This window comes from Sebastes umbrosus, chromosome 3 (assembly GCF_015220745.1).
Source record: "Sebastes umbrosus isolate fSebUmb1 chromosome 3, fSebUmb1.pri, whole genome shotgun sequence".
Taxonomy (NCBI): Eukaryota; Metazoa; Chordata; class Actinopteri; order Perciformes; family Sebastidae; genus Sebastes; species Sebastes umbrosus.
The window spans coordinates 473368-545456 of record NC_051271.1 but is presented as its reverse complement, the minus strand read 5'-3'; the positions used below and the strand labels follow the sequence as shown (position 1 = coordinate 545456).

The window sequence follows — 72089 nt, the reverse complement described above, 5'->3', positions numbered from 1 at the left end:
TGAGCTCCGTTAAGGGCTGAGATGGATACTGTAGCATTATTCCTCCGTCGTATCACGGAGGATCCCTTTAACTGTAAAGCTTTAAGAGGGAGCGGCCGCTCGTCTCTCTGCTCACATTCCTGACTCACTTTCCCAGAAAGCTTGTGATTGTGTGTGTGGACGGGGCCTGGAAGCAGGACCGGTCAGGACGGTCGGGACCAGATCACTGATGCTCTCAGCTCACAGACTTTAGCCGAGTCTGACCTGATACGGACGATGACTTTGCATAAAGTGGACGATTGTTATCCGAGTTACTTCCTGGCTGGGTGTCACCGTCTGCCGGAGACGGAGAAAAGGACACGGTCCTGAAACGGTCTCTGATGAGCTCGCTGGCTTCTTCTGAGAAAGAGAACGTTTTGGGGAGTTTTTGTGTCCTCATAGTGAAAGGTGGATCAGCTGTTGGGGGGGAAGCCAGAAGACATTGGCTGAGACGTCTCGTGTTACAGTCAGGCTGCTAATGAAGAAATGTGTTTTTAATGCATCGACGCTGGCTGTGACTCATCCTCTGTGGAGAACTACCCTGATTTAGAGGACCTCCTGTCTTCTACATGTCGCCGACGTCGTGCTGAAACAAGAAGTTGAATTATTGAATCACCCCCAATGTTCCCCGTAGAAATAGAATAAGAGTAGAACAGACATAGAAATTGTTATTTGTTATAGTGACAACTAGGGATGCACCGATACTGATACCAGTATCGGGTATCGGGTCTGATACTGTGTACTCACAAAACGGCTCCGATACAACGGCACCGATACCACTTTATGCCAGCGTGACGTTAACCTCTCGTCACCGTCTTTCGGGTCTTCACACTCCACCTCCCCGGCGGTGCGGGCGAGACGGGCCGGTGGTGCGACCCGGACACCGATGGCTGGCTAGTTAGCTTTAGGTAGCTTGACCTTCTCCGGAGCGGCGGGAAGCGAGGCGGAGAGGCCGTTAGACCCGGCTCGCTGTTCGGCTCATTCTCTGTAACCAGTGAAGCATTAAAGCGCGGTGGAATTATGAAGCTCCGCCACGCTTTCATTCTACTCTAATTACAGAAAATAAGCCGAACAAGGTCGTCACTCATCTGACGATAACCTTCTGCTTTCCTCCGCTGTGACGTAGTTCATGAATGAAGCATAAAAATGTCCGCCGCTCTGACCATCCCGCCCACTCCCTTCTACTCTTATTCTATTTCTATGGTTACGGCTGCCCTTGTAGCCGGAGTCCACCAATGAAATTCACTCACAAAAAGACGCGTCTCTCACGTCTGAGCAGTAAATCTGCAGCTACAGCCAGCGCTCGGTTAGCTTAGCTTAGCATAAAGACTGGAAACGGAGGGAAACAGCTAGCCTGGCTCCGTCTGAAGGCACCTCCGAAGCTCACTAATTAATACGCTTATAAAGGCTGCCAGTCCAATCAAAATATTCAAATATTTAATTGCGATTAATCGCACGATTGTCCGTAGTTAATCGTAAGTAATCGCAAATTAGTTGCACATTTTTTATCTGTTCAAAATGTACTTTAAAGGGAAATTTGTCAAGTATTTAATAGTCAAATCTGCTGCTTTATGCAAATGTATGTATATATTTATTATTGTAAATCAATGAACAACACAGAAACCCTCACAGGTCCTGCATTTAGCATCAAACAATATGCTCCGATCATCAGTGACGACACGTTATTATGTGCAGGACTTTTTTCTTGTCCGGGCGCATTGACTTCATCGAGTCGCCGCTGGTTGCCTGGCAACCTCACAGTGATGACAAGACTCCAGGAGGTCAGTGCACCCGGCCGTGTTATTAGTGAGCTTTAGAGGGTCTTTATTCTCCGCTGAGCTAACCGGCTTCAATCTTCTCATCGAATGCAAGAAAGTGAAAATCTCCCAAATTGTTGTCAAACTATTCCTTTAATGAAGCACTTCCATTTGTTACTGACTGTTTTATTTATTTCACTACTTCTCCAAAGCTTGTGAAGCAGGAGGAAAGCTTGCTATTAAAGAAAACGCACCGAGACGAGCAGCGCCGCAAAGTCTCCGTTAGCGCCTCGATCACAGACGAGCTGCGACTGGTTTCACTTTTTAAAACACAAAAACATGTCAACTCGACTCTAAACTATTCTGGAAACGTGTCTGCTGAAGAACAGACGCTTCTGAAACGCTTCCAGTGAACATCTGGACCGTGACAGAGTCGTGGTGCCTCCACATCCACCAGACATCTGGGGGTCAGTCAGTCAACAACAACACATCTGGATGAATTGTTAATCGATTAATCGTTGAGACATTTATAAAAGCAACATGAGCTGCTTCCAGCTTCATTTGAACCTCTCTGATTAACATGTTTCACTATTTTCTGACAGTTAATCGACTAAACGTTTAATAGATCCATTGATTGTTAGTTGAACTGGCTGGAAAGGTTTGACGTTGAACAGCTTCCTGTCTTTCAAAGAGACGTTTAGGAGCTGGTCTGCTCGGGTTGAGATCTCCAGATAGTGGAAGAGTTGAGTCAAAGTGGCGTTTGGAGAGACGAGGACCGGGAGAAGCTGTCGGCCTCCCTCCCTCGCCACCTTTTCATGTGTGGAGCGCCGTGTGTTTTTTTGGAGGCGTTGTGTAGCGGCGTGCTGAATAGACCCATCAGTAAGCCTACACTGGTGGGACGCCGCTGACCTCCGGCTGCCCGTCCCCACTCTGCCCCGACGCTCACATTGTCGGAGACACTCGGGGCGTCTCCAGTTTCAAAGGCGACCGGCCTCCAGGCCGAGGAGGGACCGGGGGAAACAGCACTTAGCCGAGGCCTCGGAACAGTTTATCCCAAACCTCTTAATCCCCCCCGCCCCAACCTCCTGTCACGCTCTGACATCCACAGAGGAGGAAGAGGAGGAAGAGGAGGAGGAGGAATCGCTGCATCTTCACGCCCCCCGTCTCCTTTGTCTCTGACCTGGAGACCTCCTCGACGGAGGCCGGAGTCGGTCTCGACCTGCTGGTCCACATGTAGTGAAGCTGAGGTGTTTGGAAGCTGGCTGAAGCTCCAGTTTCAGCCTCTCTTGTCTCGTCATCATTACATCCCAGTCACGAGCTCAGCATCTGTTTTAATGAAACATACAAATCTGTGGCCATCTTTCAAAAACCCACGAGATCATTTAAAGACCTTAATCAGCAGCAGCAAAACTTTATACAAGAGATTTCTATATCTAATAATAGCATTAATATACGAGGAAAAAACAACCCTAATCATTTTCAAATATCATTCATGCATTCTACAAGTAAGCAACAATATTATCGGCAAAAAGATCTGCATTTGATTTTTGGATAAATAGACAGAAGAGTTATTAATTAGCTTCTCCTTTCTGGGGAGTGTTTGAATATAAATGAATATAAATGAACAGTTTTTAATCATAAGAATCTTTCAGATAAATCGATTCATGTAAGATTCTTATCTTCTTCGATTCACAACTTCCAAACATCTATTTTTTGTGAAATCTTAAAACAAAGTTGGTAATGTTCTATCTAATTAAAGTACAACCTACGTTCAGAGATCAGGCCGTCGATCCATTCAAAGAGTTAATCGCCATTAATCGCACAACTTTCTTTAATGAATTTAACTTGTCAGTTTCGTCAACATAAATGAAGTGAGGAGTCTTGGACGGACTCGCCGAGCAGATAAATAATAGGATCTTATTTTTTTTTGGTAACAACTTAATTGAGCCAAAATAGCTTTTTTTGTTATTGTAGTTAAATAAATATAATTTATTAATCGATTGAATATTTATTTGTGATTAATCGCATGATGGTCCATAGCTGATCACAATTAATCGCAAATTAATCACACATTATATATCTGTTCTAAATGAACCTTAAAGGGAGATATTCAAGTATTTAATCCTCTTATCAACATGGGAGTGGACGAATATGCTGCTGTATGTATATATTTATTATTGTAAATCAATGAACAACACAGATCAATGACAGATATTGATCCAGAAACCCTCACAGGTACTGCATTTAGCATAAAACAATATGCTCCAATCATGACATGTCAAACTGCAGCCCAACAGACAACAACAGCTGTCAGTGTGTCAGTGTGCTGACTTGACTATGACTTGCCCCAAACTGCATGTGATGATCATAAAGTGGGCATGTCTGTAAAGGGGAGACTCGTGGGTACTCATAGAACCCATTTACATTCACACATCTGGAGGTCAGAGGTCAAGGGACACCTTTGAAAATGGACATGACAGTTTTTCCTCTCCAACATTTAGTGTTAGTTTGCAGCGTTATTTATCCTCCTTCATGACCAGCTAGTCTGACCTGGTTGGTACCGATGGATTCATCAGGTTCTGTAGTTTACTATGATACCAGTATCTTCACTCTAGCTTTAACACTGAGCTCTATACAACCTAAAAGTGCACGTTAATGCGTTAAAGAATGTAATCTTTCCATGCAGCAGCGTGTTGTACACTGCTGCCAGCGGTCTCCTGGGTGAACAGCGGGAGGTAAAAGGTTTACAGAGCTGTTGGGCTGTTTGAGATCTCAGCCGTTCGATGTGAACCAGATGCTGGGCTCCGTCTATCTCAGATGTAATGATGACACATGAGAGGCGGCGGAGACGCACCTTCGTGGCTTTAACCAAAACCGAGTCAGTTGTTTCTGTCGGATCGGAGGCCCGACGTGGATGTGAGAGGACAGACTAAAACACGATGTCTCGTTAGAAATGAAACCATCCTTTTGGGTTTTCTTCCTGCGGAGAGAATAAAAGACTGAATTAACCCCATCCCTGCTGGTCCTTTAATCCATCTGAGAACATGTTGCATGATGGGAGGAGAGACTAGCAAAACATTCCACAACGCCATGTCATATAATGTACAGCAACCCTTCTTCTTCTTCTTCTTCTTCCCTCTTCTGTCCGTCTTTCCGTAACCACAGTAACCACAGTACTACGGTAATACTACAGTAATACTTCGGACCTGTTAACACATTAACACATCATCTCTATGTACAACTCCTTCGTCAGTAAGTAACCTTTAAGAATAATAGTAAAAAAAACAAAAATAATAAAAAAAAATACAAGAAGTGCCGTACAAATAGAAGCCTAATATTTTTTTGTTTTGGTTTTGTGTGAGTGTACTGTACACCTGTATAATGTATATTTTAATATTTATATGCAGCTGTTGTATTAAAAGTATATTTTTAAAATAAAAACGGGGCTGTGTTCCTTTAATGTGTCGGTTCAGAAAAACTTATTATGAAATTTATTATATAGATAGATAGGTAGGTAGATTGATATATCCATAGAATACAAAACATAAAGAATATTAGAATACACTATAAATATACACGACTACTACAACTAGCATGAACACAGTTAAACTATAAACATAGAATAACCCACTATATACATTATCAAGTGTCCAATAACATACTATATACAATAGCAAAGGGTGCAATAACATACTATATACAATAGCAAAGGGTGCAAGTTACAATGCTTTGTTCTTTAATAAATAATAATTTGCGGTAGTAAATGTGCAACAGTAGATGTTTGTATGAATATTACAGACTGAAACAGAACGGAGTCTGAGACAGAAAGTCTCTCTCTAGTTGTGAGCCTGTGAAGCCGTTGTCTGACAGCGTGTTTCAGGGTCAGCTGTTAGTTAACAGGGAGGTGACTGTGGGATGAATTCAAGGTGTTTCTTGCATCCTGCAGGATCTCCTCCACTGAGGGATCAGCAGATGTTGATAAATGCTGCACAGCTCCACCAGCAGCTCACACAGAGTCACTGCATCACTTATTTAGGTTTTTACATAACTTCCCCCAGAAGGAATGAAAGTAACGACAGCGAGGACTCCTTCAGGAAGCTTTGGCAGTTCAACTGGTGATAGTTTAACAGGCCTGGTAACGGTTCAGGATCCGACTCAGACCAGTTTCAGTGCCAACTGCCGATCAGCTCCTCCTTCAGCTCCTCCTTCAGCCCTCAGTGTTGTTTTACAGAGGAGCAGCTGTTACACTTCCTCCCAGGTTGTTGCACTGTCGGTGCAACAACCTGGAATCTCCTGCGTGTCGAGCCGTGTCAGCAATGCAACCCTGTTCTACAATATTACATTCCCATTAGAGCTGTCGATCCATTCAAATCTATGTATATATTTATTATTATAAATCAATGAACAACACAAATCAATGTCAGATATTGATCAGAAACCCTCACAGGTACTGCATTTATCATAAAACAATATGCTCCAATCATAACATGGCAAACTGCAGCCCAACAGACAACAACAGCTGTCAGTGTGTCAGTGTGCTGACTTGACTATGACTTGCCCCCAAACTGCATGTGATTATCATAAAGTGGGCATGTCTGTAAAGGGGAGACTCGTGGGTACCCATAGAACCCATTTACGTTCACTGATCTGGAGGTCAGAGGTCAAGGGCTTTTTTTTTAACTCTTTTCAGACTTTTTAAAATATTTTTCACTTTTTTCAGATTTTTTTTTAAAATATTTTTTTAACTTTTTTTGGACAATTTCAGACATTTTTAAAAATATTTTTCAGACATTTTCCGACATATTTTAGACTTTTTTTTCAGACTTTTTTTTTGGACATTGTTTTTACTTTCTTTCAGACTTTTTATATTTTTCAGACTTTTTTTTGCCTTTTTTTGTTAATTTTCAGACATATTTTTGACTTTTTTTCAAAATATTTTTTAGAATATTTTTCAGTCTTTTTTCTGATATTTTTTTTTAAACTTTTTTTTCAGAACTTTTTTTTATATTTTTCAGACTTTTTTCTGACATTTTCAGACATTCTTAGACTTTTTTTCAGGGGAGACGCGTGGGTACCCACAGAACCCATTTACATTCACTGATCTGGAGGTCAGAGGTAAATGGACCCCTTCGGAAATGCACGACAGTTTTTCCTCTCCGACCCTTTAGTGTATCGATACTCGTGTAGTGAAAATGTGATGTGGTGACGTCCCTTAATTGGGGTCATAAAGGTTGTTTACCTCTAAGACGGTGCTGAGGGTTGTAAATGCTCCCGGCACAGAGCGCACAAACACAAGACAAGACTGGTTTAATTACAAAAGGATCATTTATTGGATTGGAATCATTTCTATTCACATTGATGTTAAAAGGTACCTTAATTACAAACATCAGAGTCAAGTGTCTCATTCAGTGAATTACTGTTTAACATTGCACAATGCCCAGCTCTGGAAAGACACAACCACTGGTCCCGGGTCATGAGTCCACACATGAAATACTGGAAACCGCATGAGGATGAGGATCAGGAAGAGGTCCACAGTTACCTCACAGTGTAACGATATGAGAGAGAAACAGCGTTTACAGTTCAGACCGCCGGCTGCTGTGACCTCCTGTTACCGGAGCAGGAAGTACAGACGAGGAGACGAAGGTTACAGACACGCTGACAGTTTGACGAGGGCGAGTCACGACTCATCTGCGTCAGGACGGATAGAAAAGAAAGGAAGTGTGTATAGAACATATTTAGAACAAGTGGAATCACATTACAGCTTTCAAAACAGCCACACAAGAAATGAATTACAAATCATAACTCCCCACTGTGGGATCGTTTCACCAGGTGCTTCTCAGACACGTATTTGCATCGTCATGGTTTGTTGCACAGTCTGTCAGCACATAATAACATGCTCACTAAAAACTAAACAGTGGCTTCATTTACAGCTATGAAATACCGCCGATTCCACTGTTACCAGGCCATTAAACAGGCGTTATCAGTCGCTATACGCACCAGACATGTGGGTCAGTAGGGGCCTAATACACCTACGACGATGTAAGAGTCAAGTGAAACTAAAAAGCAACACGTCCTAACATGTCAAACTGAACGAAACGGCACGTTTTAAACACAAACAAAAAGACTTCTGTAGGTTTAGGCTTAAAATAAGTGTTGTGTGACGCCAGTGGCCTGGAGCCCAAGACACATTTCCCTGTGGGAACAATAAAGTATATCTTATCTAATCTTGACTACGAACACAAAGACAACTACACATTGTTGGTTTAAGACGGGATGCAAACTCCGGTCTCCAGGGTGAAAGACGTGTTTTGTGTCAAGAGGTCAAGAGGTCACTGTCGTGTTCTTTTGTACCTTCTTTCGGTGATCTACCATGTGAATAGATGATAAAACCTACTAGTGGGTTTAGTAGGCCCCTATCGACCCACATCTGCTTATAGTGACTGACAACTAGGGATTGCAGCGATACAGTACCGGGTATCGGGTCCGATACTGTGCTCATGTACTCGCAAAACGGCTCCGATACCACTTTACCGGCAGCGTGACGTTAACCTCTCGTCAGCATCTTTCGGGTCCTATTGCACGCGCTCACGCTCCACCTCCCCGACGGTGCGGGCGAAACGGGCCGGTGGTGCGCCCCACCCCGCTGGGCCGGGATCCCACCTCTGCCGGCTTGCGCCCTCTGACTCGTGCGTGCGTTAGACTCCTTGGTCCGTGTTTCAAGACGGGTCGGGTGGGTTTGCCGACATCGCCGCAGACCCCTGGCGCCTTTTACGTCGGGGTCGTTACCTGGGGGCACGACGCGGTCGAGGCGCACTGAGGACAGTCCGGCCCGGTCGACAGTCGCACCGGGGAGCAGGGAAACCCCGTCCCTCCCCGGTGGGGAGAGAGGGCGCAGCGAGCTCGGTACTCGGAATCAGCGAGTATCCCAAATGTAGGTACTTGTACTCGGTCTGATATAAAGCTGTATCGGTGCATCGCTGTTGATGACGCCTGTTTAATGAGCTGATGACAGTCTAATCGGCTGGGACATACAGGAAACACTTAATAGACCTTCTTGTTTTCCAAGGTCAGGCTTTTCTCCTCAAAGATGGCTTTAAGTCTGGTGATTTTGAAAACCACATTAGATGTTGAACAATACTGAGATCTTGTCTGCCACGTCCCAGCATGCACCAGTATAAGACACCCTTTCGTGGACTTATTGCATTCCGTCTGTTTAAAGCCTCCGGGGCCTCCGTCTGCTCTCAGCGCCTTCATCCAAACACTGAGCAGACCTCTCCACTCACTGCAGCCTAGATAGAACGTCTCTCCTGGCTCCGTCTGTCCTCTGATAAACACGGGAGCTGGAGCGCTGGAGACGTCCCGGCAGGACAACATTCAAGTATCAAAAGCACCATCTGAGGCGCTGAGCTCTGCAGGATGACATCATCGGCCCGCAGGATTGCTTTCGAGGAATCATCCCGTGGGGACGTTTACGACGGAGGTGTCGATGAAAACTCTATCTGATGGCAGAGGAGCTGCAGTCACACGGTGACATCACGCTGACATCACCTCACACTGAAGTGCAGTTTTTAAATCACGTTTGGGGCTGTGAACATTTCACGAGTTTAAGGTGAGACAATAAAGTGACAGCTTTCTTCTCTCTCTTTGTTGGCAGGTGGGAATGTCATGTTCAAACCTGTTACCCGTCACCAGATGAAGATACTCAAAGGTCACATGAGCATGTGGAAGGGAGGGATTACATGTGTGAGGAACAGATCTAGAGATGGAGATGCAGTATAATGTTTAGGATGTTATACAAACTTTGGCAGGTAAAACAAAGAGGGAGGGAACCTGAATGGTTAAAGGTGCTAAATCCTAAAATTCAGAGCGTTGATATCCACCTTATTCTTATCCCCCATGATGCCTTGCGTGAATTATGGGCGCAACTTTCCGGCGCGTCGTGTCACTGAACCAGCGTTTTCCATGGTAACGCTACGCTAATCGTAGATTGTATTAATAAATCTAGTAAAAACGTCGTGAACACCAGCTGTTACAGCTCAGACAGGATCATGTGATCAGAGCTCTGCCTTGTGGAGGGATGGAGGACCACCTGAAGACGTGGCCTCAGAAAACCTACACTAGAATATTTAGCTACGTTACTGACTCAAATCAGAGCTGATGTCCTCCTGGCTCTGATGTCCTCCTGGTTCTGAGTCCTCCTGGCTCTGATGTCCTCCTGGCTCTGATGTCCTCCTAGGCTCTGATGTCCTCCTGGTTCTGATGTCCTCCTGGTTCTGATGTCCTCCTGGCTCTGATGTCCTCTGGTTCTGATGTCCTCCTGGCTCTGATGTCCTCCTGGTTCTGATGTCCTCCTGGCTCTGATGTCCTCCTGGCTCTGATGTCCTCCTGGCTCTGATGTCCTCCTGGTTCTGATGTCCTCCTGGCTCTGATGTCCTCCTGGCTCTGATGTCCTCCTGGCTCTGCTGTCCGTCCTTTTAAGGACCTGATTTCTCTTCTCCGCTGCTCTTTATAACCTAACCACAGAGTAGGATACAGGTTTTCCTCCGTTGGCTTTCAGTCCACTAAATGAACTGAGCTCACATAACTTAAAGGGTTAATGGTGGTCTCTTCTAGTTCAGGCTTCTCAGCCCACATTCTTCTGGGTTCCTCGTCTGTAGGTCGGCGATGGAAACTGTTCCGATGGTCACAAGAAATATCCCTTTTAGTTTGCATGTTCAACACGCTGTAGCTGAAGCCACAGATTTAGCTCTGTCTGGTTGTTAGTACAGGACAGAGACACAAGTACCAGAGCTCCACAAGGACATTTTAGAGAATGTAAATTTAACGTTAGTTAAGGGGGGGGTTAGCCTCTACGGTTTAGCCTCTATGGGACTAACTAGCTCACTGCTGCTTTCCGCTACCTCACCGGAAGTTGGACCCATAATCATTTCCACATAATAAGGTGAATAAGAATAAGGTGGATTAGAATCAGTTGGCGGTGCCTTCAGGCGATGCTCTTCAGAGTGTTCCGTGTTCCTGTGATAAATGACCTCCGTCTTCTCGCTCAGCAGTCGATCCACTGAATCCAGGTCCGGCCTGGAGCCTTTCCTGTCTCTGTCTCTCTCCTCTCTCTCTCTTTATCAAAGAAAGCAGAAAATGCCCCCCAAAAATATTCTTTAAAAACCAGTTCCAGTCTGAGATGGCTGTGGGTTTTAAAGCTGCTGGATCAGACGATGTGCAGACCAGCTGGTCTCTGTGCTGGGATGTTTTCTCCTCATCGGTGAGTCATTGCCAGGTTCCTTATCGGTCCTTCGTACTCACGTTCTTTAGTTCATCGTTGTGGAACCTCCATCCCTGTCTCTCTCTCTCTCTCAGGGGAGGAGGGCCTCTCCCTCTTCGACCCAGAGCAGGTTTCAGGGCCTCGGCCTGCCGCTGCTCCCGCTGGTGGATCCTCCGCAGGCGCATCATGTAGAGCAGGATGGCCAGCACCACCACCAGGATGCACAGAGAGAACAGGTGGTGGTTGTAGACGAAGGAGGAGCGCAGCCAGCTGGGGTGGGCTCTGACGCAGCGTCTCCTGCTGCAGGTCCCTGGAGACGACACCGACACACCGACACACACACACACACACCGACACACCACACACCGACACACACACACACACACACACACACACACACACACACACACACACACACACACACACACACACACACACACCACACACACACACACACACACACACCACACACACACACACACACACACACACACACACACACAGTGTTTCATACAAATAACCAACTCAGGCTGATCCGTACTGATGAACACGAGAGCAGGAAGGCCTTTCTGTACGTCACATAAATCAGACACATTTAGATTTACTGTGATGCTTAAAGGAACAGTTAGTACATTTTGAGTCTATTAGCAGAAATGTATTTAAAACATGTATAATAATAATGCTGAAAAATAAGATCTATGCAAATAATATAAATGCATGCATTTATTAAAAATGCATGAATAGTGTAAAATAAGAATATTAGTTTAATTGTTCTGTATAAATATATGCAGTGTTATTGCAAAGCTGAATTATTGTACTGTAAGTCAGTATTGCCACAGTTGAAAATATAATCAATTATTCAATTCAATTCAATTCAATTTATTTTATATAGCGTCAAATCATAACAGAAGTTTATCTCCAGACGCTTATGGGGGTTATTATTATGATTATATTATGGGGTTATAGCTCTAAATATATGTTGTATATATATATATAATATATATATATATATACACACAGTATATATATATATATATATATATATTTATTACACAGCGTTTCTGATTGGTCAATCACGGCATTCTGCAGTCTGTTATTTTTTATAACAGACCTTTGCTACGTATAGCAGTCTGTTGCTAGGTATAACAGACCGTTGCTATGGGCACAGTTCTGATGTCAGACTCTGGAGGACTGTTTTTGTGTCAAATTATTGATTTCTTCAGTAAGTAGCCGTGTAATAATCGGGATAATGTACAGCGAGCGGGTCATTGTTTGTGAAAATAAACCCCTTCAGACGCGAAGCATCGCTCTGTCGGGGATTCTTTAACACCAATGACCCGCTCGCTGTACATTATCCCTTACATATAAATATATATATATAAATAAAGTATACAACACTTTACAATCAAATGAACATGTCTATTGTTTTGTAGACAAGACACGGGTAGATTTGATCCTAACATACAATCTACTTACTATAAATTGATGATGTTTGTATGACAATAAAGTGGAATAAATGAACTGTCTGTCTTAGTTTGAGCAGTTTACAGTAAATGTTTGTAGCGGTAGTCACACGGAACTGACATCGGAGCGAATCCATGAGGAACACAGAACGCCGTCGCACATCGTCAGTAAGGTCAGCTGTCGGAGGGTTTATGAACCACCTCCACTCCATCGGGTAGGGAGAGGGGTGGAGGAGGTGATAGAAGATGGACAACTAGTGTTTATTGTTTTAGCGGCTCATCAGCTCTGAAACTGTCTAGAGGATTTGGTTTCTTGGTTTTTTGTTTTTTTTTCTGGTGATATCCCTTGTTTGATTTGATAAGTGTTTCCTGTTTTAGTTTGATATACTCAACCTGTGTGTCATGTCTTGTTTTACCTTCCTGTCTTAGTGATTGTCTGCCCCCGCCCTGATTAGTTCACCTGTGTCTCCTCATCCTGCTCTCCTCAGTGAGTCAGTTCATCGTTCGCTCCTCCTGTGATGTGTTTCACCCTTCAGAGAGTCTTTCCACAGTTTTGCTCCTTGTGACTTAACTCTGTGGATCAGCTGTTTGGATGTGTGTGTGTGTGTGTGTGTGTGTGTGTGTGTGTGTGTGTGTGTGTGTGTGTGTGCGTGTGCGTGTGGTAGTGATGGAGTTACCTGAGAGGCAGGAAGCGGGTTTTAAACAGGATGGCTCCCAGAGTCCACTGGACCTCCTTGTCATAAACCAGCTGGGCCGTCTTCAGACTCGGGTAGTCGGCGGGGAAACGGGAAGCCGGAGTGCAACACCTCGTACATCCAGGCCGACTTGAAGCACTGATACCTGGGTGAACGAGAAGGGGGGGGGGGGTTAACATGTGTTGATTATGTAGATGTCTGTAAAAGGACAGTGAATATAAAACAGCTGCACTTTAACAGTTTCAGTCAACCTGCTCCACCTACAGGCAGGACAAGTCTTTTAGACCCTGGACACCTGCAGGCGCCGATTGGACACGCTGCAGTTGTTTTTAAAAAGCTGCTGTTTGTTTGTGGTGTTAGATGTTAAAATAAGAACTAGAGTAGATTTTCTGCTGAACTCCTGGGGACAGTATGCTCTGCTAGGCGTCAACGAGGACCTGGGAAGTTCAAATCAGTGATGCAGGTTGACTAAGTTCTGTCTTTAGTGCTGAATATGTGAGCTATGAACTGACTGAAACATATCTGTTGTTCATGGTAGAACTGTTTGACTGTTCCTCTGGTAGATTAACACTCGGGCTCAGTTGTCAAGCTAAAGTGTTAATTGTTAATAAATCAAGTCTCTTCCAGAGCTCACTGTTGAGTCTGGTTTACATTTAGAAAGAGAGAAATCACAAATTCATTTACAGAATCTTTGCTGTTTTACTGCATTTAGCTAAACGGAGTTTCTATTTGAGTATTTCCCATCCAGCGGAGGTCTGAGTGACGCAGCGATGTGCATCTTTATTAACTGTGTTTTATTGACAGGTGGCTCGAGTATCTAACTGAAAGGGAAGGAGGCTCTGTCTGTTCGTCCCGTCGGTCCTTCGAGTTTCTCGACAACCGTTCATCGGATCGACTTCACACTTGGGGGGTGTGTTGCTGTGGACCTAAAGAAGCACAGTGTCCAGTGTGAAGCTGTTTGGATGAGCGGTTCTCGAGAAAGCTGCAAACAGCAACACCGGAGGCCAAGTGAAATGGGTGAACGGGCTCTGCACTGGCTCAAACCGAAATCACATGAATACACAAAACCAGCAGCTATTTCAAAGCTTCCTTTGCCTCGAGGTGAGGATGTTATCGACACGTCTACATGTTCAGGACGAAACTGCTGCTGCTACTCTCCTTTCAGTCTGACAGTGACTGAACAGCACCACACGGTGGAGAATCTGCAGCCTGCTTAAATGTGAGTTTGTGACTAAATCTCATGCTTTACATCTCCTCTGTAACTCGCTGTAACGTGTGACAACACCGGTGTTTACCGATTACTCTGGACATTTTACTAGAAAAGATGACGGTCAACATGTGTAGCGCTCTGACTCTGATCTCTACCGCCGGTGTGGCGGGTGTGTCTGGGTGTACTCGGTGCCGCTCCGCCGTGCACACCGGCTGTGACCGCTCCGTCCTCCTCGAGGCCATTACCTCATTAACGTCATGGTTCTCTTAAAGCGTTGGATTAAATCTGAAATATTGTCAAATAGGCATGTTTGCTTTTCGCTTCGACACCAAATCCTCCGCCATCTCTCGGTCTGTCAACTCTCTCTCTCTCTGTGTGTGAAGTCTGACTCCTGCTGCTCTGAGCTGAGACTCCATACAGAGCAGATGCATTCACTGTCAGTTTGTAGCGTCCGTCGTCCGACTATCTGTTGATAACACGGTGCTGATACGCCGTAATGAACTAAATGGGTTTTATATCTGTAAATAAAGCAGAACAACGGTGGGGGGGTGGGGGGTACGTAATGTAATCGGTGTGTTCCCGACCACCGTGTTCCCGACCACCGTGTAACTATCGCGACAAGCCTAGCTCTAACTAGCTTATGTGTAACTTGGTGACATCACCACATTACGGAAGAAAAGGCGGGACTTCAATCAAGGCCTTTCAGGCAGTTCAGGAGCGGTGTTATCTGTGACGGGTGTGCGGGGGGAAAACGACGACTCCGTTCGTGCATGCGAGCGAGCGTGCGTGCGTGTGTAAGTCATCAGCATGAAAAATGACTAATAGATCCTAGTCGACTGAGACCAAAACGACAGATCAGTCGACTGAATGGACCAAAAGGGAACGGCCCTAGTATCTGGCATGAGAGGCAACGAGCACCACGACTGAACAGAGTCAGAAAAGACTAAAAGGAAAGTTGTGCTTCATGAGAGTCTGGATGAGGACGGAGACAGTTGGACAGAGACAGTTGGACGGAGACAGTTGGAGAGATGAACTTACTTGAGTCTGCTGATGTCGGCCTGCTGAGAGAACAGCTTGTTGTCCAGACGCTGTTTCAGTATCGACCACTTGGTGAAGCAGTAGTCCTGCAGAAAAACAAACAATCCTCCAACTTTCTATGAACATCAGAGAGTCAAATGATATTCTCCAGCCAAAGTTACTGATGAAGAAACCCCACCATAGCAGCTCTGGCGTACTTGTGGCTGTCGTAGCCTCCTCCCAGTCTCAGCACGTCCTCCATACAGTAGAAGAACTCTGAGAAGCCGCTAGAACTCACTGTTGCTGAAGTTGATGGGAGCCTGAAAATAAAAAAATGTGGCATTAAAAGTTTATTTTAGGGCAATTCTGCTGAGTGAAGAATCAAATCCAGCTGTGACTTCAATATGAGTTAACAAATCCTCATTCAAATTACTATTTAAGAATGCATTAATGAAGCTAGTTTAATCCATCCATCTTCTGAATGCTCTAGGTCTCTAGTTTGAGCCATCCATCCTCTGAATGCTCTAGGTCTCTAGTTTGATCCATCCATCCTCTGAATGCTCTAGGTCTCTAGTCTGATCCATCCATCCTCTGAATGCTCTAGGTCTCTAGTTCTGATCCATCCATCCTCTGAATGCTCTAGGTCTCTAGTCTGATCCATCCATCCTCTGAATGCTCTAGGTCTCTAGTTTGATCCATCCATCCTCTGAATGCTCTAGGTCTCTAGTCTGATCCATCCATCCTCTGAATGCTCTAGGTCTCTAGTCTGATCCATCCATCCTCTGAATGCTCTAGGTCTCTAGTTTGATCCATCATCCTCTGAATGCTCTAGATCTCTAGTTTGATCCATCCATCCTCTGAATGCTCTAGGTCTCTAGTTTGATCCATCCATCCTCTGAATGCTCTAGGTCTCTAGTTTGATCCATCATCCTCTGAATGCTCTAGGTCTCTAGTTTGATCCATCATCCTCTGAATGCTCTAGGTCTCTAGTTTGATCCATCCATCCTCTGAATGCTCTAGGTCTCTAGTTTGATCCATCCATCCTCTGAATGCTCTCGGTCTCTAGTCTGATCCATCCATCCTCTGAATGTTCTAGGTCTCTAGTTTGATCCATCATCCTCTGAATGCTCTAGGTCTCTAGTTTGATCCATCATCCTCTGAATGCTCTAGGTCTCTAGTTTGATCCATCATCCTCTGAATGCTCTAGGTCTCTAGTTTGATCCATCCATCCTCTGAATGCTCTAGGTCTCTAGTTTGATGATGATACCAATATGTGTGTTTCTCTGTGTGTGTTCTTCGTCTATGGTGACAGCTTGGTGTTGGAGGTCGGTACCTGGTAGACGCCACCCCGGTGACATGGTGCCGTTGTGGAGGCCCAGGAAGGGTCGTACGGCCTCTTGACACTGACTCCAGTCGCCCTGACCCCTCAGGTACAACGTGTGGTTGTCCCTCACGACGGTGTCCGACAGGCCGACCGGCAGACACGGATCCAGGTACGGTTTGTCCTCACTCAGGCCCGTCTGTGCGGTGAGAAACCTGGACAGACGGGAACATGGAGAGTTCAGCATTTTACAATCTGTGGCCTCATTTTAGGCAATAATCATCAACATAGATATTCAAATAATCATCTACTCAGCTACAGCATCTCTATAGGATTTAATTAGCACATGAATTATTGTAATTACCATAAACAACAGACTGCCAGTACTGAACGGCTTGTCAACTATATCTTACATCATGTACCACCTGGGTAGATTACATGTTTACTGTTAGAAAGCAGCCAGAGGGGCGCTGCTGTCCTCTCAGAGGAAACACAGCTGACAGTTTGGACAGGTGTTGGGATCAGTAGAGTGCTGATGGAAACATCTAAACATCTGTACACTAATAATACAGCTGGCATCAGCTCTAAACCAGTCCTACACAGTGTGTGAGTCTGAACCTGTTCTTGGCCAGCGTGTTGTTGACCAGCTGGTCCTCGTAGCGCTGCCTCGCCATGTTTCCTCCGAAGCCGAGGAACGTGGTGACGTAGACTCTGTAGACGTGCTGCGTGTGCTCCACATCGCAGCCCAGATTAAACTCAGCGAGGACACTCTTCCCCGCTTCCTCCTGAAAACACATGACACATGACATCGCTGCAGACACGACCGACACAAGAGCTCCACATAAATACAGCATGGAGAGGAGAGAAGGATCTGCACTACTCCGTTCCTACCAACATCTTTATTTCATTTTTTTTTTGTTTAGATAAATACATTATTTGATTTCATAGAATTTTTTCTCTCATTTATCATTTTATTTTCTATTTATTTACTTTTGTTACATTTTTTTATTTTATAACTTTTTTGTTTTATTTAGTTATTTATTTATTTTTTCTCTTTCCCCTTTGTGTGACCACCTCGGGGTGGGTTGTGGTCCTTTTTCTGTTTCTATTTCATGTCAAGGACACGGAGTTATGTTCTACATTTGATAAGATGATCTTTGCCATGTCTGCAAAAATACAAAATAAAAAAAGATTTGGAATAACAGAGCTGGAGCAATTATTCCAGTAATATGCATTTGTTTCGCTGATTAATCATTTTAGTCATTTTTTTAAAGCAAAAAATGCAAAATATTTGATGGTTTTAAAACACTCAAATGTGAATTTACTGCTTTTTTATGGTCTCACATTACTGTAAACTTGAGTATTTGTTTTGTTTTGGACAGTTTGTCGCACAAAATCAAAATATGTTATGACTCTGAGATGAGCGTTTTTAATGAATCATGTGTTATAGACCAAATGATTAACCAAGAAAACAATCTAATGCAGAATGAACAGAAACATTCTAGCTGAGTTCTAGAGTGAACTCCTCCAGTAACAGACGTCTCACTGCTCTTCCTCACCTCTTGTGGTGAACTGAAGGTGATGGCGCCGGGCACCTCGTAGGCGATCTGCAGCGAAGCTCCGCCCATATCCATGATGCCCACCGTGCGCCGCCTGCTGATTGGCTGCTGGTTCTGAGACCCCGTTGTCACCTCGACTGTGGCGTCCTCTGAGAAACACGAAGGAATGATGCTGTTAATATAATATTCAGCTTTTTGTAAACGAGTAGTTAGTGTCAGTTCAGATCCGTCTCGTTAAAGGGAGAGTTTGGATGTTTCTCAGTGTGGTTGTATGAGGTTCTTCTCCATAGTCAGTGTATTACTACAGTAGATGGCGGTCAGGTAGGACAGGAATACCAGAACGGGAGCAAAGTAATGTACTAACAGTCCTTTCTGACGGGGAACTGAAGCCCTCATCTATGCTCTCTTCAAAGCCACCAGACTCCATTGACAAAAACAGTAATTTTACCTCTCAGAATACGGGAATTGCTGTTCTACCGCTGTTCTACCGCTGCATCGATCAGTTAGGTTGTTGGAATTATTGTGTGACTTTGGTAAATCCAAACGAATCCTTTATAACACCAAAGTCACACAATAACAGAAACTAACTAACCGATGGAGGAGCGGTAGAGCAGCTACTCCTGTGTTATGAGAGGCAAAATTACTGTCTTTGTGAATGGAGTCTGGTGACTTTGAAGAATTTCAGTTCCCCGTCAGAAAGGGCCGTCTGACAGCGAGGAGAAGCCGTGAAAATATTCTAAATATAGCGTTTACACTTAAAGGGACTGTTTGTAAGAATCAGAAATGTCTTGTTAACAGCTTCACCTGTGGCCGTTAAGTCAACTAAAGTCAGCGTCCTGTTGCTGGCGCTTGTGCTCGCTCTACATAGACATGAAGGAGCATCACTCAACACAGTGAGGAGACACACGTCAGCTAAAAGCACAATATCACTCTATATTTCAGCTGCTTGGCAGTAATGTTAGCTGACCAGACCAAGGTCTCTCCATGAATCAATGCTGATCCTAGTGTTGGCTTTTCCTGCCTCAGCCTCCCGACCGCGGCCGGAGGGAACGGGGGAGACGCCAGAGTTTTGGTCGGAGATGACAACGTTTCTCTCTGCGGAGCCCCGTCACTTCACAAGACACGGGAAACCTCTGTTGGTCTGGAGGAGCTGCAGCAGTTATTTCTGCACAAACGTCCACTGAACATTCACTAGATATTCTCAGAGCTAAACTAACTCTTCTGCAGTGTGGAGTGAGCAGCATGCACGTGAGAGGTGGAGAGAGAAGGAGCGCGGTGTGTGAGTGAAGGCAGGCAGAGGAGCAGAGGAGCAGAGGAGCAGAGTACAGCAGAGACTCCGGTCCTGGAGACCAAAGCTACGGTCTCCCCCGCGTCCTCCGACCGCGGCCAACACTGTTTAACAGCTTCACTAGATACAACCAAGAGGTTTTGGTGCTTCACTGGAGTTTGTGTTGGAGTCTGAGTCTGAACAGAGACACCGACCCGCAATGATTTATACCTGGAAGAAATTACAAACAGTCTCTTTAAACTGATAATGATTTTTTTTTAGATGTCTAAAATGTGTTTTTCTGCTCCCGTCCACAGCAGGACTTCACTTTGCTCCCGTGCTGGTACTCCTGTCTGTTTCTCCATCTACTATAGTAATACACTGACTATGGAGAAGTGTCTCATACAACCCCACTGAGAAACACCTGAACTATCCCTTTAACACTTCAACACTCACCCTCATCAGCGTGATCAAAGCGGCCCAACACAAAGTTAATGCCGATCCAGGCGTACACTCCTTCAGGGTGGAGAGGCAGCAGGAACACGTCATCAGAACCAGGACGGGGAGACACAAACACAAACAGACAGGAAGCAGTTAGAAATGAGGATCGTTCCTGTCGTAGTGAACGTTCTCTTAATTCAGTTCATATAAACTCAAACCAGCAGCAGCAGCTAACGGCATCGCAGTCAACATCTCACCTTCTTGTTTCCCAGAGATGACCTCAGCGTGGGAGCGGGAAAACAGGAAGTCAAACTCCAGGGGAACATCAGTGACCAGGTCCTCCAAGATGTCCGCCTGCTGGCTACACACAGAAAACAACAAGAACAAAAAGAGTCACTTCTTCTCTGATCAAAACTAAACTACCAGCTTTAAATCTTTAAATGCACCGATGAAGACGAGGGAAATCAAACTGGATATTACAGAAAAACAGACGTGCTTTAAATACAGAAGAGAAGAATATACGTTTCTATAATTATACTGCTTTATACAGTCAGTTACCAGTTCATTAGGTACACCTAGCTCAAGCTAATGCAGTCTAATTGTATTACATTATACTTTTGTCCAACCCATTTAGATCATTGAGGGCAGGTTATGTAACAGAAACACCTCTCTGTATGAGGCTGCATTCAGCCTGATCAGGCGTTGCAGTGATTCTCTGCCGGGTCGGGGAGCGTCACGTTAATGGACCATTAACTGCAACGATTAATGTCTTTTGTTCCCTTATTGAACGTCTAAATCTACAAAACCTGAACATGATAACCCTCATTTAAAGTGTAACCACAGACTGATGCTGCTGTCCTCTGTGTACCTGTCCGGCAGCAGCCTCATGCCAGCGGTGCAGAGGATGTAGAGCGGCGTCTCCTTGTGTTGGCTCTTGGGGACGTGAGCGGCGGCGAAGCTGAGGAGAGGATGGAGGTAGTCGCTGGCCAGCGCTGGTGTGTTCGCCAGAGTAGAGATACCTGAGGGAGACACCAGAAACACACACACAGACACACACACACAGACAGACACACACACACACACACACACACACACACACACAGACACACACACACAGACAGACACACACACACACACACACACACACACATGCGCCTGTTAGCACAAGCAGGAACACAACAAGAGTAAACACACAGCTCATCATGTAGAACACATATTCTAACAGCGGTTATTAAGCTGCTCTCACGCCGGTCGTTGGGTTCATTTGGTCCTCACCAAGGGGGGGGGGGGGGGGGGGGGGAATGTACATTTAGTTCCTGTTCACACTGACTTCTTACCAACGAACCAAGAGGAGTAAACAGGAAGCTCTACAGACCGACCGGTAACTCTCTGATTGGACTGTTTGGTTGATCATCAGGACCCACGAGGGGAAATCAAACTCACTTTAATGATCAATAATAAGATGGCTTCCAGGACAGATTTCACGATCAGCAGATGGATTTATTATTAATTTAGCTTTTTATAAATCATGCTAAAATCACATATGTGATTTCATTAAACCCCGTGGTTGGTTCCTTCTCTCTCACACCACGAACCATCCGCATCAGAGACCCACCTCCTCAAGCGCTCTCGGTTCGGTTGTTTAGTCGTTTGACAGATTTCACACCCGAATGAACCGTACCAACCAGGACAACAGACCGGAGTTTGTTTTAACCGAACCAAACAGGTCAGATGTGAAAGCAGGCCGATTCATCAGCTGGGTGCTGGTTGAAATAAAATGACTCTTCAATTCCCAAAACCAATTATCATGATTGCAAGTATCTGACTGATTATGATTATAACTGTGCAGGTCACACGGTCAGTCCTGAAGCAATGTAAGAGAACAGGTTCTTCCATTAAAGGACGGTACACTCCCAGGGTTCAAAGTGCCACGTCGCTTTTAACTGCTGCTCCTGGACAAACCCAGTCTATCTGATCTGTCTGCTGGGAATGAGATACAACTACAGATTGCTCCTTTCTGCTGGAAGGACTAATTACTTCAAATACTAATATTGACAATCTTCTCAACTCCACATGAAACATGTTAAGTTAACCATACAAGGAAACAACCCTTCTCCTCTCGGGTTCCAATGAATGCCCCGTTCGATCTCTTTCACACACTCTGTCCTTCATTGTTATCGGCTGTGAGCCAAAGGGGACAGACGATGATCAGTAATGATCCTCACGCTGGCACCAACATGTTCAACAACACTGTCTGCATCTCAAAGGCACCATTGTAAAGTCACACAATTAGAAAACAGGGATTCTTTTCTGCCCTTTTTAACACTCATTCTGCTGCATTTGCATGACACATAGTTATAGTTTAAGTTTGATTTTAAATGATGAATACTGAAATGAAATATATATATATATATATATATATATATAAAGAGCGACTGAGTTGCTGCTTTTGTCTTGGCTGAGTCTTGATCCATTTCCTTCCCAGAATGCACTGGTGGAAAGAATGCACAAAGGAACTCCAGATGTCCACGGAGGACTGTAGAAACATTCATGCATGAATATACAGATTTAAATCCTCAGAAAGCCAAGAGACAAGCTTTGTTTGTGTGCAAGACACAACAGCAACCAATCACATCAAGATGTTAAACATCTCTCCTACTTTAACCAGAACACACGAGATAGTTCCATAAAGAGAAGAAGAAAGGAGTGATGCCATGTGACAGACCGATCTCCTCTTCCTCACCAGGTTTGATCTTCTTGACGACTGGTTTGCGGTCGCGGTCCTTCATCTGTCTGATGTCCAGCAGGGTGTGAGGGTTCCCGTTGTGGGGGGGCCAGTAGTACACAAAGACCCGAGAACCGCTGCTGCCGCAGTCCACCACGATCCCGTAGTTCAGAGTCGGGTTGAGGACGTCGGTGGCCTCCATGGACTCATCCATGGAGAGGTACCTGGAGGAGAACGAGCACAGGAACACGATGAGGTGAAGAACATGCTCCATGTGTACTGTATTTAACAGAAGCGGGGAATGAAGGGTTTCATTTTCATGTCTGGCAACAGCTTTGCTTCCCACAGGCTACACCAACACTAAATATTCACTGTGCTTTGGATGAAGCTCTCGGACATACAGGAGCTGTAAAACCTGTTGAGATGCAAAAAGACTAAATGTCCATAGCAACGTCCTCCTGTCAGTGCAGGTCGGATTAAATTAAACGTAGAAAACACAAAAACTACCCAGAACCTGTTATAAGGAAACAGCGAATCAAATTACAGAGTTCCTTTTACTCTTACAGGTCCTCTCTGTAACTCTATCTGTCCTTGGTTAGAAAACACCTGCAGTCAGTCTCACAAAGTGACTTTCACTCTGACCCGTCTGGCTTCAAACAGAAATGAGATAACTGTTCTTACAGAGCTGGTTATCAGCTGGCTCGGGTCACCGACAATGTTCCAGTCAAGCTACAAATGTTTCCACGTTCACATGACGGGTGGAAAACAGCATCTGGTCAACATGCGTCAACGTTATCAGGTTTTTTTAGGGCTGTCAATTGATTAAAATATTTGAATCGCAAATTAATCACACATTTTGTATCTGTTCTAAATGTACCTTAAAGGGAGATTAGTCCAGTATTTAATCCTCTTATCAACATGGGAGTGGACAAATATGCTGCTAAATGTAAATGTGTATATATATTTATTATTGTAAATCAATTAACAACACTAATCAATGACAGATATTGATCCAGAAACCCTCACAGGTACTGCATTTAGCATAAAACAATATGCTCCAATCATAACATGGCAAACTGCAGCCCAACAGGCAACAACAGCTGTCAGTGTGTCAGTGTGCTGACTTGACTATGACTTGCCCCAAACTGCATGTGATGATCATAAAGTGGGCATGTCTGTAAAGGGGAGACTCGTGGGTACCCATAGAACCCATTTACATTCACACATCTGGAGGTCAGAGGTCAAGGGACCCCTTTGAAAATGGACATCACAGTTTTTCCTCGACAACATTTAGCAGAAGTTTGGAGCGTTATTTATTGGTACCAATGGATTCTTTAGGGTTTTCTAGTTTCATATGATACCGGTATCTTCAGCTTAACTTTAAAGCTGAGCTGCTACAGCCTCCCAAAGATCAAGTGTGTTAATGTGTTAAAGAAATTAGTGGTGTTAAAACAAATTTGCGTTAATGCGTTATTATTGCGTTGACTTTGACAATAATAAGAGATACAGTATGTCTTAAATGATGACTTTGAAATTCGTATCTGAAGTGCCGCCGCCACACATAAAGACCAGATGAGGTGGTTCGGCACCGGAAAACCTTCAAAAGAGACGTGCCGAACCAGAACCAGAACCAGAACCAGAACCAGGTCGATATGCAGGAGGATTTAATAACTAAACGTTTACTGAAACAAAGGGCAAAAAATGAGGAATTCAATAAAACTACATTTAAGCTGAAACAAAAGAAAGCTGCAGCCTCACAGCAAGCTGCCAACTCCTTTCCCCCTCCAGTGATTTGACCTTCTCAGCTCCACCTAACTGGAACCCAGTAAGACAGAGCAAACATCCAAATCACAGAACAATGAACATACAACATCTCCAAGTGACTGCTGACATCTCAACGGGCACCCATCATCCATACTAATGAGAACACCACATATTATAGAATGTCATTAACTGCAGAACCGTCGTATCTTCCCATCCTGACCGAGCCTAGCCCCTCCCTGCTAAGACAACATGATTCATCAGAATTAGAATCAGGCCAACCTGCTTTGTTTGACTGAGCAGCTGATCAGCTGATCTACCCCGACCCCACGGTTCAACCTTTCTGCACAGCTCCAGCATAACGAGGCCTAAAGATCACGTTGGTGCAGAACTCTGGAGCTGGTTCTGACATTCACTCACTTGTTGACTTGGGACCCGGGCCGTCGCTGCCCCGGGCCCAACAGCTGCCTCTGGTAGGTTCCCAGGAGGAGGAGGGCGGAGGTGATGAAGAGCAGCAGCAGCAGTCTCTGCCTGGGAGCGCAGCCCAGAGACAGCAGGGACACGCTGCAGTACCAGGAGGCCGGCAGGCAGGAGAACGTGATCCTGAGGAGGAAGAGCACAACGAAGAACTATAAGAATAAACGGTGCACATCATGAAGCACCAGACCTCAGGCCTTCTCCACAACAACGCTCTCATAGACGCCATTATCACTTTATTACCTTGCCATATGTCCCGGTCGGCAAAAATACAAGATGTCACCGTCGTCACCTCATGGTGCCTGCCGGGCCGTCTGATTAGGATCCTGTCCAAAGGTCTTCTGCCTGAAGGGAAGAAGAGGGAGAGAATACTGCTCAACAGCTCTATACCGTCACAATGAACAGATTACACACACTAAAGATTAATCAGTAATGAAAATAATCATTAGTGGCAGCCGTCACTATCATTGTACTGTGTGTATCTGAGTATCGTCATAGTTAGTTACTTATTGTTTATTATTGCTGACAAAAATTCACCTCATTTGTTTTGCAATTTATTTGATCGATGCAATTTCACAACGGATTCAATAAATGAAATCATCACTCTAATCTACATATACAAAGAGCACACTTTACTTTATAGTTTTATCTATATATATACTCTGTTCTCCCCTACAGAGAAGATACACCGTTAACGATTACACCGTTAACGATCCCCTGCAGGAACATGTGGTTGTTACAGCAGCAGGACGGGAATGCAGATAAATAGAGAAAGTAAAATGAATAAATAAATAAGAGGTATATAAAACTAAAATAGGAATAGAATACAAAATACAACTATACAAGGGAGACAACAATTACAAAGTAGATTCAGAGTAATGTGATTAATGATGCCAATATCAGCGTGAAACATTATAATATAGCATAAAGGTAGTGATATAGTATAACAACATATATAGGTTTATTACAGTAATATAACATAGAATAGAATATCACATAAAGGACGTAATATGGGTATAACATAGTACAGTAAGATCAGATCAGATAGTCCTTTATTATTATTATTATTAGAGATGTGCAGTGTTCAGCAGCAAAAACAAGAAGCATCAGCTAACAGTAAAAAAAGAGCATTTAAATAGAAGGAAGTATAACAATAGGAGCAGTATATACAGTATTGACAATAAACACACTATTAACAAAATTGCACAAGTGGAAAATGATATTGCACAGAGAGAATGAATGAAATGTCAGTTTTTTGGTGTGTATAATATATAATAGAGAATAGGTTTAGTATAACAGAATAAATGAACATATAGAAGTATGTAAGAACTTGTATTCTGAATTAGTGCTGTGATATGTGTGCAGTATATTTCATATATTAGCCTATCAGCGGTGTTAACTACAGGCCAGCAGGAGAGAGAATCTGGATTATATTCCAGTTATAGAACATTAATCTGCTGCATAAAGAACCCAACATCTGGAAGGCTGGACGGAACACAAACACACCGATATATGTTACACAGATAACATCTGTGTAACATCTGTTATACATCTGTTATCAGCCGGTCAGTAGCAGCCCGGTTAAAGCCCGGTTAAAGCCCGGTTAAAGCCCGGTTAAAGCCCGGTTAAAGCCCGGTTAACGCCCGGTTAACGCCCGGTTAAAGCCCGGTTAAAGCCCGGTTAAAGCCCGGTTAACGCCCGGTTAACGGTGTGTCGGTGTGTTAACGGCTATCTCTGTCCGGTAGAAACGTACCTAGTTGAGTCTCCGGTCCTCCATCAGACCGGCAGCAGAACCAGAAGATCCAGAAGAACCGAGGACTGAATGTTTAATCAGCTGTCTGCTGCTGAAGGAGACTGATCTGATCTGAAGGAGGAAGAGGAGGAGATGAAGAAGAGGAAGAGGAAGGAGGTTAATCTGAAGAAGAGATCGGAAATCCAACACACTTCCGGTCGGCCCGTGTGGCTACGTCATCAACTACGTATCTAGGCTGGTCTTTTAATACTTCCGTAGTGGTTAGACTGAGGTACTGCAACTTCCGGGTCCGTCACGTGATGCCAATGGGCCCAAAAATACTTTTTCACATAGACTATCATCTATATATATATAGATGATAGTCTATGATATTCTATTCTATTATATATATATATAATAGAATAGAATAGACTATCATCTATATATATATAGATGATAGTCTATGATATTCTATTCTATTATATATATATATAATAGAATAGAATAGACTATCATCTATATATATATAGATGATAGTCTATGATATTTTATTCTATTCTATTCTATATAATAGAATAGAATAGAATAGACTATCATCTTTGACAGGTTTGACCAACCAACCCCCCCAGGAGCTCAGCAGAGAGCCTGGGTCCTCACTCACCAACACCAGTGCCCCCCTCCACACCTCCCCTCCTCCTCTTCCTCCTCCTCCTCCTTCCACACCTCCCCTCCTCCTCCTCCTCTTCCTCCTCCTCCTCCTCCTTCCACACCTCCCCTCCTCCTCTTCCTCCTCCTCCTCCTCCTTCCACACCTCCCCTCCTCCTCCTCCTCCTCCTCCTCCTCCTCCTCCTTCCACACCTCCCCTCCTCCTCCTCCTCTTCCTCCTCCTCCTCCTCCTTCCACACCTCCCCTCCTCCTCTTCCTCCTCCTCCTCCTCCCCCCAGCACCCATCCCCAGGAGGCAGCAGCAGCTTGCCCTCCCATACCTACCCTGAGGATCACAGCCCCAGCATGTCTTTTACACCTGGAGACATTGTAACTCCCACCCTGATCATCACAACCAGCCAGGTGAGGAAGCAGCTCTCAAAGATCAGCGTGAACAAGGCCAGGGGGCCAGACAACATCAACCCCAGGGTGCTCAAGGCGTGTGCTGGGGAGCTGGCAGCAGCGTTCCAGCACCTCTTCAGCCTCAGGAAGGTGCCCCAGCTCTGGAAAACCTCCTGCATCGTCCCGGTGCCCAAGAAGGGACACCCCAGCACCCCCAATGACTACAGGCCAGTTGCTCTGAAGGCACACGTCATGAAGATCTTTGAGAGACTGGTTCTGCAGCACCTCAAGCCCCTTGTGAGCAACTCCCTGGACCCCCTGCAGTTTGCATACCAGGCAAACATCGGTGTGGATGATGCCATCACCTACATGCTCCACAGAGCCTACACTCACCTGGAGAGGCCGCACAGCACCGTAAGAATCATGTTCTTTGACTTCTCCAGTGCCTTCAACACCATCCAGCCACTCCGGCTAGCTGAGAAGCTCTCAGTGATGCAGGTAGACCATGGCCTGGTGGCCTGGATTAAGGACTACCTCACCAGCAGACCACAGTATGTCAGACTGCAGGGCAGCCTGTCAGATGTGCTGGTGAGCAACACCGGCGCCCCCCAAGGAACCGTGCTGTCACCCTTCCTGTTCACCACCTACACCTCCGACTTCCGCTTCAACTCGGGTACGTGCCACCTACAGAAGTTCTCCGATGACTCCTCCATCGTCAGCTGCGTCACGGATGACAACGAGGAGGAGTACAGAGCCTTGGTGGAGAACTTCATAGGGTGGTGTGATAACAATCACCTCCAGCTCAACATTGGAAAGACCAAGGAGCTGGTGGTGGACTTCCGGCGGAGCAAGAGGCCCCAACTCCCATCACCATCCGAGGGGAGGAGGTGGAGGTGGTGGACACCTACAAGTTCCTGGGAGTACACATGAACAGTAGACTGGACTGGACTGACCACACCGAGGCCCTCTACAGGAAGGGACAGAGCAAACTGTTCTTCCTGAGGAGGCTCAGGTCTTTTAATGTATGCAATAGGCTGCTGCAGATGTTTTACCAGTCTGTAGTAGCCAGTGTCCTCTTCTTTCTGTGGCATGTTGGGGGGGTAACACCAACACAAGGGATGCCAACAGACTGAACAGGCTGGTGAGGAAGGCTGGCTCTGTGGTTGGATCTGAGCTGGACGGTCTGGAGGTGGTGGCAGAGGGGAGGATGAGGAGGAAGCTGGACGCTATCCTGGAAAACCCCTCCCACCCCCTCCATGATGAGCAAGTCAAGATGAGGAGCACCTTCAGCCACAGACTCATCAACCCTCGGCCCAACACAAAGCGCCTGGGTCAGTCCTTCATGCTGGTCAGTCCTTCATGCTGGTAGCCATCAGGCTCCACAACCAAGGCTGACCCCCATATGACAACTATTAGGACTCTAAGAACTTTTAACATGCACTATCTGGCGCACTTTACACTCATTTTACACTATACATCCTATTTACCACTTTATTGCTGACTGCACATATGTACATATTACATTTATTTATTGCACATTCTACATTTATTTATTGACGGACTGTACACACTATGTTCACCCATTCACTCTGTATCTTTTATATCTCTATTATTGTTTCACTCTGTTTGCTGATGTTGCTGCTTTGACACCTGAATTTCCCTCCAGGGATTCATAAACGTTCATCTTATCTTATTTTATCTTATATACTGTATATAATATAATATAATACACTATCATTGACTATCATAGAGTATCATATATATATATATATACATATATATATATATAATATAATAGACTATCATAGACTATCATATATATATATATATAATATAATATATATATATATATATAATATAATAGACTATCATATATATATAATATAATAGACTATCATAGACTATCATATATATATATATATAAATATATATATATATAATGAAACAAAACCAACATCAAATAATAATTAAAAAAACACTATAAAATAAAAATAAATAAATAATAATTAAAAAAAAAGACCACCCGAGAATATGACAATAATTTCACTTAAAAACTTTAAAGATATTGCATACATTCATTGTTTTCATTGCTTTTTTGTTTTGTGAGGAAGAAATTGTTGACAGATATAATTCCATTTCTTTCATAATAAAAGAAATTAGGCTTTTTTTTGGTAAAGTTACGCTTGTGAATGTGAAACTTCGCGAGAATTAAAATTTAATTAATAAGAAAAAATGCATTAGTCTTTGTCACTGTAACCATAGCAACCAAATATAATATTTCTATGGTACAGTGAAAAATCTGAGAAAATGTTAACAAGTATATAATTATTGACATCTTTCCACAATTCACATGTAAATTTACAGGACCAGAATAAATGAGAGCGAGTTTCAGGATGTGATTCACAGAAGGACCAATTTACATCTATATGTCACTCTTTAACTTCTGTAAGAAATGTTTCACTGGACAGAATCTGTGGATCGACTTAAAGGACACCTCTTTCACCTGATTTGTTAGAAGGAACTTTTGCGGTAAGGACTAAACTTTCTTCCAGTCAATATCACTAACAAGATTAATATATATATATATACATATATATATATATATATAATAATAATAATAAGTCAATATCACTAATAAGATTAATAAATATATATATATATATTTTGTTAGTGATATTGACTTAGTATTATATATATATATATATACAGGGATTTCTGTCTGTACGATATCTGGGAATTTGCCTAGAAAAGTGTAGTTTTGTATATATATAATAGTAAGTCAATATCACTAACAAAATTACTCCAATAAGATATTGCTGCCAGAGTAGAAACCGTGCTGTCCTGGCTACGTCATCACGTATCTAGGCTGGACGTGAACGTCTGCTGCGTTCAGGTGCTGTAGGAAGAAAAACAGAACTACACATGTTGACTTCATAACAAAAGTAGTGGCATATATCTACACTTTGTAAAGTATCTATAAACACTATTTAGATAGATAGTTAATTCTTTATTAATTGTTAATAATTGGTTTCTGGTACATCTATCTATGTTTTGATTTCTTAAAAGTTTACAAATAATTTGGTAATCACAAACAAATACTTAATATAGTATATAAAATGTTATGTGTGCAACAATAAACTGTTGATAAATAGTATAGTTATCGTCTCTCATCAGCTATGCGACAATATAACATTTCTAAACTAATTATTTCATATTACACAAACTAATGATAAAATAACAGAAATTTAAGCATTAGTAATAATTAGTTAACATTCTTAGTTATCATTTCATTGATTGTTACGAGTAAAATAACTATTAACTAAATTTAATTAACCATCAATTTAACATTTCTAAATAATGGTTATTATAAAGTGTTACCAACTCTTTTTACAACGGCATATTTGGGCCATTGTATGTACTATATATATATATATATATACTTTCAGAAGCTACAACTGCTTCAATGCTGATGCAATTTTGTAAAATGTGGTAATTTGCAGGGATTATGCATTTTATTATTGACTGATCAGAGGTATCTGTGTCATATTAGGACGACACATTTTTCGGTTAATGGCTAATATTTTGTAGAATTATTTCCTTATCCCGGTAAAATGTACTACTACCAGATAGATAGATAGATAGATGGATGGATAGATAGATAGATCGAAAAGCTGTAGATGATTTGCCAACTTCTAGAGTTTATGATTGTCACTAGTCCCTTTATTCAGCCCGACCACAACAGTGAACATTATTATGAGTAAATAGATAGGAATTAACAAGGCCAATGTGAATATAGTTCCATCTTTCTTTTGTTTTCTTGTACTGTAGGCTTTCTGCAAAACATTTTAAGTCCAAAGTTATGTACATTTTTGTGGTTACAATTCATGGATGCATGAAGTCACAATTCCAATGTGGGACGTCCTGTTTAAAACACTTCCCGTACATACATGGTACAGGAAAAAGACATGTCAACTGCTACTTTTTTAAAGTTTAGTTTATATATATATTGTTAGAAAGGCCTGGACTGTAATAGGACTATGATAATTGAAAGTTCGGAATTTGTTTGTATGGAAGTTCTTACTGTTTATTAGGTATAATTGAGGGCGGCTGTGGCTCAGAGGGTAGAGCAGGTTGTCCACCAATCGGAAGGTCGGTGGTTCGATCCCCGGCTACTCCGGGTCACATGTCGATGTGTCCTTGAGCAAGACACTTAACCCCAAATTGCTCCCGGAGGCATAGCCATCATTAAATCCTGATGGGCAAAGTTGGCACCTTAGCAGCCTCTGCCATCAGTGTATGAATGTGTGTGTGAATGGGTGAATACTGACATGTAGTGTAAAGCGCTTTGAGTGGTCGGAAGACTAGAAAAGCGCTATAATAACTGTATGGCTTAATTCCCACCTCTCTGAGTATAGTAACAGTCCAGATACGCCCCCTGCTGGCTGTTCTTCAAATACCCTGTCCCACCCAAAACAAAACAAAAATTCACTACAAAATAATGAATAGATTTTACCCCTCCAGTGAATTTTTAAGGTTAAGATTTGGCTTTGAGAGCAAGGATAATAATAGTATTATTTTTGGTGTTTTATTTGAAGACAAAAAAAATGGACCTAATGATTAATGTTTGAGTCATTTCAGCCAAATTCCTTATTCATAAGGCAAAATTCTTAAATATATAAGAATATATAATGAAACTCAACTCTATATTAAGTCCCTGCAATTAATGAAATCCAAATATGCCAAAGATCTCTTTATATTACTAGAAAATCATCCGACCCCAACTATTGTGTTATTTGCTCATCTTTGAGAACAATAACTTTGTTATTGTAATGATTTTACTGGTTTATTGTACTGGTTGTAAATTCATTCATCTGTGGGACGTCCTGTTCACGGTCCTTTTTTTTCAACAAATTTATTTCTTATTATTATATGTATTTTTTTCTTTTTTTCTTTCAAAATTACAGTATACATAATAACAGCAGAAAACATTAAAAACATTTACATACAAAAGAAGCATTGCGACAACATAAACAAAGAGCTGTGACAAACATAAAATGAGAACAGAAATGAAACAAAACCAACATAAAATAATAGAAAAAAAAACACACACAATAAAAATAAATAAATAAATAAGTAGATAATAATAAAAAAGACCAGTTCCTGTTCACGGTCCTGTTTAAATCACTTCCCGTACAGACATGTGACGTCACATGTGACCTCCTGCTGTTACAAAATGGTCAACGCCCACTGACGCTGAGTCTCCGCCCACTTTATTCGCCCGCCTCATTACGAGACAGAATTGACCAATCAGAGGGAACTGTCAGTGATTGACAGTCAGCTTGTCCAATCAGCTTCAGCTTCCAGCGTGACTCTACTGTCAAACCCACCGAGGTCCGTCCCGGTTCCCGGACTGTCTCCAGCTGCCGCGCAGCAATAGCGACCCGCCAATCCTGTCAAGCTGCCGGCCGGGACACCCAGTGAACTGCCGGGAGGACTGCACCAGCAGCCGGGTCTCGGGAGTCGTCCATCTGATCACACTCTACGGACTAACCTCTGTCTCAGCTGGATGGAAGCGGACGGGTTCGTTTCCATGGAGACAGCGGTAGTGGACAGCCGGGTATCAGGCGCTGCAGCCGGAGCAGAGCTCCGCTGGCTGGGCGGCAGGATGCTGGACACCTCGGGGGGGTTCACCGGCTCTCTCTCAGCGGAACAGGACTTCTCCTCTCCGGTGAAGCACCGAGCAGCTCCGGACAGCTTGACCTCCTCCTCCTTGGAGCAGGAAGCGGACTATGAGGGTCTGCCTCAGGGAGCCGCTACCAGCACTCACATGCTGGCTGGATCTGTAGCGGGAATCATGGAGCACTGCCTCATGTACCCGGTCGACTGCGTCAAGGTAGTAACGCACACACACAGATACACACACACACGCACACACAGACACACACACACACAGACATACTGCTGTGTTGATGTCCCCGGGGACGCAGCCACCGGTGGGTTAACGTTGAACCCAGAGTAGGCAGGCTAACAGTGCTAACCATGCTAACAGGCTACAGGCTAACAGGCTAACAGGCTACATGCTAACAGGCTAACAGGCTACAGGCTAACAGGCTACATGCTAACAGGCTAACAGTGCTAACCATGCTAACAGGCTAACAGGCTACATGCTAACAGGCTAACAGGCTACATGCTATATGCTAGCAGAGGTCAGTTAACTAACATATAACCCAAACAGGAAGTAATGCAACACAAGGTGGTCAAAGTGAATCTCATAACACAAGTGCGTGTGTTTACCTGCAGTTCAGCATTCATATATATATATATATATATATATATCTATATTTTTTTTTATGTAACAACAAACTGACAGTTGAGTCTTCTCTCATGTAGCTAGTAGGCTACATGTAGCATGCTATCTAGCATGCTACATGTAGCTAGTAGCTATTAGCATGTTTCCATTATCGGACACATCCTTAACCGACTGTTTGCTTTCTGCTATCAAGTGGAATGATAAATCTGACTTGAATCTTTTCACAGTTCTAATTCAGTTGGATGTATAGCCACCTGTCACTTCAGTCTGAGAGGGACATTGTTATTGCTGTTAATCCCAAACTAAACACTAGTCGATGTACCTTTTAGTCAAATGATGCTACTTGATAGAATAGAATAGAATAGAATAGAATAGAAAGCTTTATTGTCATCGTATTAAATACAACGAGATTCCCAGTTGCCACTTCTGGTCAGTGCTTTAAAACAAATACTTGACAAGACTAAACGAGGCAGATAAAACATACAACAGGTAAAACACACACACAGTTATAAAGCAAATAAAACAGGTAGAGTAGATGTGATAAATAAATATAAACAGAAGTGTTACACTAGAGGTATAAAATATAAAATAGATGTAATGTAAACAGAGGTAATTGCACTTATAAAATAGGAGGTAGGGTAGATATAAGAAATACAATGTAAACAAAGGTAGTTGCACTTGAGGTGTATATTTCATCAAGGATATATTGCACAGACAAATGTCTTTCACATTCAGTGTATTAATATTGCACAGATTTATTGTTTGATGGGAATCATAGGCTGAAATAACAAGGATTTAGCAAAAATTAGCATAGGTTATTTAATCAAAGATGAATACTACATGTATATCGGAAAGCTGTCAGAGGAGATCATGTAGAAAGTCCATCGTGAAGAGATAGAGGTAGTAAATGATTAACACAGGTGGGTCATCAGTCACAGGTCAACGGTCGAGAGGATTGATGAACTCTTGGAAATAACGCACACCTTGGTTTGGCCACAGTTGTCCTACCAATCAGTCATCTTTGAGTGTGTGTATTTACTGTAAACTAATATAGATTACATAACTGGATAGTTTTATGATTACTCAACCATATCAGTCCACGTTAATGTAATAAAATAACCATATCGACAGTGGAGTGGACACAGATTCAGTATTAATCCTGTTAATTTTAATGTGCCTGCATTCAGACTAGTAGTAAACCTGTTTTACTACCTAACTGCAATTTCCGTGTTACATAATATGACAAATGTGCATGTGGGGTCCCTCTCAAACACATCTCTGAAATTTGACCCCAACCTCTCTGTGCTCTGTGTTACTCTCGCTGTGTTCGAGTTACACATTACTTACTATTTCCAACCAAGAGTATGTAGCATGCTTACACTTGAAAAGAGACTTTTACATTCAAAGATGTTGTTATGCATACTAAATTCACTTTATTTAGCGCGTGGTTTGAAGGACACCATTGTTCCACAATGCAGTGCGCAACAGAAATAAATCGAGGCGCTATATACAAGTGGAAGAAATTAAAACCAATTGTTAGATGGTGGTGAGAACAGGAAAACAAAACAAAAATATTGTTGAAAAAGATTTGCTTATGTGTATTGGTTTATGTTTATTTCCTGTTGTACAAACCGGAAAAGAACATCAATTATCTGTACACTATTTGTGTAAACATTATACTATGAATATAAGCATAAGACTCTGCAGTATTAGTTTTTAGTTTGCAATTGCAACACAGATTCTCTGTCAAATGAGGAACATTTATTGTGTCTGAACATGAGCCAAACTACCGCTAACTCACTCGACTCACTCATTCCTTGGAAAGTTAACTCACATCAGACCTTCACGCTGATTCAGCTACTTGATTCCAAAACATACCTCAACACCAAAGTCTTTTCTGAAAAGCAGTTGGACTGACACTGTAACCCCCTTTTCATCATAGACATCAAGACCATATGCGAGTTAGTCTTACTGTCTACAACTGGTTATTCTTTATGTTCGGACATACGTGCTCTTTATCCAGACTGTTCTTCATCTTCTGATACAACACAAAGAGCTCAAAAGCAAACCGTTTGTGGTACCAGTGGTTTCCCTGAGCTATAATCAATAAAACAAGCTCTTGTTCACTACAAATTCCTGGATGATTAGTTCCTCCAATTCATAGCAAAACCACCTCGAACCTGCATAATCCTTGAGTAAGAGCAGTTTCCATTGCAAACTGTTGCATCAGTCACATCATGCACAGCAGATTGTGGTGTTCTCAGATGTCTGAAAGTATTATATCGACTCACTAGGACAGAATTATAGTTATTTCTAATTCTCATTCACAATGTGTGAGCTACATAACCCTCTAATACTGTTTTGAATAACAGCAGTGTGAGTAAAAATATATATATATTGAATTTATGTTACTTGTCATGTTACGATAGACATATTGTCATTTTAAATGCTCACATGGTGATTATGACTTCTCAAAATGCACCGGTATAAATGTGAATTGTTATTGTGGATTTTCAAGAATGTTAAAACAGCTTGCCAAACACCAAATGCTGACATGAGTTCCTCATTTATAGAAAGCACTGGACAAAAAATGAAGCACGATTAAACCTAAAATTCAAGTGAAGTACACGTCCTCCTGGCAGGATCTCAGGTTGTGAAATCTCTGTACAACAAAAACCTGCATGGTTTAGTTTTGTTGTTTGTCTTGTAAAGGAACACCATGAACCTGAGCTAAATTAGTACATACACTCACCGGCCACTTTATTAGGTACACAGTGTACCTAATAAAGTGGCCGGTGCTAGTACCGGGTGGTCTTCATCTGCTTCAAGGTTGGACGTGTTGTGCGTTCAGAGATGATATTCTGCATACCTTGGTTGTAACGAGTGGTTATTGGAGTTACTGTTGCCTTTCTATCATCTCCAACCACTCTGCCCATTCTCCTCTGACCTCTGACATCAACAAGGCATTTTCGTCCACACAACCCCCCGTTCACTGGATATGTTCTCTTGTTGGGACCATTCTCTGTAAACCCTAGAGATGGTTGTGCGTGAAAATCCCAGTAGATCAGCAGTTTAATACTCAGACCAGCCCGTCTGGCACCAACAACCATGCCACATTCAAAGTCACTTAAATCCCTTTCTTCCCCATTCTGATGCTCGGTTTGAACTTCAGCAAGTCGTCTTCACCACGTCTAGATGACGTAATGCATTGAGTTGCTGCCATGTGATTGGCTGATTAGCTAGTTGTGTTAACAAGCAATTGAACAGGTGTGCCTAATAAAGTGACCGGTGAGTGTAAGTAAGAAATGTGATCCTAACGTAAGAGAAGAGGTGAAAGATCTTTTTTTCCTTGACTTTTTTTCTGTTACTCTTTCAGTCCAGACTGTCGCTGCCTGTTTCAGCCACACAGTAGGAGGAAGTGCATTACAAAAGTTTGACGTGAAAATCTTTTCGCGTAAGGAAGCCAGTTTATTTTAATTACAGTAATGCTTTGTGGGCAACTTCCTCCATCCCAAGATTTCTCTGTCGTCACAATCTTAGTTCCTTGTTGCTGCCCAGCAGGTTGGCCAACATCTTTATCTAGTAGTTGATTCCCTCCACTATTTTCAGATTCTGTTTCCTCGTTGCTCGGAGGACGTTTTCAAAGTAACTTAAAACCAAGGGCTAAGCAATGCTGTTCTCTTCTGGTTGTAATTTTTAATCCTGTTTCACTTCTGACCAAACAGTGTCAATGTATACTGACAGCACCATGAGAACACTTCTCCATCACTACAGTGAGATCTTCAACCACTTACTGTTAGCAAAAGGAGTTTCAGCTGGTGTTAAGTTAAGTTGGAGATCCGGGGTGTTATACTAGGGACTACAAACGACAACAACAAACGACATCTGTTGTGGTTTCCTCCGCGTTGAACGCCTTATACTCGTGTGTTACTTTCAGTAACTGCTCCACCTCGTCGTCGGTTCAAGCAAAGAAATCTCTGGTCTTACTTTTCACCATTGCTGTTCTTCTTTTGTAGTATTTTCTGCAACTGAACAACCAACTGCGTACCGCTTACTGTTTACACCGGCACGCACATGCGCAGTGTACCTGAATGGTCATGTGATATGTGTTTTCAGGCGTGGTACTATGAACGGAGATTCATTTTGAAACGTCCCTAAAACGCTCGTCTGGACGGAGATCGTTTTCATTTTAAAACAAATATGTATTAGTGTGGATGCAGCCTAACTCCAGATGTTTTTTCATTTTCTAACTTTATCATTTAATTTATTCATGCAGCTTCTACTGGAGCCACAAAATACTTTATATATGTAGCCTACTCCCCAAGACCTGTAAACATAGTTTGATGTGTAAAATCAGTGGAGTGGACTTTCTTTTCTGTTGGTCGTCAGGAGAAATTGAGAGTTAAGTGCCTTGCCGAGGCAAGGGTATCCATAAATCCCCTTTTTTCCATTTGAGTCAAACATCCACACTGTCTAAATAACTTCTTCCAGGGTAGTGTTGCCTGGCAAAAACAATAAAAACCAAACAACAAGATGTCCTTTTTAATAGTGTAGACAAACACCAATGTTTCTATCAATGGCCTGTGGTGCACCACTTACTAAATACTAATCTGCCAAACATTACTAGACAGGACAAAAATATGATTTCATCAGAAATAGAAAATAGAAAATACAGACTTATTTGTTTTAAACTTGATTGGTTTCCCTGCTAACAACAACACAGAACTCGAGGACATTGACGTGACGATGACGTCTGTAAAGACACATAAATGTCAGAGATTTATTTCCTTGTAGAAATGTCTGTTGCTTCCTGTAACAGTCTGGTTAACAGTAAGGAAAGCACAACATAATGTGGCTGTATTATAAAACACAAACTGTATTTTGAGATTTCTTGTCTCACTATGTGGATGTTTTTTTCTCAGACTGCACAAAAAGAAAGAGCACCATGTTGTCTGGTAACTAAAGGAAAACCTTCCCAGTGAGACGCGCTTGTGGCATAAAGATAAAAATAAAACATTCGTACTGTCCTTGTAATGCCAGGCACCCAAGGAATGAAATCTGTTATTTCACTTAGTAGATTTGCTCTACCAACTTGACTGCAGAGGCATGGATGGATGGATGGATGGATGGTAAATGTTACCAGTATTATCTCCTTTGTCATCCTATCAAATCAAGGATCTTTTGTGACTAAGCTGCTGTAGGTCCGAGCCAGCTGTAGCTGCCAGGTTGAACATTAGTCCCTCAGAAATCCTTGTTTTAGTCCCAGAGGTTTGTGTCTGTTGTCCTGAAGGTTGAAATATTAATACACCACAAGATTACAATGCATAGTACATTTTGAAAGCACAAAAATCACTACAGCTACCAAAGATGAAGATAAATCTTCTTCAGATCTTGTAGTTAAAGTGTTAAATACATATATTTTGCATGGCCTCCTTCTCTTCCCCTAAGCAATTAGTAATTGATAATAGCATATGTCACACGAGTGAGTCAATGACTCCATAGCTGCTGTTTGCATGACTGAGGTCGTCAGGAGTTGACAAATGCAGCTTTAAAATAGCACCAGTTGTCTTGTTTGCCTGCAAGCTTTAACTGCTGTACTTCCCCAGATTCGTAATACACGTCAAGCTACGATGTGAAAAAAGTGACATGAACACAAAGCTTTCTACATTGTCTTTTGTTCACTGACACCTGATTCTGTTTTTGGTAGAACTTATCAGACTCTTTCTCAGTCTTGGATTAAGCAATTGCACCGCTTTGTGCTCCAAAAACTAAAAAAAAAAAGACAAAAAAAAGCCCCACCAGACTTGAATACACTGCTCACATCGTGGATGACTGGGCACATTCCTTGTGAGTTTCCATTTCCCAGAAGCAGAGAGCGGGAATGTCCATGTAAGCCTCTAGGAGGCAGCCGTGCTCCCTCCTCTCCTGTAAATATGTACCCATGAGGGGAGGGTGGAGGACGGGGAAAGTCACTTATTGCATGTTATGAAAAGTTTGAAGATTGCACCATCTTGCTTGGGAGCTTTGGAATTTATTTTCTTTATTGTGCCAGTATTCAGTGGCTTTATTCACACATGCACAGATTCACTGACGTTCCTGAGCAAACAGTGCTGCTTATCTGAGCAATGCAAGTGGTGGGCTGAGTGTTTTATTTAGTACCACTTCCTGGCTGCGTGCACCGCTCTGTGGTTTGTGGTTGCCGACTTTGACTGCAGTCGTTTCTTTTCAACACTTTAAATGAACATAAGGGGAAGTTGGTGTGATTTCTAGTCGACAGACTTTCAGAGAGACTTTCAGAAACACAATCTAGTGTGTGTGGTGAAACTGCTGCCTGTGTTGGTCATCCAAGCTGGTTTTGTCTTCAGTTTTTTTGCACTTTGCTCATACATGATCAATCATCTGGGGCCGGTATTTCAAAAATTACCTCACAGGATTATAGCGGTCGGATTGGATTAAATTCTGATCTGAAAACTGGGTATTTCAAAGCAGATCCAAAGATTTCTGATCCTGAAGATTTGGATCCAGATTTGGTTATCCAATTCTTCCTTTAATCTGGACAAAATGCTGCATTTGGGTGTTTCAAAATTTGAGGCAGAAATCTGGATCAAATTGATCCCAAAATTCAGGATCATTTGGATCCCACCACAGAGCTGGATCTGACGTAGTCTAGGTTTCACTTCTCCCAAATGTTGTTACCCAAGATGTTCTTGACACTTATGACATCAGTTGAATGTGCCTTTCAAATGTGGAAGTGTTTTACTTCTAACAGAATAAAGTAATTGAATAAATATAAAGCACTGCAAAATACAGTTAGGCCACACTAAGAAAAACTGATGTTAAAACAAGTGTAACAAATTACAGAAACACATAACTGATAAGGGCTTCCACTGAGGATCAGCAGAAATCTTTATTAAAACAATAAATTGCTTATATATTAAGATAAGTACAATTCAATGGGTGTTTCTAATCACACAAAAAAAGAGGAGACGGCGTTGTTCAAGTATTATCAGGACAGTTGACATCCTGAACTTTGAACGACTGATGTTTGAAATGCAAATTGTTCTGTTCTCATTGTAAATCTTTGTAAGAACATCAGATATTTATCTCAAAAGAATTCTCTAGTTCTGTAAAGTTAGGAATTATGACTCAGCAGATTCTTTATGAAAAACAATTAGACTTAATATCTGATTTATTAACGTGTGTGCGTCTGTTCCTCTCTCACCAGACCCGCATGCAGAGCCTGCACCCTGAGCCAGGAGCGCGCTACAGGAATGTGATGGACGCCCTGCGGCAGATTGTGCGGACGGAGGGCGTGTGGCGGCCGATCAGAGGTGTGAATGTGCTGGCGGTGGGGGCGGGGCCCGCCCACGCTCTCTACTTTGCGTGCTACGAGAAGATCAAGTTCTCGCTCAGTGACGCCATTCACCCTGGAGCCAACAGCCACTTTGCAAATGGTACGATGCCTACCGGCAGACACACACAGAATGAAACGTTTCAGTCATGGTCAAATTTACCGTTACGTCCTCACTTTTCTAAAATAACATTTAACAACTCCTTTTAAGGCGCTTGCTTGGAGGTTGTTGTGGTTGAGGCTTTAACTTCCTCTTCTCTGTTTCCTCTGTTCTGCAGGAGCGGCGGGCTGCATGGCCACAGTGCTGCACGACGCCGTCATGAACCCAGCCGAAGGTAAAAACCCCCCCGTCTTTACTTATGTCAGCTCACCTGACCCACACAAACACACACGTGGTATATTCTGCACTGTGAAGACTTCCTGTTGGTCTATTTATAGAAGTTGTCCTTCAAAGACCCTCATAGGAAATCCCTCTGATGGTGTTATTCTACCATCAGGACACTTGGTGGAGCTCCAGACTCAGCCCTAAACCCAAATGCCACTGCAGCAGTCTAATAGTCACATAGTTACTATGAAATATGTATTTATTTAATAGTTGATGTTTTTTTCTATGTGTTAGTATATATCATCATTATGTTTATATTCAGAGTGAAAGATTTACAGACAAAAAAACATTCAACATGAATCTTCTCAGCTCTTATTTCATGATAAAGGTCATTTTTCTGATGAGATTTTTCTGATTCTACTTGTTTTTAAGTTAAAGTTGAGATGAATTGAAAAATGCCATTTTAACCCTTTTAGAGCACATCCCTGGTCATATCATGTTTTCTAGGGATGCACAGGATTGGTGACAATTAGAGATATTTTTCAAAATCAGTTTGGTTACACTTCCTTTTTCCTTTTCTAGTGTTCCTGCCTTCCTCCCAGTTCCTCTTTTCAGTTCCCTGTTTGTTTGTGGAATGGTGTAAACTTTACACAAGTATATACTTTACATTGTAAAGTATATACTTGTTGTTTTCCCTCCTAATCTCCTCTCCTTCCCCTCTTTTCTCCCTTCAGTTGTGAAACAGCGAATGCAGATGTTCAACTCTCCGTACCGAGGCGTGCTTCACTGTATGGGGTCTTTGTTGAGGCACGACGGCCCGGCCGCTTTCTACCGCAGTTACACCACCCAGCTGACCATGAACGTGCCCTTCCAGGCGCTCCACTTCATGACCTACGAGTACCTCCAGGAGCTCCTCAACCCCCACAGACAGTACAACCCTTCCTCCCACGTCGTGTCGGGCGCGCTGGCCGGAGCCCTGGCCGCCGCTGCCACCACTCCCCTCGACGTCTGCAAGACCCTCCTCAACACGCAGGAGGCTCAGGCCATACATGTGATCCAGGCCGAGTCCGCGACGGCAGCCGGAGCCGTCGGAGCGGCCGCCGCGTCGGCCACCGGCAGCCGCTACATCTCCGGTCTTGGCGAGGCTTTTCGGACGGTTTACAGGATGGGTGGCGTGCCGGCCTTCTTCAAAGGCGTCCAAGCCCGGATCATCTACCAGATGCCCTCCACGGCCATCAGCTGGTCCGTCTACGAGTTCTTCAAATACATCATCACCAAGCGGCAGCATGAGAGACGGCTGCGTGGAGATCGGGACGGCGACAAATAAACACCCGGCTGTAGGATTAGGTATCAGATATCAACACAAAGGTTTAATGATCACGGTTATCCGTATTGATCACCAAACATCTGAAGGTTTCAAGAGCTCCAGAATTTAAGATTCTTTGAGCAAAATGTAATTTAGTTTCCGGAGATGTATGAAGCACGTCCTGATCTGTTTCCTAGCAGGTGAGGACAGGTCATGAGTATTTCATTATTAGATGAGGAGATGACGAAATGTCCATCAGTACCCATCGGTAAGAAAAGGGCCTTGAATTAACTGACAGGAAGTTCTCTAAACTCGCCCAACTATAACCTGACGCTTTAACTATTTTTCATTTTAGTGTTCAACTTGACAAACTGTCTGTGTTGGCTGTGAAAAAGCTTACTATTCATGGAGCCTGGTAACGCACAGTAACACAGTAAAAGCAAAGTTGAATTTGGCCTTTTGAACAAAGAATTGCTCACTTCCTCTCCTTCCTCTTGTTAGTGTTGAGACAGTTTAGTTTTGGCCCTGAACTCAAGCACATTGGATTAAAGAAAACAATGACTCTGAGGTTAAAGAGCCGACTTTGAGCGTTGATTTGCTGGTGTTTACGTTCACTTCCAATGAAGTGTGTAGAAACTGTAGCATGTTTTATACATACCCCCCAAAAGGATGAAAAGGGCTAGAGATCCTACTTTAACCTCATAGTTACAATGCACTGTGTTTGAGTACAGAGACATCCCTATTCAAGTACTTAAAGCTGGGGAGGCCGTTTGTTTTTGGTGTTATTGGGCAAAAATTTCACAAGAACCTTTTCAGCATATTGTGAGTCAAGTGGTAACTCCTCTGGGGAGGCAGGTTTCTGGAGAAGTAAAAAAAAAAATGCCAGCATTTCAAAATCCAGCCGGCATCCTGCAGCTCTCCTGTCTGTCCTCAGCCCCTCCCACCAGACGAGCACGGGCACATGCACGCGCTTCATACAGTAACGAGTACTAGTCATTTCAAACATCATCCCGATTGTGATCCCGATGCCGTCACATAGCGGCAATTCCAGGAGAACTACCGTCCTGGTTTCTTTGCAAACTTGCGATGACACACTGTGATTGGAGGCTCTGACGATATCGGAGATGGAGAGAAAGTGTTGCTAATTGTTCAGCCTTCTGCTAACCGTAGCCGTCATGGCTGCTCCTTAACTAACTTAACTTAACTCTGTTCCATGCATAGATGAACCGCTATCTGACCTGATGTGTTTTATCAGAGACTCCTGGTCTGTTTATCAGTCAGGTAGAGAAAGAAGGATCAGACGTGTTGCTGGTGTGAGTTCATCCCAGCAGGAAACACTCAGACATCGTAGCTTCAGAGAGAGAGACGTCACTACCACACTTTACGGTGTGTCGTCTTTCTAAAGACGTATTTTCACAGTCTGATACTTCAACAGTTTAACAACAAACTGAGACTTTCTGGATTTGCAAAATGATCTTTTAAATGTACAAACATCAGACGTGTGATTCATGGACCAATTCAAAAATATTCATCTCTCCGTTGACTACCGCTCATACTTTTTCTGAAATAAGGTCCACCGGAAGGGGCGGGACTTTGGCTCTCTATTAGAGAGATGGAGAGAAAATGATGCTTTCACCGGGCAACTACTGCTTTAGCTACCGTAGCCGTGAGGCTAGCTCACAGCGCTAGCCGCAGCCGGGAGCAGCAGGCTATTAGCTAACTGTTTTCTCTCCATCTCTGAAACGCTTCGCCGATATTGTCTGACTCTTTTTGATAAGTCCATCTTTTTTTCTTTTGGGGGGGTTGCTTTGCGGTGTAGAATAGCAACTTCTCCTGCAGGATATTCCGCCGTTGAATCAGGCTTTCACCGTCTGAAGGGTCGTGCACGCACATCTGTATTTGTAGAACAGCCAATAGGAACGCTCTCTCTCTCTGAAATGACCTGTGATTGGCCAAAGTCTTCCGTCGCTGGCTAGATGTTCTAAAGCTTGAAAAGAGATTAAAGAGGAGTTCTACATTTCTGAAAGTTTCTTGAAAGGTTATTATTGAATTTTTGTCCAATGATGCCAAAAATATCCTTCCTACCCCCCCGCTTTAAGACATGTTGCCCTTCTGGAAAGTATTACTACCATATGACCTTCTGACCACAGGGGGGCGCTCAGCTCCACTGCTAAACAATGTAGAAACAGCTGGAGGGTACACCATCAGCAATATCAGATGAGTTAGAATACAGTAACTCAGAGGAAGGAAGGTTAGTTAGGATTTAAACTACTCAAGTATTCAACACTTGAGTGGATGTGATGTATGAGTGTGTGTGTGTGTGTGTGTTACAGTGACTGGATGAGTGGAAGTGGACTGGATCAATTTCATAGAGCTCAGCAGCGACTGACCAGATTTGATCTCATCACAGCCTCACTGAGCAAAATAACGTAGCTCTTTTTTTCCTGGTTAGCACCAGATCACAGATTTCTTTGAAGGACAACATGAAACTTTAACCGTAACATGTTGTGGCTTCAGTATCTTTGCACCGGCTGCTTTCTAAACCACGCACATGTGAAGGATTGTCACTGGGTCTAGCCGTTAGAGTGGTGGTGGTGGTGGTGGTGTTCTCATGCTGTGGTACATTTTAAATTTTAAACATTTTGAGTCCTTGGTTAACAAAATATAAACTTGAAATGTTCCTGTTTCACTCAGCAACGTGTTTAGAAACGAAGGATCCTTGTTTTTATTTTAATACATATACAGTATGTAGAATTACGGACAGAACCAAACCAACATGAGTATTCACCTTTTATGTTTAGTTTCATTATTATTATTGTTAATACGCACAGCATCCGAGCACTTAACAGCAACTTCTTTGTCATTTTTAGGACAAAAAAGTAACGTTGACATTAAAACAAGTACACAGAATAAAGTATTACTTGTACACACGCCTTCAGTTAGCCGCCACACATCCAACGCACACATCCTCGGATATAGAGGTGTAATATTGTGTTCTGAAGCCATAAAAGAAAATTAAATTGTACATAATATATATTATATATAATAAATATGGACAAATATGTAGATCTGCCCAAACTCTCTAACCAGCTACGTTTTGAAGCTAACCTGTATGTTGAATTATACAAATATCAAACTGCAAAGTTTTATCAAGACTGTGCTGTAAGAATTCAGGTGTTTGTAGAAAGTCTACAGAATCTTCACCTGGAAGGTAACAGCAAAGGAAAAGCTGGATTATTCTAAATTCGGACAAACCATACAAGTATGAAATGCATAAAGAGTATTTAAAACTGATTGTAGGAGTGTTGCTCGTGTGACGCCAAGTTTCAAGGTTGGGAAACCAAAGACAGAGCGATATAGAGAGAGAGGAAGTTGTGGTTTGTCGGATGACGACACTAATGTGAAATGCTTGAATGCTGTTTGAGAGCAACACCTGTATTTTGTGAATTGTAAATAAACTCGCTAAGGCAGCTCCTCGCAGAAGCAGGGTCTTCTCTTGGTGCTGGCTCTCGAAGCGCTGAGAGAAATCGCTTTGGTCTACTTGTCTTACTTTTTCCTTCCTCCCTTCCTCCCTTCCTCCCTTCCTCCCTTCCTTCCTTCCTTCCTTCCTTAATATTGAACTTTTTTTGTGGGATTTAAGGTGGATCCATTAGACAGTTTTTATTTTAACACTCAAGTCCAGATCACCAGGGTTGGTTTCACTTTCAATTCTGAATAATTGGGTTGATGCATGTGGCTGCCCTTTTAGTTTCAACTGATTTTATTAAGTCATTAACTTCTAGATATTTATATTGTGTTTATTAATTTCTCTCCGCTAGAAGCTCGTTATAAATCAGGACACAATCCTTTACACTTACCTGGTTCTAGTTAGAAATGACAATGGTTGCAAACTGAGTTGAGACATTTTGGAAAGTATTAAAAGCTGAAAACAAATTAGTTTATTTTGTCGAACATTACCCAACTCCGGATTTCAAAGTGTGACGATTTGCTGCTTTTCTTTTGTTAAAATAATTGGAATATTTGAAGTATTTTTTTTTTACTGTTGCTCAGTCAACGTTGGTTTTGGGATTTTCTGATGAACATTTTTTTTTAAATTTTATTTATTTTATGGACTAATGAATTAATCAATACCTCTATTATACTTTTTCAATATCATACATATAATATAAACTAGGGGTAAACCAAAGATCGGATGTTTCTTCAAACTATTCCAACGATGTAATCCTTCAAATCACACTTCAGGATATTCTCTAACTAATGATTAAATATGGAGTCACAAAAAAACATTTATTTAAAATAGCGTGTGCAAAAGTAACGGCTTGTGCTGCTGCAGAAGTAGTAAGGTTATTATCGCCTTTTTCCTTCTCGTTATTATATCGGTCTTTTAAAAACCGGTCACCTCCAGTATAAACATGGTTCACTGTATAAAACACCCTTTCTTCTAATTAAAACAAAACGTCAATGTTCCAACTTGTTCAACGTTTTGTTGACACAATCAGCTGTTCAAAAACAAAACAGTCTAAAAAATTGGATTTAAATTAAAAAAAAAATATACAAATCACGAGAAACACTCAACTCTCGGTACTTCACAGTTTTTGACAGACGGGTGCTTTGGATGAACTTGGGTCAGTATTAAAAGAGTGTTGAGGTCCAACCCACAGTCCTATTAATGAATATATACTGTAGGATCAGACACTCCTACAGATGTTGAGCCCACAACATCTGCAAGACGGCCAGTCCAACTTTAATGCAGCTGTCACAACCAACCAGCAGAGAGCGCTGATTCAGGGACGAGCCTCACCGACACATCTGTTGGTTGCTTTGAACAGATCTCAGCATTAACTATTAACTCTAACTATTACCTATTAGATGGTAACTAATAGGAATAATGATCAACTCTACAAAGATAAAACTTAATAATGATTTACAGAAGCTGATGCCATTGACAATATTAACTTTCCCTCAAGGCAGAAGCCCACATGGTGACATGGGAGAAGGTTTTCTAAGTATAATTATTATTTGATAATATAAACCAACACCTTGATTAATCGATTGGCAAAAACTTGACAACAATTTTGATAATTGATAATTGATTAATGGTTGTTTAAGGTATTGATCAAGCAAAAATGCAAATGTGAAGATTCCCTGTTTTATATAATTGTTAACTGAATATCTTGTGGACTGTTCAATAAAAAATAAAATAAAATAAAAATAGACAAATAACAACAATAATAATTATCATAATAATACTTCAGATCAATAAAAATAAACAAAATACAAAAGATCAGTGAGTGAAGGGCTGACTACAAAAAAGAATAGAAACAATGCAAGATATAATATTCATGGTAGAAAATGAATAGATAAAAATACAAATAAAAATAAATAAATAAAAACATATTTTGGTTGATGTGTACTGTGGATGTAGGTTTGTATATGTTTTAAATAAATCCAATAATACTACCACTAATAATAATAATAATAATAACAATAATAATAACATGCACAGTACTATTAATATTTTACGTAATAGTGAAAAATGACGAAACAGCAGAGAAAAAAATAGAATAAATATGTTAGCAGTACTAATGAAGCTGACAAAACAAAAAAAATAAATGAAACCAACAGAAAGAAAATAATAATAATAATAAAGTAAAAAATAATATATATTATATAATTTTATCAATAGTAAATGGAAATGAAAACAGCAGAAATAACTATATATATAAATGTATACTGTATATATAAAACAAAAACATAGGATCAATAAATACAATAATATGATATGATATGCTAATATATAATTAAACAGGGATTAAATCAACACGTATGTATGTCTTGTGGACTGTTCAGACAAAACGGGAACGTTTGAGACGTCATCTTGAGCTCTGAACAATTTAAACTTTCTTTTTTTATTTTATAGACCAAATTAATAATAAATTAATGGATGAAAATAATTTAATTTTTTAATTCAATAATTAAAGTAATCATTAGTTTTATGAAAAATAAAAAGATTTATGAACTCAGTTCTCAAGACTTCCCGACTAAATACAGGTTATACTCTCCACATTCAAAACCTCAAAAAGGAATTATTTTGTAATCACAAAGAATGTCTAGTTACTTTTCAGGGTTAATGTGTTTTTTCTTTATCCAATCAGGCAAATGGGTGAAAATCTACTTGCCCAAAGTCAATTTTTACTTGCCGCTATACAAATTGTTTTATTTATTAGCTGTAACAATAAATTCAAGATTCAAGATTCCAGATGTTTATTGTCACGCCGGTTGTACAGGTACAAACGTGTGAAATACTTTTTGTTTGGAAGCTCCATTAAAATAATAAATTATATTACATTTACATTACAATTATAAAAGGAAATACTTTATACAAGGGCATATTAAGAACATATGTATTAAGAATATATACAGTATATACAGTATAAAATATATTTTTGTGTAAGAATGTGTCGAATGAAATATCGATTTAAAAGTCTGATGGCCTGGGGGAAAAAGCTGTTCCTCAGTCTGCTGGTGTGAGTCCTGGAGGTCCTGTAAATACCTAAGTTAATGGTCTGTTTAGTCGTTATATAAATGAATCTGGAGTTTTGCCCACATCCTCTGACGCCACCCAACTGAACTCCTGTTTCCAGGATAATTGAAATGCTCGCTTGCCCTTCAGCTCATAAGCTTGGTCTTGTGAGTGCCTGATCGGTACTGAGCACGTGCTTCTATTAACAGTGATGAGAAGGAAGCGAGAAGGCTCCCTCCTTATCTACTTTCATCATCAGCTCTGGAAAATACTATGTGTTTAATTCTTTTTTTACTACTTGCCCGATCGGGCTATCGAGTTGCTAGATTCACTCGCCCCAACGTGGTGTTTTACTTGCTCCGGGCAATCCTTCATAATGAGTCCTGCTTTTATGATGATGTGTTAATTTCATGAACAAAAACTATGATGACGTATCACATTTGCATAAAGATTAGTGGTGCTGCAACCTCAAAAGCTTTGGTTTAGATTACAATATATGTATTTAGTGTCCTCTCAGGCCTTCTGTAGGTAAACTGGCTACTGCAGTTCTGTGTAGAGATGAAGCTCAGGTGCTTCCTGGTTGAGAGCTGACAGGCCTCCACACAGAAACACAAGCAGACTGACAGAAAGCTGCACCTCCACCTTCCCTCTGCTGCAGATCCTGTTTCACTCCCGGGCCCGTGTTTGTTGTCATTCCCCCGCGGCCTACAAGCTAAAATGTTGTCTTTCATCTCGTCTAACTTTACCCCCCCCCACACCTACTGTTGTTCCTTTTCAGCGTCGCTGCTCTGAAACGTAAGGCGATCCATTTAGTTGGACAGGAAGGTCTTTGGCAAGTGAGGTCAGGCCCTCGTCTGGAGGGCGCACGGCAGCAGGTCTGGTCAGAGCCAAGGTCAACACCAGGCGTGTGTGTGCAGATGAAACACAAAGACAAATGAGGTGACAGAAACTCAACTCACCGTCTGCACATCCCTCTCACAGTTACCCACACACTATATACACTCACCGGCCACTTTATTAGGTACACCTTGCTAGTACCGGGTGGTCTTCATCTGCTTCCAGGTTGGACGTGTTGTGCGTTCAGAGATGGTATTCTGCATACCTTGGTTGTAACGAGTGGTTATTTGAGTTACTGTTGCCTTTCTATCATCTCCAACCACTCTGCCCATTCTCCTCTGACCTCTGACATCAACAAGGCATTTCCGTCCACACAACCCCCGCTCACTGGATCTGTTCTCTTGTTGGGACCATTCTCTGTAAACCCTAGAGATGGTTGTGCGTGAAAATCCCAGTAGATCAGCAGTTTAATACTCAGACCAGCCCGTCTGGCACCAACAACCATGCCACGTTCAAAGTCACTTAAATCCCTTTCTTCCCCATTCTGATGCTCGGTTTGAACTTCAGCAAGTCGTCTTCACCACGTCTAGATGACGTAATGCATTGAGTTGCTGCCATGTGATTGGATGATTAGCTATTTGTGTTAACAAGCAATTGAACAGGTGTGCCTAATAAAGTGGCAGGTGAGTGTATATATATGTGTGTGTGTGTTTAGCTGGAAAAGACAGAGATATGTGGAGCAACACGCTCCCCTGCCGTCCTCTTAGTTTGATAAATGGTTTGTCTTTGTCGTTAAAATGTGGGACGAGTTTCTAATCTCTCCATCGGTGACGCTCCGCCTGCAGGTCACACAAATATAGACAATACCCCACTTCATATGACTGTAAGGATTAGTGAAAACAGCATTAATCATAGTTCAGATCAGCATCGTGGCAGCGTTAGTGCCCCCATCGCTGCTTGATGATGTTTTACAGTCGGACCACTCCAGAGGAACACACCCTGAAACCCACCGACCCTGATCAATGGGTTTCCCCCGGCAGTGATAGATTACACTCCACAGACAAAGACCGCTTAGGATTAAAGACATTAAATTAGTGGACATGCGTCTTCATACTGGTGGAACCCTGATCCTGTCCTGTTGGTTAATCAACTTCATCAGCTTAGTCGTTAAGTGCCTTGCTCAAGAGCGCCCGGCTATCAGCTGCTGATGGAAGCGTTACTCGTTCACTCCTCCGGCCCCAGATTTTCCCAGCTGGTGCAGAACTCAAATTAATGACTCTAATGATTTTTAGTGAGACGCGCACCACAATTTATGTGTGTTATTGTGAACCCTGACAGCTCAGGATAAATCTCTGTGGGTAGCGCTGGATAAACACGCTGGACTCGTGTATCTTCCCAGAAACATAACGTTTTTGACCCAGAAAGCTGCACCAGAGAACGGATAAATGTGGATCACAGGATAAATATTTAGATATCTCGGTTTGATGGACGAGCCGAAGCCGTTCTCTTGGCTGGCCTCCCTCCCGTCTCCCATCCCAGGACACGGGAAACCAGTTAAAAAGACATTTCCAAACATCCACGTCCATTGCGAAATCTATTACAATGACGTCAGCCAGCATTACGTGTGAGCTGACTAAGAAGACACTGTGCAGCCTCTGAAGAGCACTTTACACTGAAGCCTGTAGGTGTCAAATCTTCAATTGGTGGATATCTCATTTAAGAGCCCACAGAGATCAGCACAGAAGAGTCCACAGAGATCACAGAAGAGTCCACAGAGATCACAGAAGAGTCCACAGAGATCAGCACAGAAGAGTCCACAGAGATCAGCACAGAAGAGCCCACAGAGATCACAGAAGAATCCACAGAGATCACAGAAGAGTCCACAGAGATCAGCACAGAAGAGTCCACAGAGATCACAGAAGAGTCCACAGAAATCACAGAAGAGCCCACAGAGATCAGCACAGAAGAGTCCACAGAGATCAGCACAGAAGAGTCCACAGAGATCACAGAAGAATCCACAGAGATCACAGAAGAGTCCACAGAGATCAGCACAGAAGAGTCCACAGAGATCACAGAAGAGTCCACAGAAATCACAGAAGAGCCCACAGAGATCAGCACAGAAGAGTCCACAGAGATCACAGAAGAGCCCACAGAGATCAGCACAGAAGAGTCCACAGAGATCACAGAAGAGTCCACAGAAATCACAGAAGAGCCCACAGAGATCAGCACAGAAGAGTCCACAGAGATCACAGAAGAGTCCACAGAAATCACAGAAGAGCCCACAGAGATCAGCACAGAAGAGTCCACAGAGATCAGCACAGAAGAGTCCACAGAGATCAGCACAGAAGAGTCCACAGAGATCAGCACAGAAGAGTCCACAGAGATCACAGAAGAGTCCACAGAGATCACAGAAGAGTCCACAGAAATCACAGAAGAGCCCACAGAGATCAGCACAGAAGAGTCCACAGAGATCACAGAAGAGCCCACAGAGATCAGCACAGAAGAGTCCACAGAGATCACAGAAGAGTCCACAGAAATCACAGAAGAGCCCACAGAGATCAGCACAGAAGAGTCCACAGAGATCACAGAAGAGTCCACAGAAATCACAGAAGAGCCCACAGAGATCAGCACAGAAGAGTCCACAGAGATCAGCACAGAAGAGTCCACAGAGATCAGCACAGAAGAGTCCACAGAGATCAGCACAGAAGAGCCCACAGAGATCAGCACAGAAGAGTCCACAGAGATCACAGAAGAGTCCACAGAGATCACAGAAGAGTCCACAGAGATCACAGAAGAGTCCACAGAGATCAGCACAGAAGAGTCCACAGAGATCACAGAAGAGTCCACAGAGATCACAGAAGAGTCCACAGAGATCACAGAAGAGTCCACAGAGATCACAGAAGAGTCCACAGAGATCACAGAAGAGTCCACAGAGATCAGCACAGAAGAGTCCACAGAGATCACAGAAGAGCCCACAGGTTGCAGTTTGCCATGTTATGATTGGAGCATATTGTTTTATGCTAAATGCAGTACCTGTGAGGGTTTCTGGACAATATCTGTCATTGATTTGTGTTGTTAATTGATTTACAATAATAAATATATAAATACATTTACATAAAGCAGCATATTTCTACTCCCATGTGGCGTAACGTTAACTTGAACAGTTGATGATGTGTAAAATGCTTAAAGGAAAATGTGATATGATAGAACTAGTTTTTAATAATGACCTAATAATTGATTGAAGCCACCATATGGAAGGACAGACGGCTGATCCAGGAACCGGAAGCTGTGACGTATTTAACAGTTTTTCTACCAAAATCTTTGGGAAAAGAATAAAAGAATGGTAACGTTAACTTAACGTTCCTCCTCGTAGATCATAAACCCTTTAATATAATAACGACTGGTTGAAACCGGTTGAGAAATGTAGACGTTATAGTGCTTTTTATCCAGAGAAACGGCAGCTCCCCCGTTCACTAGTAGAGGGTTACAGGCCGGTCTGGTCAGGTCCACTATGGCGCCCACGTTGACGTACAATCCAGGAGTCAATGCGGCGTTTATGTATATATGTTTATGGTTAATAAGGTACCAGCAGCTCACTTGGAGCAGGTTATCCAGCCATGAACAGTAGTAGTGATAGCAGCTGTGGTAGTAGGATTATTGTTAGTAGTAGCAGAGGTAATAATGGTGTAATATACATGTTGTGGGGCCTCTGCTGTAAGGTCAGATCTCTCTGCTATAAGCTGGAGTGTGTGTGGGTGTGTGTGTGTGTGTGTGTGTGTGGATGCAGCCTGTCTGGGCCTGTCAGTACTCAGCTCTGCAGCCTGAGCGGCTCATTGATGCTCCTCTGATGGGAGGAGTGTTGCTCCTTAATGACCAATCAGCAGCAGCAGATACTGCAGCTCCTGCAGCAACATGTGTGTTATGACAGAAACAGAGAGCGAGCCAGAAAACACCCTCCAAACCCACATAGTGACACGAAGAGACGAGAAGCATTAACACAGGATTATTTTCCTTTTATTAGACTCCATAAACTAAAGCATCATGTTCGTTTCAAATATTTTTATTAAGAAGCATGTGCATGTCAGTGATACAAACTTTGTGGGGTGTTTATCATGCCTCATTTTTTATACATAACAACAAAAACAGACAAAACTAGGAACTAAGGGCAAACAAAATAAACTAAAGCATCATGTTAGAGTGAAGCCTGCACCCTAAAGAATTACCTTTACATCGTAGGTTGATAGCTGATAATGCACAAACTGAATGCAAACTGGTGACCTCTGAAAAATGTCGGACAAAAAAGTCTGAAACAAAAGATCTGAAAAAAGAGATCTGAAAAAATTTTCCCTAACCCCGAAAAATGAACAAAAAAAAAGTCTGAAAAAAAAGATCTGAAAAATGTCCGAAAAAAAAGTTTGAAAAAAAAGATCTGAAAACAAAGATCTGAAAGAATTTCCGAAACAAAAGTCTGAAAAATGTCCAAAACGAAAGATCTGAAAAAAAATATCTGAAAAATGTCCGGAAACAAAGTCTAAAAAAAATATCTGGAACAAAAGATCTGAAAAATGTCCGAAAAAAAAAAGTCTGAAAATGTCTGAAACAAAAGATCTGAAAAAAAAGATCTGAAAAATGTACAAAAAAAAAAGTCTGAAAAAACATCTGAAAAATGAATGAAAAAAAGTCTGAAAAAAAAAATCTGAAAAATGTCGGACAAAAAAAGTCTGGAAAAAAAATCTGAAAAATGTCCGAAACAAAAGATCTGAAAAGAAAGATCTGAAAAATCTTCGAAAAAAAGTTTAAAAAAAAATATCTGAAAAAAGTCCGAAAAATGTCAGAAAAAAAAGTCTGAAAAAAATGTCCGGAACAAAAGATCTGAAAAAAAAGATCTGAAAAATGTCCGAAAAAAAAGTCTGAAAAAAAAATCTGAAAAATGTCTGAAACAAAAGATCTGAAAAAAAAGATCTGAAAAAAAAGATCTAAAAATGTCCGAAAAAAAAGTCTGAAAATGTCTGAAACAAAATATCTGAAAAAAAAATTCTGAAAAAAGTCCGAAACAAAAGATCTGAAAAAAATATCTGAAAAATGTCCGAAAAAAATATCTGAAAACAAAGATCTGAAAAAATTTCCAAAACAAAAGTTTGAAAAATGTCCAAAACGAAAGATCTGAAAAAAAATATCTGAAAAATGTCCGGAAAAAGGTCTGAAAAAAAAATATCTGAAAAATGTCTGAAAAAAAGATCTGAAAATTGTCGGACAAAAAAAGTCTGAAAAAAAAGTCTGAAAAATGTCTGAAACAAAAGATCTGAAAAAAAGACCTGAAATATTGTCCGAAAAAAAAGTTTGAAAAATGTCCGAAACAAAAGATCTGAAAAAAAAAGTCTGAAAAATGTCCGAAAAAAAAGTCTGAAAAAAAGTCTGAAAATGAACGAAAAAAAAATCTGAAAAAAAGATCTGAAAAATGTCCGAAAAAAAAGTCTGAAAAATTTCCTGAACAAAAGATCTGAAAAAAAATATCTGAAAAATGTCTGGAACAAAAGATCTGAAAAAAAATATCTGAAAAATGTCTGGAACAAAAGATCTGAAAAAAAAGATCTGAAAAATATCGGACAAAAAAAGTCTGAAAAAAATATTTTAAAATGTCTGAAAAAAAAGATCTGAAAAATGTCCGAAAAAAAAGTTTGAAAAATGTCCGAAACAAAAGATCTGAAAAAATGTCGGACAAAAAAAGTCTGAAAAATGTCCGAAAAAAAAGTCTGAAAAAAAGTCTGAAAATGAACGAAAAAAAAATCTGAAAAAAAGATCTGAAAAATGTCCGAAAAAAAAGTCTGAAAAATTTCCTGAACAAAAGATCTGAAAAAAAATATCTGAAAAATGTCTGGAACAAAAGATCTGAAAAAAAATATCTGAAAAATGTGTGGAACAAAAGATCTGAAAAAAAAGATCTGAAAAATATCGGACAAAAAAAGTCTGAAAAAAATATTTTAAAATGTCTGAAAAAAAAGATCTGAAAAATGTCCGAAAAAAAAGTTTGAAAAATGTCCGAAACAAAAGATCTGAAAAAATGTCGGACAAAAAAAGTCTGAAAAAAATGTCCGGAACAAAAGATCTGAAAAATGTCCGAAACAAAAGATCTGAAAAATGTCTGAAAAAAAATTCTGAAAAAAAAGATCTGAAAACAAAGATCTGAAAAAATTTTCAAAACAAAGTCTGAAAAATGTCCGAAACAAAATATCTGAAAATGTCCGAAAAAAAAGTCTGAAAAAAAATATCTGAAAACGAAGATCTGAAAAAATTTCCAAAACAAAAGTTTGAAAAATGTCCGAAATGAAAGATCTGAAAAAAAATATCTGAAAAATGTCCGGAAAAAGGTCTGAAAAAAAAAGATCTGAAAAATGTCCGAAACAAAAGATCTGAAAAATGTCGGACAAAAAAAGTCTGAAAAAAAAGTCTGAAAAATGTCCGAAACAAAAGATCTGAAAAAAATATCTGAAAAATGTCGGACAAAAAAAGTCTGTAAAAAATGTCCAGAACAAAAGATCTGAAAAATCTTCGAAAAAAAATATCTGAAAATGTCCGAAAAAAAAGTCTGAAAATAAAGATCTGAAAACAAAGATCTGAAAAAATTTCCGAAACAAAAGATCTGAAAAAAAAGATCTGAAAAATGTCCGAAACAAAAGATCTGAAACAAAAGATCTGAAAAATTGTCCGAAAAAAAAGTCTGAAAAATGTCCGAAACAAAAGATCTGAAAAAAAAGATCTGAAAAATGTCGGACAAAAAAAGTCTGAAAAAAAAGTCAGAAAAATGTCTGAAACAAAAGATCTGAAAAAAAAGATCTGAAAAATGTCCGAAACAAAAGATCTGAAAAAAAAGATCTGAAAAATGTCGGACAAAAAAAGTCTGAAAAGAATATCTGAAAATGTCCAAAACAAAAGATCGGAAAAAAAAGATCGGAAAAATGTCTGAAAAAAAATTCCGAAAAATGTCAGAAACAAAAGATCTGAAAGAAATATCTGAAAAATGTCCGGAAAAAGGTCTGAAAAAAAAATATCTGAAAAATGTCCAAAACAAAAGATCGGAAAAAAAAGATCGGAAAAATGTCTGAAAAAAAATTCCGAAAAATGTCAGAAACAAAAGATCTGAAAAATGTCCGGAAAAAGGTCTGAAAAAAAAATATCTGAAAAATGTCTGAAAAAAAAGATCTGAAAATTGTCGGACAAAAAAAGTCTGGAAAAAAAAGTCTGAAAAATGTCCGAAACAAAAGATCTGAAACAAAAGATCTGAAAAATTGTCCGAAAAAAAAGTCTGAAAAATGTCCGAAACAAAAGATCTGAAAAAAAAGATCTGAAAAATGTCGGACAAAAAAAGTCTGAAAAAAAAGTCAGAAAAATGTCTGAAACAAAAGATCTGAAAAAAAAGATCTGAAAAATGTCCGAAACAAAAGATCTGAAAAAAAAGATCTGAAAAATGTCGGACAAAAAAAGTCTGAAAAAAAAGTCAGAAAAATGTCTGAAACAAAAGATCTGAAAAAAAAGATCTGAAAAATGAACGAAAAAAAAGTCTGAAAAAAAGATCTGAAAAATGTCAGACAAAAAAAGTCTGAAAAGAATATCTGAAAATGTCCAAAACAAAAGATCGGAAAAAAAAGATCGGAAAAATGTCTGAAAAAAAATTCCGAAAAATGTCAGAAACAAAAGATCTGAAAAAAATATCTGAAAAATGTCCGGAAAAAGGTCTGAAAAAAAAATATCTGAAAAATGTCTGAAAAAAAGATCTGAAAATTGTCGGACAAAAAAAGTCTGGAAAAAAAAGTCAGAAAAATGTCTGAAACAAAAGATCTGAAAAATTGTCCGAAAAAAAAGTCTGAAAAATGTCCGAAACAAAAGATCTGAAAAGAAAGATCTGAAAAATGTCGGACAAAAAAAGTCTGAAAAAAAAGTCAGAAAAATGTCTGAAACAAAAGATCTGAAAAAAAAGATCTGAAAAATGTCCGAAAAAAAAGTCTGAAAAAAAGTCTGAAAAATGAACGAAAAAAAAGTCTGAAAAAAAGTCTGAAAAATGTCGGACAAAAAAAGTCTGAAAAAAATATCTGAAAATGTCCAAAACAAAACATCGGAAAAAAAAGATCGGAAAAATGTCTGAAAAAAAATTCCGAAAAATGTCAGAAACAAAAGATCTGAAAAAGGTATCTGAAAAATGTCCGAAAGAAAAGTCTGAAAAAAATGTCCGAAACAAAAGATCTGAAAAAAATATCTGAAAAATGTCGGACAAAAAAAGTCTGTAAAAAATGTCCAGAACAAAAGATCTGAAAAATCTTCGAAAAAAAATATCTGAAAATGTCCGAAAAAAAAGTCCGAAAAAAAAGTCTGAAAAAAGATCTGAAAAATGTCCGAAAAAAAAGTCTGAAAAATGTCCGAAACAAAAGATCGGAAAAAAAAGATCGGAAAAATGTCTGAAAAAAAATTCCGAAAAATGTCAGAAACAAAAGATCTGAAAAAAATATCTGAAAAATGTCCGAAAGAAAAGATCTGAAAAAAATATCTGAAAAATGTCGGACAAAAAAAGTCTGTAAAAAATGTCCAGAACAAAAGATCTGAAAAATCTTCGAAAAAAAATATCTGAAAATGTCCGAAAAAAAAGTCCGAAAAAAAAGTCTGAAAAAAGATCTGAAAAATGTCCGAAAAAAAAGTCTGAAAAATGTCCGAAACAAAAGATCGGAAAAAAAAGATCGGAAAAATGTCTGAAAAAAAATTCCGAAAAATGTCAGAAACAAAAGATCTGAAAAAAATATCTGAAAAATGTCCGAAAGAAAAGTCTGAAAAAAATGTCCGGAACAAAAGATCTGAAAAAAAAGATCTGAGAAATGTCCGAAAAAAAAGTCTGAAAAAAAGTCTGAAAAATGAACGAAATAAAAGATCTGAAAAATGTCCAAAATAAAAGTCTGAAAAAAAAGTCTGAAAAAAAAGATCTGAAAAAAAAAGATCTGAAAAATGTCAGAAAAAAAATTCTGAAAAAAATGTCAGAAAAAAAAGTCTGAAAAAAAAGATCTGAAAAATGTCCGAAACAAAAGATCTGAAAAAAAAGATCTGAAAAAAAAGATCTGGAAAAAAAGATCTGAAAAAAAGATCTGAAAAAAAAGATCTGAAAAATGTCCGAAAAAAAAGATCTGAAAAAAAATTGTTAATATTGCTGAAAATGTGACAAGCTGGAGACACTACAGGTGATATCACCATGAAACGTTCCCTAGTTTATTATTTACATTAAGACAATTTATTTTTCTGTGTGTAAATATGCAAATGAGGCATTATCTTATTAAATATGTTCATACATTTCCAGAACATAAATCTGAACATTAGATAAAGCCAGGTTCAAAATTCTTGTTTCGTTTTGTTGACAATTTAGAGTCAAACATACTGAGGGAATGTTGGAGATCTCTTTTCATCACTCTATAAATCAGAAAATACTGTCAACAGCCATACAACCTTTGCCATGTTTTTAGTAATAAAGTGATTTACCTTTTTGGCTCAATAATAATCATAATAATCTATATTTTGCTGCATTATGTGATAGGAAGACTGTTGATTGCTAGATTTTTTCAGTTTTACATTAAAATAAAAAACAATGTATTTACTCCACAACAAATCAGCGTCCTCATTAATATTAATGCTGCAAAAAAGAAGAAGAAAAATGGCCAAAACATTACATTATTATTATTATTATTATTATTATTATTATTATTATTATCATTATTATTATTATTATTATTATTATTATTATTATTATTATTATTATTATTATTATTATTATCATTATTACTATTATTATTATCCTGGCTGTGTGCAGCAGGTAGTGGAGGTGTTGAGCTGCAGACTGTCGCCTCTCTGTCTCGTCTTTATTTGCCTCCATCAGTGTCTGTCCTGCGGCCTGCAGCTCCTCTTATCAGCTCTGTGTTTCTGTGTTTACCTCTCCATTAATCCCCATTAGCACAGAGGAGAAGGAGGAGGAGGCATTAGGCTGCTCTGCTGGACTTTACTGCTGTTTAGTCCAACAGGAGATCAGCTGGTTAACAGCTCAGACTGACAGATCTCAATCTGAGCTGCAGAGATAACACACACATATCTATTATCCTATCTGCTCTTAAGAAATCATATTTCATTTCATTCAATTGAGAGGAACAACGTGCGTAAAGTAGTTTGTGGAGCCAGGAAATAATAACTTAAACCATATCTTTTAAATCCATATCTTTTAAATCAAAGCTTCAAACTTTCCTGTTTGCTGCTGCCTTTTATTAAACCAGATAATGATCTTATATACTGCACTAGAGCTTTTACTCTTGTGTGTTAGCTTCTATCCTAGCTTTTATTTTTAGCTTGTTTTTATTGTCTAATCTTTAATGTTTTATAACTGTTTTAATTATGTCTTAATGTTCTTTTGCACTTTGTCACAATGTTCTTGAATGTTTATGTAAAGCACTTTGAATCTCCCTGTTGCTGAAATGTGCTCTACAAATAAAGCTGCCTTGCATATCTTAAAATATTACAACATGCATGAGACAATGTTCCATAAAGACCCATTTCTCATGTTGACTCACCGCTGAGCTGCTGTCTGTCAGTCAGCAGAGCTGCTGCAGCTCCAGATCCACCAGTATTAACGAGGTTTCAGTGGGAGTTGTTGTAGTAAATGTGGCTCCTGCTGTTTGTTCTCAGTCTTAGCTGCTGTCTCGCATTAGGACGTGAGAGTGGCTGTAATTACACATTACTCAGACTGGAGGAGGAACAATTACGCGCACAGAAACACAGCAGTTGATGCCTTCCATCTCTAATTTTCACTCAACTTCCATGATCATTTTTTTGTTCTGAAGAATTATTATCACAGCAAATAATTTGGCAGGTTTTTCTCCCATAAAGGAGAAGAAGAGGATCCCCCCGCTCCCCCCTCATTAGTGCGCAATGGCTAATTAACGGCGCCAATTAGGCTGCACGACCTCAAATAAAGAAGCATTGTAACCTCCGAAATATCTATTTAAAAAAATATGTTTTCCTAATTTATACCTGTTGATTGTTTTATTTTAATATTTCGAATAATCTATAATGATTTAGTCCAAAGTCTTCAAATTACTTCTTTTCGTCCAATTTATAATTAATATATATATTAATATAATATTAATATAATTAATATATATAACAGAGAAAAGCAGCAAATTCTCACATCTGAGAAGCTGGAATCAAATAATAATTTTTGGCAGTTTCGTTTTGATAAATGATTATTTTCTGAACGAGTAATTATTTCAACAATATAACAAACTTTAATCAAACAAAAACCAAAATGTATTTTGGTTTTGGATCATGTAATCAGTACACTGTAAACACTCTGTTAATGTCCAGCAGGATCTCAACAGTATGAACCTGTTATTGATAAAAACTTTACTGTTAATACTAAAGAAAAGCTGTTAAATTAATAACTGAACTATAATGCATTCTTTAAAAACATCCCTTTCCTGCTGATCAGCTGTCTAAAGTCTCATCAGTAAAAGCTTCATGCAGTAGTTGTTGAGTTCTGGGACCTGATCTGCTCATGTGAGGCTTGTTCATTATACATGATGGTAAAATCAGTGAATTATCTTTATTGTTCTTCATCACATGTTGTTCTGGTTTCATTCTGTGCTTGTAGCAGCAACAAGTCTATTATAGCCTTTCTCCTAACAACCTTTAGTTGTATTTAGTGTGACTGTTCCTATGTCTGTAACCTGCTAAGTCTATTCATCTATAGGCAAAAAATAATGTTTATTAAAATGTATGCAAAAAATAAATAGTGCATTAAATTAAATCAGTAAGATAATGTAAAAGAAAGGTGAAAAACAGCTTTATAATGTATCTTTAAACAATAAATTAACTGTAAAATACTGGAATTAATAAAAAAAACAGTATTTTTCATTAACGGTACAAAGCTGTACATTTCAGCGACAATATAATAATGTTAATTTTACAGTAACAGTTCTTTACTGTTATTTTACTGGGACATTCTTAAAAGTGTAAGAATACAATGCATTACATTTTAGCCACATTGGAAAACTCATTTTATCAGAGGAGAACTAACTAAATATAATAGCTATAGTTAATATTATATGATTATTCAGATGTGACCTTTTTCTTTTAAAAAATATTTTTAAAAAGTAATTAGAACGTATTGTTATTATTATCCAAAGGTTTTAATCTGGACAGGGATATTAAAGGGATTTATAGATTCAGTGTTTTTTAGACGCCAATGATCTCAAGGTTAAAATTAACATTATTATACTGTTGTTTTTTTTATTAATTTCACAGTATTTTACAATTAATTTATTGTTTAAAGATACATTATATAGCTGTTATTCACCTTTCTTTTACATTATCTTACTGATTTAATTTAATGCACTATTTATTTTTTACATGCATTTTAATAAACATTATTTTTTGCCTATAGATGAATAGACTTAGCAGGTTACAGACATAGGAACAGTCACACTAAATACAATTAAAGGTTGTTAGGAGAAAGGCTATGATAGACTTGTTGTGTGTCTCTAGCTGCTACAAGCACAGAATGAAACCAGAACAACATGTGATGAAGAACAATAAAGATAATTCACTGATTTTAAGATCATGTTCAATGAACAAGCCTCACATGAGCAGATCAGGTGCCAGAACTCAACTAATCCTGCATGAAGCTGTGACTGATGAGACTTTAGACAGCTGATCAGTAAAGTGATGTTTATTAAGAATGCATTATAGTTCAGTTATTAATTTAACAGCTTTTCTTTAGTATTAACAGTAAAGTTTTGATCAATAACAGGTTCATACTGTTGAGATCCTGCTGTAAGTTAACAGAGATTGTTTACAGTGCTTTAATATACCTGTCCAGATTAAAACCTTTCTGTGAAATCGCTGTAATATAACTCTGATATCTTTGTTCAGTGTTCTTCTGAGTGTTTATTCTCGGATCAGTGCGGTAGTTACCTGTGAGAATAACTCGGTCTGAGCTGAAATAACCCTGAAACTGAAAGAATAGCTGTCCATTCTCCACACGAGGATAAATGGTGAAACTTGTAGCAATAAAACCTCTTGTTGTTTCTTCTTTCACACATGGCCTCCCTGCTGCTCCTCACCTCCAGCCTGCTGCCCTGCAGCCTCGCTGCTGCTGCATGGGCATCTCGGAGAGCTTTTCTCCAAGAACAAAACGAGCCTCCTGAAGGGGAACTGAAGGGGAACAAAAGTGACCACATTTCCCCCCCCGTGTCTCCTTCTCCTCTTCTCTTCTCTGCTAGAATAACCCGCTGCCTGTCCCTCAAATTGGAATATTAGGACGTCAATCTCACGGCCTCTGTGCGCTTTTGTCTTTGCTGAGTGCTCGGTTCTGCCTACATCACACCTTTTGTCCGACAATCCAATAAGAGCCATTATTCCCGCTCCTTAGACCCGCTGCAGCTCGCTCCTCTCGGCTATTTTAGGTGCTTAATCGCGTCCTTTAAAGGACCTCAAATGGAGAATAACTTCCTCCTTTCAGGTCGCCTGGCACCGGGACAAAGAGTTCCTGTGGCCGGCCTCCTCCTCCACCTCCTCCTCCTCTCTCTCCTCCTCCTCCTCCTCTTCGTCCTCCACCTCCTCCTCCTCCTCCTCTTCCTCCTCCTCCTCCTCCTCTCTTTCCACCTCCTCCTCCTCTCTCTCCTCCTCCTCCTCCTCCACCTCCTCCTCCTCTCTCCTCTCTCCTCTTCCTCCTCCACCTCCTCCTCCTCTCTTTCTACCTCCTCCTCCTCTCTCTCCTCCTCCTCCACCTCCTCCTCTCTCTCCTCCTCTTCCTCCTCCTCCTCCTCCTCCTCTCTCCTCTCTCCTTTTCCTCCTCCACCTCCTCCTCCTCTCTTTCCACCTCCTCCTCCTCTCTCTCCTCCTCCTCCTCCTCTCTCCTCTTCCTCCTCCACCTCCTCCTCCTCTCTTTCCACCTCCTCCTCCTCTCTCTCCTCCTCCTCCTCTCTCCTCTTCCTCCTCCACCTCCTCCTCCTCTCTTTCCACCTCCTCCTCCTCTCTCTCCTCCTCCTCCTCCTCTTCCTCCTCCACCTCCTCCTCCTCTCTTTCCACCTCCTCCTCCTCTCTCTCCTCCTCCTCCTCCTCTTCCTCCTCCACCTCCTCCTCCTCTCTTTCCACCTCCTCCTCCTCTCTCTCCTCCTCCTCCTCCTCCACCTCCTCCTCCTCCTCCTCCAGCAGCTCTCCTGGAGGAGTATAATGTGTTTACGAGCAGAATGTGCCTCCGTGGATCTGGTTTACTTCTGTGACCTCCACATGGGAGCAATAATTATTGGATTAGTATTATTTCTTTTCATTATTTAGTGTGATGTATTTTACTATTGTTTCCACAGCACAGAAGTTTAGCATCCAAAAATATGGAAGTTTTTATTGGACTTTATTAGTTGTAACAGAAGACATTCCACAAATGTGTACCATGATCTGCAGATCCACAAACATGTATCTTTGTATTGAGTGAAGTCACATCCACAAAATACAGGGCGATTTGTAAATACACATAACTTGTGACTTTACACAACACAAATACAAAAACACATGTTTGTGGATATAGTGAAATATCTGCAGATCGTGGTACACATTTGTGGAATGTCTTCTGTGGATTACAACTAATAAAGTCCAATAAAAACGTCCATCCAAAAGAAGGATCAAATCTTTGTTTTTGCCCGGATACAGAATCAAACGCACCTTTTCATCATTTCTCTGATTTATTTGAATAGATGTGAAATAGACTAAAACAATTCTCTGTCGAGCCCAAAAAAACAAACACTTTAAAGCAATTCAATCTCTCCATAGGCTAAAAAATATACCATGTTAAAAACAAACATTAAAAAAATCTTCTTTTTGAGTTCAGATGAGGAGAAATGCGCAAAATCTGGTGCGTAATTCCTCCTCCTGTTGCTTCAGTGCCAAACTAGAAAACTAGAGCACCAACGATTGAAATGTCGCCAGTTCAGTGTGACGTCCAGCCTTTACGCACACTGATGTCGGCTGTAATACTCTCTGAAGCAGCTGGAGATATGAGTGAAATCTCATCTCACCTGACAGCTGAATCCAAACTCACATCCCTTATATTAAAGCAACACTGTTTTCCGAAATGAAAGCGCTCCATGGGGCTGTGGCTCAGAGGGTAGTCCACCAATCAGAAGGTCGGAATGAGTCTTTAGATTAGATCCTGATGTGCAAAGTTGGCACCTTAGTAGCCTCTGATATCAGTGTATGAATGTGTGTGTGAATGGGTGAATACTGACATGTAATGTATAGAGCTTTGAGTGGTTGGAAGACTAGAAAAGAGATATATAAATGCAAGTCCATTTACCATTTACCATAAAAGAGATACCCTGGTTGTGTTGTGGTGTTGTGGAGAGGTGGTGAGGTGGTGAGGCTACCAGGTGTGTTGTGGTGAGGTGGTGATGCTACCAGGTGTGTTGTGGTGAGGTGGAGAGGCTACCAGGTGTGTTGTGGTGAGGTGGTGATGCTACCAGGTGTGTTCTGGTGAGGTGGTGATGCTACCAGGTGTGTTCTGGTGAGGCTACCAGGTGTGTTGTGGTGAGGTGGTGATGCTACCAGGTGTGTTGTGGTGAGGTGGAGAGGCTACCAGGTGTGTTGTGGTGAGGTGGTGATGCTACCAGGTGTGTTCTGGTGAGGTGGTGATGCTACCAGGTGTGTTCTGGTGAGGCTACCAGGTGTGTTGTGGTGAGGTGGAGAGGCTACCAGGTGTGTTCTGGTGAGGCTACCAGGTGTGTTGTGGTGAGGTGGTGATGCTACCAGGCCCGGATCCCCTGCAGGGCGCCCTGGGTCTGGGTCTGGTTCTGGTTCTGGCAGGATGGTACCGCGGTCCCTGGATGTGTTTGGGTCTGTGTGGAGTTTCCCAGGTTCATGTTGATGAAGGCGCTGGAGGAGCCTGATGGAGGCAGGTTGGGGATGCTGCTGTAGGTGCAGCTGTAGTTGCTGTAGTTGCTGTTGTAAGCAGCCGGGCTGCTGTATGTGTAGGCCGGGTATCCGGTATAACCGTACGGGTTGGATCCGTACGGAGCCGAGGAGGTGTAGCTCTGCGCGCCTCCCAGACACGGCTTCCCGTCCCGGACCAGAACCGGCACCGCGACGCGCCGTGGAGGCGGCGGAGGGTGGTGCTGTCCGGCCGCCTCCAGAGACTTGTCCTGCCGCTGCCGTTTGCACTTGTAGCGGCGGTTCTGGAACCAGATCTTCACCTGGTTGGAAGTGAGTTTGAGGCTGGTGGCCAGGTGCTCGCGCTCAGGTGCGGACAGGTAGCGCTGCTGCTTGAAGCGTCTCTCCAGCTCGAACACCTGAGCCTGCGAGAACAGAACCCGGGGTCTCCTCCGGCTCCTCTGCTTCGGAACCGGAACCGGCCGATCCGGGTCGGTCTGCCCGCCCTCCGAGGCCTCCTCCCGGGACACCGAACCACAGCTCTCTGGCGGGTTGGAAACACACAAGAGGAGGGTTAACTTCATGCGTAAAAACCGAGGAGGGTTAACTTCATGCGTAAAAACAACATTATGCTATTTCTTTCTTTATCTTTTGAACAGAAGCTGCAGAACTCAAAATATTATCAATTAAAACAATACTAAATCTAAACAAGATCAATATTACAACAGGCTGAAAACACAAACACTGAACAGAATAAACGATGGGAGACTTTCTCCACACCGACACATAAAGAAATGCTAAAAGTCTTCCTGATACATACATGTTGTTAAATTATTTTTTTTGCAGTGAGCCGGCTGGTAAAAGCACCACACTGCGTATTATATATTATATATTATATATTAAATATTATATATATAATAAATATGTGGCATTTTATCAGCTATCAGTGCAAAAAAACAAAACAAGAAAACTCAGTTGGAATGTATTTTAATAGTGGTGCGTTATGAACTGTGAATCTCGTTGTATTTAATACAATGATAATAACGCTTTCTATTCTATAACTCTTAAACTGCAGAAAATAGGCCAAAAAAACACCAACCAGCCTGCAGAGACCAGATTCACACATTTCCTTTGTTTCATTTAAAATGTTCTATAAAATTATGTTAAGCTTTTCAACCTGAACAACAGCTCAGAGATTATAATAAAATATAAAACACCAGGAGAGGCTGAAACAAATATAAACTAAATATATGTTGTCTAAAATAAAGACTCGGATAATTGTAGTTTTTGGCAAATAGTATAAAATGTTGTGACTTTCTGAACTTCTAGATTCTTTTATGTGTTTATATCTGATGAATAAAACGATGTGACTGTGTTTATTAGCTCGTCATTTCTTTTACAAGCCTCTTTAAACTAATTGTCGGTTTATGATCCAACATCATAACAGACTGAACCACTAGAAAGTGTTTGACATCTCCAGACTTTACTGGATCGCTCTCAGGCCTCTGACTTCCACCATCTGATAGCTCTTTATTGGGATAATGTGTCTGCGTGTCTGGAGGAGGGACATGAGAAACACTATCTATATTTACACTTTATTAAACGGGTTTTATTTATTTTGCACTTTTTGCACAACTTATATCTTTAGCTTTTAAGGTCACATTAAAGTGAACAAATGATAATGACCAATATTAGAATAATTAGCCACGAAAGAGCTGCAGGATTATTTAGAAATTACACTAGAAGTGAGCTATTAAACTATAACAAATCATTTTATTTTTATGTTTTAATTTATAAAACCACATGGTGCATAACTGAGTTATAACATGTCTACAGTTCCACTGTGGCCGCAGCTCGTTTTGAGGTTAAACTGTTTTTGTGGCTCAACATGTAAATGATTTTAGTTGTGAGATTTAACATTCAAAACAGCTGCTGAGATTTATAATTCATGTTTGATATTTTCTGATTGATATTATTATAATAATAATGTCTTTGTGTCCGTGTGAAATACATTTATCTGTGCAATATATCCTTTGATGCAATACACACCTCAAGTTACATTTTATTTATTACATCTACCCTACCTCCTATTTAACAATTACCTCTGTTTACTTTACATCTATTTTTATATTTTATACCTCTAGTGTAACACTTCTGTTTATATTTATTTATTACATTTATTTATTTTGCTGTATAACTGTGTGTGTGTTTTACCTGTTGTATGTTTTATCTGCCTCGTTTAGTCTCGTCAAGTATTTGTTTTAAAGCTCTGACCAGAAGTGGAAACTGTGAATCTCGTTGTATTTAATACGATGACAATAAAGCTTTCTATTCTATTCTATTCTATTCTATTCTATTCCTTGTGTTGCCTTTTGTCTGTCTGTGTGTGTGTGTGTGTCCGGCCTGCACAGCAAGGCATGGAGCTTTATCTGTGTAGCACATTTCAGCAACAGGGAGATTCAAAGTGCTTTACATAACCATTCAAGAACATTGTGACAAAATGCAAAAGAACATTAAGACATAATTAAAACAGTTATAAAAACATTAAAGATTAGAAAATAAAAACAAGCTAAAAATGGAAGCTAAAATAGAATCTAACACACAGTGCAGTATATCAGATCATTATCTGGTTTAATAAAAGGCAGCAGCCAACAGGACAGTTTGAAGCAGTAGCAGCTTCGTGTTGAACTCACTGCTCTCCTGCTCCTCCAGCTTGGCTCCCTGCAGCCCGGGGTGGACGTACATGTCCGGGGACAGAGACAGAGACAGGCTGGTGTCCCCTCGGTCCTCCTCCCGGTCCTCCTCCTGGTCCCGCACCGCCAGCGCGCTCAGGTAGGACAGGTTGTCCTCTCCGTCCGAGAAGGGAGGACTGTCCCGGGCCCCGGAGAGCATGCAGGACGGCGGGGTTTGGAAGTGCTGCTGCTGGGAAGGAGACCCGGACCGCTGGGTGTGGGTCTGGGTGTGGACCCGGTGCTGGAGCTCCAAGGACCCGGACTGCTGCTGCTGCTGCTGCTGCTGGAGCTCCAGCTTCAGGATATCCTTGACAGAAAACGGCGTGGAGGTGGAGGTGAGCGGACTTTGCAGCATCATGTCTTCCAGCTCCCGCTCTACAGCAGCACCGAGGAAATGAAGCCCACCGAGTAACATGCACACACCTTCTCCGTCCACACTCCCTTTTCTAACTAATAATTGTGCGTAAAAGCCTCTTCTTTGGTGATTGGAGGTGCGTTAAGCCTCTGGAATCCCTCATCGCCGTAAAACGCACGAAAACAGGGGCATTAGTCCCGGTTTTGTCCGTGCAGGTCTCCTCTCTGACACATCTAATGTCGGGCTTTGTAAGTGCAGTTTGGGCCTCTGCCTCCTCTGATGTCAGTGTGTCAGGGGGAGGGGGGTGAGATGGAAAGTGCGTGCGTGTGCGTGTGGGCTGGAAGGGAAGCATTTTGGGAACGTAGAGAGAGAGAGGGAGGGAAGGTGGGGCGTGCGTGACGTATGTGCACGTACTGGTTTTGTTTAGTGTGAATATGGTGGACTGAGTGTTACTGTGTTTATCCTTCTGTGCTCAATTCGCCCAACAGACTTTTTTTTTTACGCGCACATTTTACGCCCGTCAGTAGTCCTGCTCTGCTCTGGGAATGCCAATATGGGACCGAGATCTTTACTTTGCTTTATTATGATTTTCAACATGTTACTTGAAGTTTTCTTCATTCCACAGTCGCTCAGTCAGCTGGGCTCCTCGTGTTGGTTCGTGCGTAAATCTGTGCGTAAATCTGTGAGCTCTTTGGAGAGATGTGCACCGTGCCAAGGTCAACAGTCAGGTCAAGGTCAAAGGTCAGGTCAGGGGATAATAGAGTCAGGAAGCTCTTTGTGCTGTAGTTTAACTTCATCTAGATAGTTGATGATAAACCAGCGGTAGGGCTGACCATCATTACGCAGAAGTGAGGATTTTGACACCAAAACCTGCAGTGAGATCTGCTTCATTGAGATGTTTTTAAGCGCCCCTACTTGTCTTAAAGTTGTCGAAATGAATTAAACAGACAGGATATTATTTATTTTGTCAGGTTCTATTACAATATGGGCCTTGCAGACCTCATAAGAACCAAAACCTGATCAAGATGCATATTGTATTTTCAGAGAGAGAGACACCAGTTGGCTGAGTTGAGTCCTCTGAAGGCTCCTTACAGGGACATGATGTCATGAAGCTGCAGGTTTGTGGAAATTCTCAAAGTTTCACAACTTTAATGTTTGCTCTTAAGTTTAGAGGAGATGCCAACTCTGTCAGACTGCACAACAGAAAATATACACTATTTCCCATTTCATGTGGAGCCATTCAAATGTCTGCCTGCCTTTTAAATGTGTCACTCTTCCCTCAAGAGGAAGCCAGTAAAAGTCAGATAAGGAATAGGATTTTAAATTGAAGGGGAGATTTAAGGGTTCAGAGGTTAGAGGAAGCTGTTCTCATCCTCTGAATACTATAAAGTCTTCAGTGTGATGTTACCCTCCTGTACTGTCCAGTCTGCTGTCCAGCAGCAGCCGGCTGCTCTCGGTGTCTCTCCGTGCTCTTTATCTCGGGTGTTGTATTAATAACCGCCCTGGGCCGATAAGCAGGGCCTCCTGGGGCAATTAAGATTCCTCCAGGAAAACTGACTGACGTTTTTAGCCAGAACTAATCTGCTCCTATCAGCTCCTCTTTCCGTTTTACACTCGCTCCTCCTGCGGGCTGAACACAAACAGCCTGCAGCGTGTTCTCCAAAAACCTTTAATATCACAGAAATACACACACATATATTCATTCATCATATGTCCTGTTATACTGAAAACTGGTTAAATATTAAGGTTTAATGAGCCACTTTAATTTTACATGATATTATATTCTAGTTGTGATAAAGTTGTGTTATGATAACATGAACTCGTATTGTTCTTATTTAGATATTTTCAGACAAGCATCAGTTTATGGAACCAACCAAACTCAATACAGCTTTCTAATTATTGTTCATTATTGTCTAAATGTTGTCTCAAAGCCTTCCACTTCTTTACAGGTCTGTGATTCTGGTGCAAAAAAAATCAGTCAAATTTTAAGTTTCTATTTGCGTAATAACAGAAAATAAACTCTTCTTCATGCCGTTAAATGCACAGAACTCCCAGAGATATGGTGGAGGACAGGACTCTGGTGTCCTCAGTGGTATTTCCTGTGCAATATATTAAATATTGTATTTAATTCTAACTCAAAGGCAATGATGATGTAAAACATTCGGTCCTGCTTAATCTGCTAGATCATAAAAGATCCTTTCAGACTGATGTTAATGAAGTTTTAAGGAAAGATATTAGCGCTTAAACCTAAAGTGTAAAAGTTGAAAATGTCTCTCTAAACAGCTGAGTATAAGTATAAGAAGGTATAAGATATAAGGTATCTTATAGTATACGTATAAGAAGGTATGCTCAGTATGTGGACATGCAGCAGGGTTTAAAGGTCATTGCAGACACCAATGCTTTTATTCTGAAACTCTGGATTGCTGTCGTCTTCAGTATCTTTATATCTGACAGATTCTCATCTAATAATTTAAAAAGAAATTCTTTCACATCATAAAACTCCATCGTCTATCTTCCTTCAACCCTTCAGCGAGTCAACGTAACATTAGTTTGATGCTCTTTTATCCTGTTTACTACATTATACACTCTGGATGCAGCAGAGAGGCTTATTTCAGAGCTTTCTGTCACCATTTAAACGGTTTTTATCATCAAACCTCGGCTCAGAG

General features: G+C 41.1%; 3 protein-coding genes across 3 annotated transcripts; 1 reads left to right on the top strand and 2 right to left on the bottom strand.

Moving 5' to 3' along the window:
• Positions 1-7081: 7081 nt before the first annotated feature.
• Positions 7082-26931, bottom strand: LOC119485004 (ectonucleoside triphosphate diphosphohydrolase 7-like). The gene is given in 19 exon segments (XM_037764241.1): positions 7082-11167; positions 11169-11312; positions 11314-11344; positions 13175-13284; positions 13286-13337; positions 15441-15526; positions 15619-15708; positions 15710-15739; positions 16753-16767; positions 16769-16955; positions 17359-17525; positions 18300-18448; positions 20023-20082; positions 20265-20368; positions 20876-21026; positions 22751-22956; positions 24914-25096; positions 25214-25315; positions 26724-26931. Coding segments are annotated over 18 exon segments (1815 nt in total). The 5' UTR covers positions 25222-25315; positions 26724-26931; the 3' UTR covers positions 7082-11125.
• A 6224-nt stretch (positions 26932-33155) lies between these two features.
• LOC119485017 (mitoferrin-2-like) lies at positions 33156-46569 on the top strand. Its single transcript, XM_037764284.1, has 4 exons — positions 33156-33641; positions 41284-41512; positions 41688-41744; positions 42469-46569. The coding sequence occupies exons 1-4, from the start codon at positions 33315-33317 to the stop codon at positions 43059-43061; spliced, it is 1206 nt and encodes a 401-aa protein (XP_037620212.1). The 5' UTR covers positions 33156-33314; the 3' UTR covers positions 43062-46569.
• A 19519-nt stretch (positions 46570-66088) lies between these two features.
• Positions 66089-69742, bottom strand: LOC119485018 (homeobox protein Nkx-2.5-like). Its single transcript, XM_037764285.1, has 2 exons — positions 69030-69742; positions 66089-66880 (listed from the first exon to the last, which is right to left on the bottom strand). The coding sequence occupies exons 1-2, from the start codon at positions 69481-69483 to the stop codon at positions 66213-66215; spliced, it is 1122 nt and encodes a 373-aa protein (XP_037620213.1). The 5' UTR covers positions 69484-69742; the 3' UTR covers positions 66089-66212.
• Positions 69743-72089: the final 2347 nt, after the last annotated feature.

Coding starts and splice junctions, on each gene's coding strand:
- LOC119485017 (XM_037764284.1), top strand. CDS start 33,315: ATGGAAGCGGACGGGTTCGTTTCCATGGAGACAGCGGTAGTGGACAGC. Junction 33,642..41,283: donor ACCCGGTCGACTGCGTCAAG/GTAGTAACGCAC, acceptor CTCTCTCACCAG/ACCCGCATGCAGAGCCTGCA. Junction 41,745..42,468: donor CGTCATGAACCCAGCCGAAG/GTAAAAACCCCC, acceptor TTCTCCCTTCAG/TTGTGAAACAGCGAATGCAG.
- LOC119485018 (XM_037764285.1), bottom strand. CDS start 69,483: ATGTTACTCGGTGGGCTTCATTTCCTCGGTGCTGCTGTAGAGCGGGAG. Junction 66,881..69,029: donor GCTGGAGGAGCAGGAGAGCA/GTGAGTTCAACA, acceptor CCAACCCGCCAG/AGAGCTGTGGTTCGGTGTCC.